General features: G+C 40.3%; 2 protein-coding genes across 2 annotated transcripts; both read right to left on the bottom strand.

The window, feature by feature from the left end:
- Positions 1-37,899: 37,899 nt before the first annotated feature.
- LOC113331316 lies at positions 37,900-38,766 on the bottom strand. Its single transcript, XM_026578037.1, has one exon. It carries the CDS (start codon positions 38,764-38,766, stop codon positions 37,900-37,902), a length of 867 nt encoding a protein of 288 aa, XP_026433822.1.
- Positions 38,767-38,838: 72 nt separating this feature from the next.
- LOC113331317 lies at positions 38,839-39,894 on the bottom strand. The gene has a single exon (XM_026578039.1). It carries the CDS (start codon positions 39,892-39,894, stop codon positions 38,839-38,841), a length of 1,056 nt encoding a protein of 351 aa, XP_026433824.1.
- Positions 39,895-72,089: the final 32,195 nt, after the last annotated feature.

A 72,089-nucleotide genomic window follows, 5' to 3' on the forward strand; every position in this document is an offset into this window, starting at 1 on the left:
TTGAGAAAGCGTTGCTTGACTTAGGAGCCAGTGTGAACTTACTGCCATACCATGTGTACCTTAAGCTAGGACTTGGTGAGATGAAACCTACCCAGAAACACTCCAGTTAGCTGATAGGTCCGTTAAAATCCCTCGTGGTGTGATCGAGGATGTTCTTATTGAGGTCGACAAGTTTTATTTATCCAGTGGTTTCGTGGTCCTAGATCCCCAACCTGTCCCCGACCCAGAGAACCAATCCTGTGATTTTAGGTCGCCCATCTTAGATACGTCTCTGCGATAAACTGTCAAAATGGTATTATGAATCTATCTTTTGGTAATATGACTATGAGCTGAATATTTTTAATGTAAACAAGCTACATTCTGAGCTAGATAGCACATGTATTGAAGAGGTGAACATGATAGGAACCTTAGTTCAGGAGTCATTACCAAACATCGTACCGGAAAAATACATTGGAGAGTTGTTTATCCATTTTAGCCTGGATTTCGACGATGATAGTAACATTGAACAAGTAAATGCTCTGTTGGATTCTGTTCCTATGTTAGATATTGATATATGGAAAGATAGGTTCGAACCATTACTAGCTTCTGAGTCTATCTTAATACCTTATTTAAAAGAGCCTCCTGAGTTGGAGTCTAATTATACATTTTTAGGCCCACCCGAGTTTCCCTGTGATTATAGCCTCCGATTTGGATAGTGATCAGGAAAGTAGTCCAGAGACCGTGCTTCAGAAAATAAGGAAGCCTTAGAGTGGACCATAGAAGATATGAAGCAAGCTGAGGATGAACCACCTGATTATGACTTAGAGAAAGCAATTGACCTTTTTCAAGAACCCGATGGTCTAGAAATTAGGAACATTGTGACTAGTCATTGTAGAGGCACCCAAAATTCTAAGTTTTGGGGTAGTAGAGATTGTCAATTATCCCCAATAAAAAGTCCCTAACTTGGGACTCAAGCCTAGTGCATCTGAGGTATCGCTTGAGTGTATTCAGACTCCACAACCTGATCCGCCTGATAATGTCCAGGAGAAAATCCAAATGTTAGAGACCCGTTTTTCGGATGAATCTGTTTGCCGAGACACTCATATGAAGCCAAAGTGGGCACCTCAGATAAATCCAGTTGTCTTGCGAGAAACTTTAGATCAGTTTTGCTCTATCTGCTCATTTTTCTGATCTTGAGCATTTGTCTCCTATTTGTGGCAGTTCTATCTGGTCTTATGGACCCACAATTATTTCGACTATTGGTATACGACTTTGGAAGGTGAAAATTCTTTTTGAGGTATTTGATGTCTAGCTAATGACTATAAATTTAGCATTTACTGGGAGGCTCCCGCGTTCATGTGATACGGTAATATCCTTCCTTATTTCTTTTCCCTCCAGTGGTAATAGTTCTCCTTGTTCATGCTTTTATTTTCATCCTTAGAAACATTGAGGACAATGTAAGATTTAAGTTTGGGGTGGGGAAGAAACACTTTTTGTTAGCTTTTAGTTGCAATAAATAAACTCCAGAGCCTAGAAATTTATGCCTATTGAGGATTGCACTAACTAATCTAAGTGGATGGAAGCATTTTGATTGTAGGAGTTTGAGGAACCAATCTGATTAGATGGAAACATCTAAAGAGTCTATTCATAAAAGCACAGAGCTCAGATGTTAGAAATAACATGATAGTTTCACCATATCTCGTTGAGTCCTTTTCACTTCTATTATTTTTATTTTGTTTTTAAACTATGTTTCTCTAAGTGATAGGTGGGGCCCACGATTCAAGTTGTTACCAATGCTAGGGTGAATTAGAGTGATTGAGATACCATGAAAAAATGAAAAAAAAAAAAAAAGTTGAAAAAGAAAAAGGATGAAAAAAAAAAAAAAAGATGAAAAAAAAAAAGAGATGAAAAAAAAAAAAAAAAAAGAAAGAAAGAAAGAAATTGAGACCAGACCATTTGACCAAAAGGAATAAATTCAATAAAGTCGACCACTGGTACCCTTGTATATGCCAGTTGTGTTGACCTAGAGTTAGGTTATCGACCACTGGTACCCTTGTATATGCCAGTGTATTGATATTAGTCAGACTAGTATCTCAATCCATTAGGATAGGTTCATTTTGGCGGAGGCCTTCAGACAGATATGGGAAACGCCGTTCACTTAGTAAACATCAAAACCATCTATGTTTTTCTATATCCATCTCTTAATCTTTCCATGTGATTAGTTTGACTCCGAATATGATGTCCATAGTGCAACTATCTGAGTAGAGCTCTGTCACTTTATATGAATTTTAGTATGCTTGAGTGCAAACTCGTGTACAGCAATTGGAATTTCGCATCAGGGTACTTCTTTCTGTAGTCAATAAGTATGCCAACCAAGGAGATTCTTTAGTGCCTTCCAAGGTTCTGCTTAGATAGCTAAGGTATGGAGTACAGGTTTTGTGGGTATATATCTGGTAAGCCCTCCCGAGACTATAACTCGGCCACTAGGGCCACCTAGGGGTTTAAAGGCTTATTGCATACGCTAAATGCAATCGACGATGCCTGCGATAGTGAGTTAGGATTTTATTTTGTAGTTTTGATTTGCTCGGGACTAGCAAATAATAAGTTTGGGGGTATTTGATAGACACATTTATGTGTCTAATATAGCTCATTTGTATATATTATTAGTACTCGATATTGTACTTATTTGGTTATTTTATGTATTTGTAGGTGTTTTTGGAAAATAATCTCTTGCGGCGAATTTGGCTAAAAATGTGGCATTTGGACCTCCGTTGATAACGTACCGGAAGCGCCTCAGAAGTGTACCGGAAGTATCCCAGAAATACCCCGGAGGAACCTCGAAAAAAAATGCGGAAAATGCCCTAGAGGACACTTTCTATACGGACCCTTGATTTTGGATAAGGGGTAACCTAATTACTAAGAGGTGACCCATTTCCAGGCATCTGCTAAAGGGAGACCAGCCACAGATAAGGGGAGGTCAACTTCTCAAATTCAAAAGAAAATTTTAGCGGGAAAAAAGGCAGCAGCGTCAACAGTTTTGGATCAAGGATTTGAGCGACCTAGCAGGAGATTCAATGGGCAAATTTGATACCCACGGACTCTACAAGACATAAGGGACCTGTTAGAAGCGATTAGACCCATCTAATTGGGCTGGATAAGTCACAAAATCCACACAAAGTCAAGACAGTGCACACGGTCCCTGTTTAGGGTTTTGAATTGGTTTGAAAGATTTGGGAGAGATTCTTGCGTGGGATATACTTCAAAACAGTTGAGTTAAAGTCAGAGAAGATTTTGGGAGCAATAGAATAGCTCACAGACGCATACAAAGATCGAAAGATGAAATTATTGTTCAAACTGCACGTGAAGAATAAGAGATTTATTCTCGAATTTGATCGAGTTTTTAGGGAATCTGAAGGCTATATAAGTGTTGGTTTACATTAAAGAAAGGTTAGAAACCTTTAGGAGAGAGTTTAGAGTCGATGAGAGCCTAGGAGAAGCAATTATAGAGGAGACAACGCTGTTGCTGCTGCTGCCATTAAAGCTTCTGAAGAACACGAAGAACAGACTCGCAGAGTCAGTCGTTCTTCAGCAGACTTATTTTCATACCACTGTCGTTGTTTCACAGCAGTAGATAGTTATCGTTTACAGCAGTCTTAAATTACCATACTCTTTTGTAACAGTGGCGCTGTAACACCGCTACAGCGTTGCTAATTCCTATTTCATCATATAATCATCAATAAAAACATCTATTTTAGCCATGAATTTATCTTGTGAGTGTGTTTTTGGGATGAGGAGCTAAACCCATTAGCCGAGACGACGGAGGAAGCCATTGGTAATTTATTGGTATAATTCTAATTTTTATATTTATTTGCAATATTATTATTTGATTATTTGCACGAATTAAAATTGAATTAATAGTTTTTATTGAGTAATTGTGAATTGACTTGATGAAGCATGCTGGGTTTTAGTAACTTTTGATGTTTTATACTTTTTAATTACAATTATTACTTCAAAAACTTATTTGAGGCAAATATTAGAATTGATTTTAAAGATAAAATTGCATAAGAACTATTTAGAGTTTACTATTAAAATGGTCATTGGTGGAATCCTAGTCTTGGTGTTTTTCTCCAAAACTTTGAATTATTTTATTTAGTTGCCTGTTTAATTTAAATTTATAAAAATTGTTTTCTTCACAAGTCTGAAAAGACCCAGTTTTTACCACTACTACAATCACTTTTGATAAACCATCAATAGGCGTTAAAATGGTTTGAAGGTATACCAAAGAACACAATAACCTCCTTCAATCATTTGCAGACCACATTCTTGGGAGCATATATAAGTAATAATTCTTCACGACCTGGTATAAAAGATGTGTTTGGATTAAAACAAAGGATTGGTGAAAGTTTGAAACAGTTGACTAAAAGATGGAGAACCATGTGTAGCGAAATGGCTGGCCGTGTAGATGAGAGATATCTCATATTATCATTTATCAATGCTATGTTTGCAACAAACCTGTTGTATGTCCAAATTTTCAGAGTCAAGAATACGATTACAATGACTGAATTGCGAGAACTTCAAGAAGAATACATTGCTTTGGAGGAAAGACAAAATGAAATGGAATCATATCCAGTTGCGAACACCAGCTCACAAGCAGCAATGCAAGCTTATTACCCAAGCTAATAAATACAGTGGCGAATACTTCGCAAGTACAACAAGAAAAGGTGACAGGTAACAATCAGCAGAAGTTGGTAGCTATGGGAGTCGAGATCAAGAAGAGTATGAAAGAGAAAGAAATTTCTACGTCGTGGAGGAAATAACAAGATTCAAAGACTCGATCAACCGCAAGAAACTTATGGAGGTCAAAGACCAAACTTTAATAGAGGACAAGGAGGTCAAGGTAGTATGGGAAGAAATCAAGATGCCACCTCTAAATGCAAGTGTGGAGAAGATATGGGAAGCTATAATCTTGATGGAAATATACCAACACCATGGAACATGGGAACGGAACCACCTCCAAATCACAGAAGTCATGAATTTTGTTCTTATCATCATTTTCATGGACATACCACAAACGATTGCAGAAATAAAGAGATTATTTTGAGAATGATAGATCAAGGAAACTAAACGACTTTCTGGTAGGGCATCCAACCTCAACCATTACCACCACCACCAGAACATCACAAAGTGAATACGATGAAAAAGAAAGAAACATTCTTCATAGAAGTTGGTGCAAAAGCAAAAAATCTATTCTGTCACTCTATCGTACATTCATATAAGACAATTGAAGATTTTCATGATAATGTTTTAAGTAGAGTGTTCGCAAGAGATAATAATGGAAAGAAATTATGAATATTGCGAAAATTTCGCAACTAGAGGAATGGCAGAAACAATATTTCTTTTACCGCAGAAGAATTCCCGAAGGAGAAGAGGTGCATGACAATCCATTGGTAATAAAATTAGATTAATCCAAAACCAAAGAAGATGAGGATGATGAAGCTGAAGATTCATGGGCAATCAATAGAATCTAGTCGATACTGGAAGCTCTGTGAACATCTTATTTTATCATACTTATAAAACCATGGGTGGAAGAGATGATGATCTTATACCATCAACATATAAGATATATGGTTTTAATGGTACTGCTAACAAGCCTAAAGGGGAGGTTACTATGCAAATTCCATTGAAGGGAATATCTTCTGAAATCTCATTCTGTGTGTTGATGTAGAATCACCCTACAATGCATTAATTGGTCGACCTTGGCTACATGGGATTCTAGGTGTAGCTTCAACTTTCCATCAATGCATCAAATTCCCTCACCCCAATGGTGTAGGAATCATAAAGGGAGATTGGGTTGTGAAGGAAAGAAATGTTACGAAACTGAGATAGAATCTTGCGAAGGAAGAGCAACAAGAAGGAAAACTGGCGACAAATCAAGATGTACAAAGAAGTGAGAAGTTGATGGTGGATACAATCGAAAAGAAAGGAGAAGAGATGTTACAAAATCAATGCTAGCTCAGGTAAAAAGGATGAACATACCATTACCAAGGAAGCAGTAGCAGAAAATCATAAAGAAGCAGAGGAGGGCAAAAGTAATAAAAGCAAGAAATGTATGAATGATTAAGTTGTTGCGATAATCTCGCAATAAGTAAAATTCTCAAAAATACATTTGATTGAACAACAAAATTGAGATTGCGAAATTCAGATACAAATTATGAATTGCGAGACTCTCGCAGAGATAATGAATTTTACAGAAAATAATCAGAAAGAATGAAAAGAGAAAGAGGCGAACCTTTATGGCGTACACCCTAGTTCGCGAATAAAATTTCGCAAGAGGCAAATGTAAGACCTAAAGTACGTCATATTAGGGGGTACCTGTTACATGACTCAGGGAAAGGCTACACCGCCACCGGAACCTGAGTCATGGAGATTTGGGGTCAATAAAGCCCATCCGGGAGAGGCACCTTGGATTCTCAACTTAAGCATATGACTTAGGTTGGGCGACTAAGGTAATAAGGACTCTCCCAAGGAGTGCAGATCTGATCAAGGCGCCGAGGTACACGGTTGAGTCAAGAGTGCCGGGCGTTTGAAGCGTCCTTGCCATTCTTGACAAGTCTTGGCTTATACTGCACTCGGCCGAAGAAAACCCCACTTAGGGTGCAGTCTCGTAACCATAAGCCCTATAGGTAAAAGGGATAAGAGGCTGCGAAAACAACTGGTTGTTGTTAAGACTGGATGGGAGGAGCTAACCTTGTATGGTAGAAGTACGCCTCCTTGAAGGGGCAACCAGGGGGAGATAAGGGCGGCACCCTCCATTAGGGAGCTGATAAGTGTCTTAAGACGCAAATGTCATGAGGCTTTATTCGCAAGGAATTAAGGCTTGTCATATTTGTGCAACATCCTGAAGAGGCAATAATACAAAAGAAAAAGATGAGATCAATGGGTTTTCGCATGAAAGTGCGAAGACGTCCTGCGATTTCATCGCAAGACGGCAATGTCATGGGGCTTTATTTTCGCAAGAATATTTAGGCCTGTCATATTGTCGCAATATTCCTGAAGAGGCCATAATACAAAGAAAAAGTTAAGGCAAGATCAATGGGTTTGCATGAAAGTGCAAGGACGTCCTGCGATTTTGTCGCAATGACAAGAGGTGGCATAATAAGACCTTTAATTAGGAAGGCAAAATAAGACCACACAGGAATGAGATTTTGAAAAGAAACAAAATTCACTTCGCAAGGTTGCGAAATTATACAATAAGAAAAAGTTTATGAAATCTCTCATTTGGATTCAAATAACAGAGGCAAGTATGGGAATGTATGAAATTAGAAAATGTTATTTGTCTCCATATGAGAGATTTACTCAAAAATTCAAGAATTAATGATTATATTGATTAACTGTATTGCAAAGAAGAATTGTTTTAATTTACGCAGGTCAAAATGAAAGAAACACAAATATACAGAAAGAAGAAATAAATATACAAGTACAAAGAATCAAAGAAGAAATAAAGACTATTTCTTGGTTAATCCTTCATTATCTTCATCAGACTTATTTCCTTCTTCATCTGCGTCAGAATCTCATCACCATCAGAACTTCCATCACTATCAGATTCTTCATCGTCAGCTTCACTATCAGAGATAATCGGGATTTCTTCTAAAAGACAAGGGTAATCAGAATGTGGGATATTATGATCATCACAAACCATCTGGATGGTTTGATTGCGAAAATGCATAGCATCATTCTTAAAATTTCAATGGTGTTTTGATTTGATTCTTCAATCTAGAATACTTGTCGTTGCGAGAAGAAAGATTCTTTGCGAGTTCCTCCTTTTCAGCTTCAAGTTCTTCAATCTTTTCACGATATTATTTTCAGAATCTGCGAACAAAAGACAACCAATTATTAACTTGATGAAAATTATAAGAAGCAAAAGATTAGTAAAGAAGAGCAATTAGCAACCTTCTCTGTCAGAAATCATGTCTCTAATCAAGGCTGTATGTTCAACTTGGAGACTAACATTTACGCCTAAATCTTTTCTAGCATCATCTAAAATTTTCGCAGCCCAGACAAATTCATCCTCACTACTTATGAGAAGACGAGAACGAATTTGATTTTCCCTTTCGCAGAGTTCAATATTCTTGCGGTTAGCTTCATCTCGCTCAAGTTGAACTTCAAGGAGAGCCTCTTGGAATTTCGCCAAGCCTTGGCACCTTGATCAGAGATACGATTTATCATCTATGAGACCGCTAATTTGGTTTCAACTCATTGGTTTTCTCTTTGGAATCAATAAGGAGACGCTTAAATCTGTTGGCTAAGCCTAAACTGGTTCTATGATCAATTTCTAGAGGCGAAATTGTGATCTCAGTTCATTTGGAGAAAGAGATGAAATTCTATCATTAGAAAAGCTATTTAAGGAATTGTTAAGACGTTCAAGAAGGGTATCATTATCCAAGGCATTAGGAAATGAACGAAGAAGGGTAGATTCATCAGAAAGACCATAAATGTCTGCAAAAAAGGATCATTTAAATAAGATAAAACAACAAGATGAATGAATAAAGAGAAAAAAGAAAAGTAATATACCGTAAAGCTGATTATTAGCTTGTTCAAGACTAGAATTTTTGTTCTTATAAGAGGAAAAATCAATTTCTAATTTTCTATTCTTCTCGCGAAGACCTTTAACTTCAACTTCCAATTCTTCATTCCTTTTGCGAAATTGAAGATTCTTCTTTTCAAGAATTTCGCGCCTTCTCTCTGATCTGAGGCAACCGCAAAAGAAGCTTTTCCAGCCTGCAAAAAGAAATAAAAAAATATTAATATAGAAAGAGATTTTGAGTTATAACAATGAAGAAGTAAAAAGATGAAAGTATACCAAACTATTGAGAGAATGCAAGAAGTCGGGAGTCACTGATCTAGAAACTCCGCGAAGAGAGCTATCACCATCTAGTAAAGGGACATCACAAAGGGTAGCGAGAGCTTTACAGGTATTTGCGAACTGGCTATCTCCCATTCCTTGTAGAGAATCAGAAAAGAGGCCAGAAAGCTTAGCCATAGAAGATTCAGGTGGAAAATTTTCAGTTCCAGCGAGATCATCATTATCCTCATCATCCTTGTCACTTTCAGAATTCTTGTTAGGAAGAACATTTGAAGGAGAAGAAGAACGCACTTTTCTTTTCTTTGGAGGAGGACCAGTTGATTTTTCTCTACGAAGAGCATCTTTACCTTTATCGCCAATCTTCGTAGCATCAGCAGATTCTTCTACTTCAGCAATAATCTTCGCATACAGATAGAAGTAAGAAATGTGAGCATGGGAATGACAGTACTATTTAAAGTCATAAGAGAAAATTTCTTACCTCATCTGTATATGAGCGAATAGCTAACAAACTACTAGATTTCCCAGTCCTGTTATAACTATCTTTTAGTTTTTGGATCTGCGGAATATCGCAAGAGTTAGCGAACATAATAGTAAAAATCAATAAAGAAGTATAAAATGAGTTAAAGGGGAGAAGTATACCTCCTTCTCCTTTTCGGGCTAGGAGAAAACCCAAGGTTGATATGCTGCGAGATTCGCAGGAAGAACGTTTGATCCAGCAATGTAAGGACCCTTTAGCATTAAAGGAAACACGCACCATTTGTCATCTTTGGATTGGCGAGGAGTTGTGTTTTTACCAGAATGCCATTCAATATCTTGCATAAGAATTTTGGATTTATCAATGTTATCTTTTCTTCTTAATCGAATAACCCAGCGAGTATTCTCTTTCTTCATGGAGATAAGTTCGTAATTTTCAAAGAAATTCGCCACTGTATACTTCTCAGCAACTATTTTTAGGTCTGTGAATTTTGGATCCCTAAGTTCACTGGAGTAAAGAGATCCTCTACCAACACCACGATTAGCGAACTCTAGCATTAGACGGATGCAATCCCCACTTAGTTGGAAAATGGCTCGCGAAAATCCCAGATGAGTGAGAATTTCATAAAATAAAGGAATGTCTGGGTTATAAAGAGGAAGAGGGAGACCTGCGAGAATTTGACCTAGCGAAATTATGATTGATTGATCATCACAATTTTGATTGGAGAAAAACTTGACAGAAAGAATTGATTTGGCATTCACATCAAGAATGGGGGAGAGTGTAAGACCTTTATTAGCAAGATCTTTTTGGACATCTTGAAGATTCTTCTCATATCTATGACCACTTGGAGCCATGATTGAATAAAGGGTATGGGAATGTATGGAAAGTAAAATAATTGAAGGAAGAAAAAATTACAGCAGCAGAATTTGCAGAAGAATGACAGAGTTGCAGAGATGAGAGAATAAAAATGGAAGAGAAAGTAAAAAGAAAAGTGGAAAGAGGGAGGTAGAAGAGTATGTAAAGAAAATTTACTTCTCGAAGAAATAAACACCATTAAGACGAAGAGACGTGAGCGGTTGAAAAGTAGCGGTTACAGAAGACGTGTCAAGAAATAAATGGAAGAGAGAGAGAGTACGTGTGATAAATGTGGAATATGAAAAGATAAGGAGTTGCGACATTTCTCAAATCATTCTCTACTTTGCAGAGAAGATTTGAGAAGAGGCAAGATGTAGGATCAGATTCTCGCAACAATTGTGTCTCAGCGAAATTATCAATGGAATTGCACAATAGCGTCGCAGAACAGTTTCAGAAAACAACGTCAGCAAATATCATGGGAAAGATGTGATAGTCTTGCGAAAATTAGAGAGCTTGCGAAGTTAACATTTGTAAGGTTGCGAGAATATCGCGAACCATATCCGAAAATAAAGGACAGATTAGCTGTCATCCACTATGTATTTCCTTATAAATAGTCATTCGAGTTGTAAAGGAGGGGGATCTTTTTTGAGTGAGAGATAAGTAAATAAGAGAGAGAAAGTTGAGAGCAGAGATCATTCTTGATTTCTATATTTTCCTTGTAAGAATATTCAGAAATTAATCAATAAAATTAAGAGTGTAAACCTAAAAATAGACTGATCAACGATAAAATCATACGAAGGATGTATTGTAGGATTTCCTGCAACTACACAGAAGATATTTACAAAACGCCTTACCTGAAAAGACAAACGAATGAGAAGTATTTTAAAACACCAGCAAATTGACAACAACACCAGCAAAAAAATTGTTTTAAAACATTATGACCAGATGACAAAAATGCAGCATCAATTATAATAAATGAAATATAACCATATCAAACATAGATACACCTCCTAAATTTTAAACATGGCTCAAAAATATAGAAATTTAGAAAGGAAAACTACCTTATCAGTTATTGAACTATGATCCTTTAAATAGGGACCATTGAAGTAAAAGGAAGCGGCTCTATCGAAAATGTCACGCAGACTCTCACGCAGACTCTCCGACCACACAAAGGTTGCAGCACTATCATTTCTCCTTATAGCTGGCATATGGGGTAAACTGCAGCGTCCATATCAAACAAATGAAAATTCATAAATATATTTTTCGTTCATATGGAGATATAGAAACCAAATATGTAAGCAGATGCGAACATGATACATAAACGAGATTCATTGCATCATTTCAGAATCTTAATAAACACAGGTCAACTATTCTTCCTTCCAAATTTCGACTACATAAGGTTAGAACGAGTTTTAGGTTACCAAAGAGAAGAATGAAAAGACTAATGACCAAGAGACACTGCTTATTCACTCTCATCTACATGGTTTTATGTTCAATCAGCAACAGAAAACACCCGAAATAGAATTATCAGAGAAAAGAAATACATTCATATAGCTGCTAAAAGTTTGGGGGTAATATACTTCACATGCAAAAGACGATCCTGGAAAACATAAGTATCAGGGAAGGAGATCCATTAGACGAGAAGAACTATGATACATTCTCATGGAGAACGTTGTGGATCTTGTAAAGTTTCTTGAAGGATTTCTCGGGCCAAAAAATTCTTTGGATATTGACAAGATCAAAAACAATTCTCCATGAGAATGTATATTGAGGATTTAAAACTATATTGATTTAGACAACCATTTGGTAGTTTTTATCCTCGTATAGTCTCCTCTGTCTAATGGGTATCCATCGGACGAGTATCATCACTAAGAACAAACCTACGAGAATTTATTAAGAATAAGAAATAAAAATCAACAAACACTGTCAATTTAACGGGGTAATTTGTGTTATTTCCCATGGCGAAGATTATAATTTGAGTTACCTCGCCTACGGATATTAAATTAGCAAAACCTTCTCTTGGTATATATTCCGTCTAAAGATTCCGTTATTCGTCGCGTAAGAATGTACGCGTGGCAGATCCATTATAAGTTTACTAAAATGACGCCATTACCCTCTTATTATATAAAACAGATTATAGAGAAGTATCTGTCATCGGACGGCTCTGCACCATGATGCGTTACTGCATCCGTCTTCTTAATCTCCAGCTTCTTCTTTCCTTCTGAACAGAAAAAAATAGTTGATTAATGGAGGTCGTACTGCTCAACTTCAAGATCAACAACATCAAAACAATAATAAAGTCATCCTTCCTGTTTCCGTATGCTGAATGAAAAAAAAAGCACTATGGATCTTAAATTGATCGTAAATATGATCAAACCCACCGTTTATCATATTGTTACCAAAATCGTACAAATAAAATTCAGTTTTGATTGGTGGTTGATTTTAGAATCCTTATTGTATTAGGAGTCATTGGTTTTCTCTTCATTTCGAAATTGCTGCAGGGATACGCACATCAAAGCATCTCTGAACCATGCAACAATATGCACCTCAATTGTTCGAAGAAAGTTCACAGCGAGGAGAAACATCTCCTCTCCAACACCTTCACCAGTTCACCACCTTCAACAATATAGGTCCACAAACAACACCACTTGAAGACCATTACCATCATTAACAACAACTGATCTTACTTTACCACCAGTCCATGATCACAATCACCACAGTCCATCTACTTACCCAATCATGTAAATGGATTGTTTAGACAGAGAGCTAGAGAGATGTAGATTAGATAAATGAGTTTCTTAGTGTTTGGTTTCTGTAGGATTCCTCCATAAGAGATGGTGCAGCAAGGAATAGATAGATCTCAATAGCAGAATATCGCCACTAGCGTTGTTGGACTGAAATTGTTGATTAAAATTAAAAATTGAGATTTATACATTCTCATCTCGTGATACTGAACATGGATCATGATATGCTTTTTATGTTTTTTTTTGTCTTCTTTTTGTATTGCTGTAATTTATAATAGTATGATGTGATTATTTCCGAATTGGTGCGGGGAAGAGATGGAGAAGAAGAAGAGAAGAAGATGACCTTTCAACCCAACACGTGTCTAGGTCTAAGGGTATTTATGGGGAGAATTTGTTTTATTTTACGCACGTCAGCATCCGCGTGTAAAATTTGGTCCCACCTTATAAAAATGCTGACTCATCTATCTGGTTTTGGACGGAATAATAACGAAAGGAGGTTTTGATAATTTAATTTCTGTAGGAGAGGTAACTCAAATTGTAAACTTCGTCAGGGGAGATAACGCAAATTATCCCCGATTTAACCAATTGAAATTCGATAATTACCACAACAAGAGTCCCTAATCAGCGAGTTAGTCGGTCGGTCGAATGTAAATAGCGGTAAAGGAAAATCAACACAAGACGATGATAAAAACTATCAAATTCTTGTGTAGACAACTGCTTGGTAGTATCATCGTCTAGTCTATTTTTCTCTGTATAATGGTATCCTACTTGCATGTTGCATCCAACTACCAGGTGCAACACACAGATCCAATACAAAATTGGTTGATCTCAGAATTTTCAGTTCCTTCTCTCATGTCTATGATTTCTCTCGTTCATTATTACGAAGTCGGATTTCTCTGGCTCTATGTTACAGGGCTTAACAGAGAGAGAAAGAGAGATGATGAAAATAGAGAAGTAGAAGAGAGATTAAATAGCAGGTTTCCTTGTTTTTTTAGGTTTTCAGTTCTATCCATAAATAGAAATGAAGTAGAAGAGAGGGTTTTTCTTGTTTTTTAGGGTTTTGACTTTCGAGTTCTAGGAGAGAAATTTGGGCGGGGAAACGGAGTCCGCGAGATCTTCGGGAGGAGTTAGGTCCAGACTAAACTAACTCACTCATCAATCGGGCCGGCCCCGTCGGGGTCGGATTAGTTTTCAGCGGTTGAAATTTATACGGTAAGGTTACCCATTGTTTGAGAGAAATGTAGCCCACAATGAAGCAATTTACGAAAAAATAGTTGTAATTTGTAATGTTTGGGGCTACGGAAAAGAATCCAAAGATTGCGCAAAAACAAAAGAAAACATCCATTCTGATTTTTTACTTTGATCTATGATTCAATAAAGAAGCGCACCTGATTAACAATGGCTACGATTCGTTAAAAAGGAGCACCTGATTAACAAAAAATTGCAAACAAGTGCCTAAGGGACCCAAAACATCATCCAATGTCTAGATTTTGATGGTCCACAATTGGTCCACTGATTTTGGTACACCATTAGCTTTTCTGCTTGGAAAGTTGGTAACTGTATGGACAGGAGGTGCTACACCATTAGCTTTTCTGCTTGGTAAGTTGGTAATTGTATGGCCAGAAGTTTACCACCTTAAATACTGAAACAAATTTGTTTCACCTCATTCCCATGCCTTTCTAATTCATTTAACGTACCGATCTAATTTCTTTAGTGACATTTTAGAGTACAGATTTGTGGACTTGCCGGTAAGGGGAAATTCAGTAAGTACAAACATTGAATAGTTCCCACTTCTGCAACTACTCTTTTCATGTTCTTGAAAAACCACACCTGCTAATAGATGTGAAAAAAAGGATGTGTAGATAAAATATTATATAGAGGAACTTATATAAACACACGATTCCGATTAAAAGCAAAATAGTAGAGTGGAAAACATGATTCTAATGCTGCTGGATTTATAATAATCATAACCTCTTCCTCTTCTTCCCTTTATGTGCTAAACATCCTGATTTCCCCTGTAAATCAGGCGAACAGAAGATGCAACCATTTAGTGCATGTGATAAAAGAGAATTTTACTAAAATATAAGTAATGCTAATTTTGATCACCCTGGCTCAATACATATGCACATTTAATCCTGGAAATAAGTTTCAGGTTGAAGGTAGAACCAAGTTAAAAAGAGAAAAAAAACTTTGATAGAAGAAAGAGAAGATAACTCGTCATCAGCATAACCGTCTTCCAAGACATCTTTCTAAATTCTAATTAATTTATCCCGCCGATTTAAAAAGGTAACGATGAGAATCATTTAAAAGGAATCTGAACTCAATAAGTTCTAAAGGCATCTGATTGACTTAAATGTTTAAAATCCTTGGCTTGTCTCTCCAAAATTAACTCTGCATCACCCTCAATTTCATCCTCAGCATATGAAGTTGTAGGAGAATCCTTCCGCGGAGAAGAGGACAGGGATTTCCGCATATGCATTTCCACCTAATTATTTAAAACCATGAAACTAAATGAGACATATATCATAACAGGTGAAGTTTACTGATGACTAACTACAACACCCGTTCTCTTAACATCTGTGAACACATAAATCACGATGGCATCCACGTGTTCACAAGCATTGTTCGCACACACATTATATAAGAAATCATGTGTTGTATGTGTAAGGGGAGGTGATTACATCGATTCATCGACTCAGAGCCTTCGGGCTCGTCATTGTCTAGTCGTATAATAGAATAAATAAAGATCGAAGTATAAATGTAAAACGCATGATGCAAAACGCTGAATCTAAAGTGCTGAAATGTAAATAAGACAAAGATTTACGTGGTTCAACACTAAGACCTACATCCACGGGGTTGGTGTTTCACTATGTATTGAATGGTTACAAAATTAGTCGAATAACTTTAAAGTATACATAGGTCAGCGGAAATGAGGGGTTTACTTACTCTCCCTATTTCTCTTTCTCTCTCATATGCTCTCCTCTAGTTTCTATGGATTGGTCAACCTCTTTTCTCTTAGTGGAGAGGGGTATTTATAGGGTTACTACGTGGGGTCCATTTCTGAAGACCGTTGAAACCTTATCATCTTGTGCTTTGTTCCAATCCCGCTGGTGTCTTCGTGTAACTCGATGCCCCCAGCGTTATGGGTCTAGTCCGGAGCAATTGTTTTCGTTCCCTCCATAGGCTGGTCGACACGTACTCTATCTTTGGGTGTTAATGCGGGTGGTTGGGCCACCTGCATGCGCCAGACAGTTGTCTACTGCCCCTGTCATGTCCGTGTCAGCTGGGATAACCCTTGTCGTTGATCTGGGATCTACCTCGGGATGGAGTAAAGTGACTCCTTGGGTTTGCTTCAGTGTTTCGCATTAGTCCTTATCTTCAGTACTCCTTGGTTCTTAGCCGTCGGATGCGCCAGATGAAGGACTTGTGAAGCTGAGACATGTTTCTAGGCTACTCCTGCGTGGCATCATATCTTGATGCCCTGAGATACATCTCTCCCACGTGTTTCTTTGCGGATACGTGGCGGGAGATGAGATGTGTACTTACAATTTTCCCCTTTTCTTCTGACTAAGACGTCAGTTGAAGTTGGAGGAAAATCGTATCGTACTCTTCATCTCTCTTCCTTAACTTCCCCTAGATTTTAGGGCAGTTCCCCACTCCTTGCAATAACTCCTCCTTGGGTAGTGGGACGGTTTCTATCTCTTTCAATGCTTATAAGTAGGAAAGAGAATGTCAAAATTTTGAAATAAATTTCATTCTTCTCTGTCATTCATTCATTCCTTTTCTCCTGAAGATTTTTGTTCTTCATTCTTGTTCTCTAGCCATTAATTGCTGCTGCCGATATATCCTTGCTTTTTCTGGACTTATCTGTTGCTGTTGTTCGTCACCTATTGTTGTTGTTCGTCATCTGTTGTTGTTGTTTGTTGTCTCTCAGCAGCGCTCTTTTGTTCGTGAATCTCTCACATAAAGGTAAGAGATTTTTCTTTGATCTTGATCTTGATCGTCTGTTCATTCTCTGCTACTGTATTCTTGGCTTTGTAATGAAGAACATGTATACAAAGTATATATACTTGCCCCGGTTCTTTGTCACAAAGCCTATGGTTCTGTGTTTGATGATTTTCTCTTGGTGATTTCGACTTAAGCTAGGGTTTTCTGTATCCCTTTTTTAGTGTAGGGTTTTTGAGGGCGGCCAAGATGAACTGAAGATTTCTCGGTGTTTTGATCTTTAATTGTTTCTTTATAGCGACTTCTAACTTGTTTTGGTGCTTCTTTGTAGATATGGCCGATCGTCCGCGGGTTCCCTATCAGACTCCACCGGCTAGTCCGCGTAGATCTCCTCGATGCAGAGACCCTGATATATATCTCCACCTGGGGGAGGCTCCTCTAGGCCTTCCCATGCAGATCCTCGTACTCAAAGGGTCTCATCTTCTTTTGGTCAGAAGGCTTCGTCTACCAAAAAAGGAGATCCTCCGAAAGGTCCTCCTGGCTCTAGGTATGCTGTTAGCCGCACCACTTATCGTTCGCGTGACGATTCTAGAGATACGCAGGCTCCTCCTCCTCGTAATGAAGTGTTGGAAGTTCCGCCTCTTCGTTCTGTGTCCCCACCTTCGATGCCCCAACAGAATCCTCTGCCTCCTTCTCCAGCGGTCCCTTCCAAAGGGAAATCCTCCAAGGGTACTGTGTCGAAGGCTGATCCTCCCAAGAGTCTTTCTTCCAAAAGGAAGGCTTCAGAATTGAGTCCTCTGAAGAATCCTACGCCAGATCCCGCTGACGAGGAAGACGCTTCCCCAATAATACGAAGCGTCTCAGTTGGTAAGAAGAAGGTTACCTTTAAGCACATTGATCTTGAGCTGTTTAAGGAGAAGCATGAGCTCCAAGCCTTCGATGTCCGCTTCTACGCTCCCGACGATGATATCACCTATGAACTCATCTCGAATTATCAGTTCGATGAATTTCATCTGCTGACTACAATAGGAGCCTTCGAGGAGGGTCTTATGTTGCCTCTGTATAAGTCGGGTGACTCTTTTTATTACGACGTGCTGGCTGGTCGTGAAGGTTCTTCTACAAATACCCATAGTCGTTCTGTATTACAGTTGACTGGGAATTACCTTCGCGCGCTGAAGGAGTGTTATCTTCGCAGTAAGGGAGAAACAATGATGACCTGCTACGTCCCTGATCCCGCTGAGAGAGAATGGTATACCCCGCAGAATTTCAATAATTCCTTCGTGGATTATATCAACAGCCGGAACCGCAAACCATGGAGTGTTGGTCTTCGTAATATTGCTGCTCCTCGTGGTGAGATTCGTCTTTTAAGTGAGGTGAGCGACGCTAAGCTGAAGTATGTTCCTGGTTCGGAGGGGTCAATTAACAAGAGACTTTTTCCTTCCCGTGAGAGGATCAAGCGTGATCATGATTATGAGTGGCATGCCACCGTTATTGAGGTTGTTGGCCCTTGGGCTTATGGTTGGATTCCTGGTCCGCGTGGATGGCGTCCTACTGCTAATAGCGAACCTCGTGAAGCTGTTCCTGCTCGTTATGGGGATTTCTGACCTTGGCGTTTGAACTTCGAAGGTATGAACTTTCCTTATGCCCTCGACGTCTTTGATGGAGATGAGGAGGAGAGTTACGACGCCAACCTTACTTTGAAGAGTGATGCAGCTGCCAAGGCATGACATCTTTTTATACTTGCCCCCTTTTCTCATTGTTCTTAAAAAGTTTAAATTTTTCAAGTACAGGAGAAAATAATCCTTTGATGAATTCTTGCTTTGTAGGTGACGAAGAAGAAGAAGATTGGTCCAAAGCAATCCTCTACTGTTGTAGTTGATGAGACTGAGGTTCACGAGGAGGTTACTAGTCCTGTGAACGAAGAATTTGATGATGATGAAGAAATGTCCGATGGGAGGGAACGTACTGGTACTTCTCCTCCCAATCACGAAGATGGTGTTGGTGACGAAAATAATACCGCTAGTGGTATTGGTGCTGGTGAGAAAGAATGTCCCTCTGGTGGCAAAAATACTAGCGACCCCGTTCCTGTCACGTCCCAAGAGTTCTCCTTTGGAAGGATTTACTTTGCGGGGGAGACTTTTGATATGAACGATGCCTTGGGTCTTGCTTCGGAGTTCTCTTTAGTTTCCCCAACCGATGATTGGGATGTGCTTGGTGATTCTGGTAAGGGGAATGGCACAGGTAAAAAGGTCATAGACGCGGATGATAACTCAGAGGGTAATGATGCTGGAGCCTGTGCAGACCAGGAGGCGGAGGCAGGGAAGAAGTCAGTAGCTGGGGAAGCTTCTACTGAGTCTCCCTTGGAAGATTTTCCGCAATCTTTGATGCTGGAGGGAGACGATGCCATCCTGGCTTGGCTTAAGAAGAAAGATTTGATGTTTGTTCCCAATCCTTCCTCGATGCTTGTTGGTGAGAAGAATTTTGACGCCTACACTCGTCGGATGATGCAATTGTCTCCCGAAGACAAGGTTGCGGATTTGTGGGACAAAAATCTAAGGGCCTTGGAGGCTAATATTGTAGTCGATCCTCCATCCAACATTGCTGATATGATGGCCATAGCTGATGGGTATCAGTATGGCTTCCCTCAACAGCGGGAGCTAGAAGTGAGTTGTAATTTTCTTCATGCTTATTTTTTTTTTGGGAAATGCGATGCATTTTGGTAACGTTACCTTTTTCTTTTTTCTGGAACGCAGATGATGAGAAGTGAACACTGCAACAATACTCTGTACCAGTTATTTAAGGAAAAGTCCCTCAAATTAGAGGCCAAGCTTCGTCACAGAGAAGAGGAGTTATCTGCTGCTGAGATGGTTATCTCTGCCAGATATGGGGAGATAAGTGAGTTGAAGAGTCGCCTCAAAGGGAAGGAACTATTAGGCAACGAAGACGAGGCTTCGTTTAGAACTAGCTATGGACCGTAGTGAGTTGGAGAAGGCTCGAAAAGATACTTCATCTTTTACAGGTTTGTCTTCTTTCTTCGTTTTACTTACCGTCGTTGTTTTCCTGAAATTAGTGTTCTGTCTGAGTCCCCCCACCCTATCTTCAGTGGGTGGAGTCCCAGAGCTGATATGGCTTCGGAATGAGAGGCAACGGCAAAAAACCCGTATTGTAGAATTAGTGGAGCAAATAAAAAGCGAGGCCGAAAGATGAAATGCAAAGGCCGAGGTGTGGCGTATGAGGCATACTCAGATAGTTGATATGCAAAATAAGTATAAAATTGATCGTCGTCAGTTTAATGGAACTCTGTTATGGACGCGCGACAACCTTCGTTAAGCCTGAGAACATGCTTCGTCTTTAGAAGATAGAATGAATCTTCTGGAAGAAGAGTTACGATAGGCTCATTCCTCCCATGGTCCCGAGGTCAGAGGTTATATGAAGCGTCTTTCCAAAGAAAGAGATAATGCCAGGGCTGAGGCTGGTGACCTTAGCAAGGCCTTGGCTGCGTCTCGGGCTGATGTAGCCCGCCAGGTTGAGTCTGAGAGGAATCTTGAAGTGAACATGTACATACTAAATAAGGGGTTGGAGGAGATGAACAACGAGATTAATCATCTTCGTCACTTGGATTCAATGAAGCAGGTAGAGTTAGACGCAAGTCAATTTGCTCTTTCAACCCTTCAAATGGATTATAAGAAGGTGTCTGATGAATATGGCTTTCTTGACGAAGCCCGTGATGCAGTTTTTAACGAATATGAAATAGCTTTGGCCAGGGTCGAAGGTATACATTTACATCATCGAGTGTGATTCTGTAGCTTCCTTGTTCTAACCTTTTTCACTTTTTTCTTCGCAGAGCTCGAGGGACAGCTTCATGATGCAAATGAAAAGCTTAAAGAGGATCAATCTGCCTTAGTGCAGCAGGAGGGTCAAGACACATACTACAAGGGTCTGGCTGCGTCTCGTGATGAAGCAGCGAATGTGTCCTCCAAGGAAGCGAGCCGTCTGTCTTCTCTTTTGTCACAGGATGAGCTGAGTAATACCGTGATTGCGTACAAGGTCCGTTGTCAGTTAGTCGAAGAGACTAATAAGGTTCTGGAGAGGATTGAGTATGACCTTAAGACCGAAAATGGAATCATCAAGAAGTATCCTCGTCGTCCCTTGCCTGCGTCCTTGACTAGTTCTTCAGGTCCTTCTTCGGGTGGGAGCGTACCTTCGTCTCAAAAGAAGAGCCCAGCTGATCATGTTGAATCGTCCAAGTAGTTTTTTCCTATTGCTTATAGAAAGTTGATCTTTGTTGATTACATAGATTCGTGCTATTTTTGATGTATTTCTTGGTCCTTGTTTGTTTTGCTGATATTGTAATCAACTTTCATGGAATGGATCATCGTTTAGGAATATTTGCGTTATCAGTTTATTTAAATACTTTGTTAAGCTAATTTGTAAGCAACGTACTAAATTTAAAAAGGGTGAAGTGTTTGAGTGTGACGCCGAAGGTATGTACCTTCGTGATCGTCTTGAGACCTGTCACCCCGCTGGCTAATCCTGGGCCAGAGGATTCCCAGACGGTGGGGGTCGGGGCAGCGTTCTAGGATATGGGAAGTTTTATTTTAGAATATGTACATATGCCCATTCCGTCGACACGCTGCCTTAAGATTGGTTGGGTATCTCTTTCTGCTGGATGCCTTCCCCATGGTCCTACACTTATAGACACTGATAGGGGAGTCCCGAGAGATTGTAGATAACTACTTTCCCCAATTGTAAAATCTTATATGTACAGGCGTGGTGTTCTTGTGATGCATTATATTTACAAGCGTTCATTTTGCTGACACGCTGCCCCTTGTGTTGTGCTCGTGTTATTTTCTTTAATATGGATTTGATGGGTGTCGTAGGCTCAACAAATTAATAATCTTATTTCCACATAATTAGCTGGTAATATAATGGAAGCAAGGATCGTTCCCATGAAGAGCAGGGAGTTTAGTTGTCAAAAATGTCACAAATGGGGATTTTTGTTTTAGATTCAAAACCTAAATAAATAATAAAGCAATGAGAAGTAATTAAGATTGCAAGCAATATGGAGTGAGATGATCGAGGAATCCTTCTTCGTAACTAAATATTAATCAAAGTAGTATGTTCATCCATTCATCATTAATCATAGATTATTACTAACCGTAAGATAAAAAGTACGCTTAGCTATCTCCAAAATCCCTTAAGCCACTAGACAACAGGTACGCTTAGTCGCCAGAGTCTATCCGTCTGAACCACCTTGAGGTACGCTTACAAGATGTAATTCAGTCGGATGCTTTATGGTCTGTGAATTTAGGTTTAATCCTAGTAGTTAGACTCAGTACGCTCGGTCTACTTTCTAATGTTATGTTTACACGCGATTGCTTTACGAAATCCCTCCGCAAGGTCTCACGTTCTCTGCTTGTGTAAGAAATTATTCAACAATTACAAATATCCTAACCCTTATTAGCATTAGATTGAGTTAAAAAATATATTCAGTTGGCCACCTAAACAATCTGTCAATCAATCATATTCATTTTTAATAATAAACACAAACAATAATCATATGAAGAAATCAGAACAGATTCATATACTAAATCAAATCATATATAGTACTTAGGATTCATCCTCAATCAAATAAGTAAATTAGCTAGGCATAATGGAGGTTATAGAAAGCAAACTGTTGTTGTAGAAGAACTCTAGATACTGCTGCCTCTGTTGCAAGAGATCATCCACTGTCTCCTTGTTGCTATAACCTTTCTGCTACTGTTGCATGTATGAACACTTTCTGCTTCTGTGAAGACTTTTTACGAACAGGTTATGAGCGTGAAACTGAGGTTGAGGAGATGAATTCTGCTAGCTATTCGACCCTATATTTATAGATTTTTGTAGCTGAAATTTCAAATCTGATAAACACCCAGCTCTCTTTAGCCGACTCAAGCCCTATACTCGTGTTTATCATCCACCGTTCATCTTCAAAATCAACGGCAAAAGTCTCACCTGATGACTGTTTTCCAGCGAGAAAACTTATCAAAACTCTGAATTCTCGCCCAAGCTTTGACTTCTAAAGATTACCCAATCTTCACCAGCGCGTAGCAATGATTTCTTGTTTATCCGATCTCCATAACCACCGCTTAATCATCTCCATCCAACCTATTCAATCAACGACAACAATATCAGTTTCCGAGCTGATTTCTCTCTCAAGTTTCGAGCAGCTACACCTCCTCGAACTCCATGTTTTATCTATAACCACTCTTCCAATCAAACTAGGATTCCAAAGTCATAATCCCAGTCATTTGCTAACCACCAGAACCAATGGCAGAATCCATCTTGCCTCACCTGATATCGAGCCCAACACCAGCTCAACCTAAACTCGAACTCAACACTTCTTCCTCGTCACTGCCAGCATCACCAGTAGTCAGCCGCAAACCACCTATCCATGGCATAGTCACGACATTAACTCCATTGCCTGATCATCATGATCACTACCGTAATGGTAGCAATCTTAAAAACCCAAGTACCTCTCGAGCTCCATCAACACCATCGAGTTCTTCTTAACTATCACAGACGACCAGCTCCATTACTGGTTCTCACAGTCAACAACGGCAGCAACTCAGAATCGCGCCATCTCCTCATTACTGCCAACGGTAGCAGCACCACTGATTTTCTTCATAGTAGACAAAACTTAAACCCATCACCAATGACTACGGACCAACAATGGCAGCAATGTTCACTGCAAGGCTTGAGGTCTTCTTCTCTACTCGTCTTCCATCAATCACCGAACCTTCCTCATCACTGCCAATCATAGCATCTCGAGCAACACTGTAACAAATATCCATGTAGAATAAACGACATGCGGGATTTCTAGTTTTGAATAACGAAGATGGATATGGAAGCCCTGAGTGAAACAACGTCTGCCTTTAACAATATTTAAATTCCAACTTTACCCCATGTAAAATGCCGGAATGCCATTAGTAATTCCTTTGAAAGTTGAATGTCCCTTAGTATAATGGATACCCCTTAACGCATAAGGGGTGCCAATAGCACTTGTCCCAGAAACAACCATTTTTCCCTTTTGTGTTCTGAGTTCTTGTTTTGCTCATAACTTCTTCATGCGAACTCGGAATTACTTCATCCTTTCGCCGTTGGCTTTATCTTTTCGTCCTCTTCAAGATGAAAAGTAAAAATATTGTACTTGAACAAGTTCCATTGGTATTTGGCCATTCTCCATTTGTAGCTAGCTTCTTTTATTGCACAATTAAGTGTCAATTCACTTCTTTTGGATGATTCACCTAATAAAACATAAAATAAGAGAAAAGAGCGTAATACACAATAATTTGCAAGAATATAACTAGCATGGAATTGACACTAAATATATGTAAAATATTCACTTATCAAATTCCCCCACACTTGGCTTTTGCTAGTCCTCGAGCAAACTACCTAACTTAAAACAAAATACAACAACTCCATTTCGCCGAGGATACGGTTACACTTAGCATGTGCAACAAGCCTTTAAACCCCTAGGTGTCCCTAGTGGACGAGTTATAGTCTCGTGAGGGCTTACGAGAGGTATACCCACAAAACCTACTCCAACTTCAAAGCATTCCATCTTCCCAAGCATCCAAAGAGCTATGAGGACATAGAGTTTCTGCATGCTAGTAATAAGAAGTTAGAAACACCAAAGAACATATTCATTCTTAAATCTTGAGTGAGAAATAAACACACCATAATGAGAGAATGCGTGTTTGAGAGCGAACAATAAGCATTTCGCCCCGACTTCTACCTCACTTAAAAGGATTCTATGATAATTGCACTCAATAAGACAGCTTTTTTATGGGTCTCACATGTGTGCAGGTAGGAATGAAGAGAGAATCCTACACACGTTGAATGGTGGGAAGGAAACCTTCTGAATTATTTCTGGAGACCCCACAAGATCGAGGGAAATAAAAATATTTTTTGATGATCTCTAAGAAAGGAAATCAACCACTATAGCAAGGATGGGAGTACTTACCACCTTCACATCCGATCGGCAGTGACGAAAGCACCACTCTCACAGCATCCAATAGAAACGTAGTCTTCAGCTCTTCTTCTTCATCTTCTCGGTCTTCGGCTTCGGCTTCAACTGTTGATGATAAACTCTTGAACTTCGTAGAACTTTGACAATTTGTAACTCTTTTCCTCAATTTCCTTGTTGTTTGAAACTTCTTTATATGTTTTTCTTCCACATGGACTTATTGATGAAATAACAACCTAAATGCAAATCTCTTTGTATTTTTTTTTCTTTTTTTTTTTCGAAGAGAGATTGCAACTAAAACAATAAATATGAAATGAAATTAACATGGCCATGTGAGAAGTATGTTACCACTTTGATCTTCACAACTTGTAATGTCTTCGTATCATAAACTTCAATAATTCTCATCTTTTGATTTTCTTTGCTCTTGTAATAAGTCTTCAACATGTATATAAAAATCCGCTCATTATATGTTGTTTTTACTTGGATATGAAATTTTGCTCTTCCTTGAATTGTTTCTTGTAAACCTCAAACGTCTTCAACTTTCCTTGTAGATTTTGATGTTGCTCCACTTGTTGATGATAATGTGTTTCTATGGATCTGTTGTTGGCGAGAGAGAGAATGGTGCTAACTGCAAATCAAACTACAAGAAGGTGGTTTTCATCTATCGACGTCACCCTCATGATTGACAAAATTAGCACTCAAGAGATCAAAAGTAGTGCTTCTATTGGTGGGAGGTTGGGTAGCTCACCATTATACCCGGAATTAACGTGCGGTGACACACACTCAAAAGAAAGCTATTTAGTCATTTATAAAAAAGAAATCTGGTCTGGTGCCTCGGTTGATATGAAAATGGGTAGTCTCCACTAATGATTGATCAACAACTCTAATAATGCATTTCTCCCTGCAACTCATTTGCATCACCGGCATGATTAAATCCATTATTTAACACTCCAATTCGTAAGAAATCCGAACGTAGTTCCCTAACACTTCCAAATTCAGTTATGTCGGTCAGAATTTCTATGTAAACATACCTAGAAGTATGCTAGTGACTCTAAAATCTCTACAAGTTGAAGGTTTTATGCAAAAAAAATATATATATATATATGCAAAATACTCCCCCACACTTAAAATTTACATTGTCCTCAATGTGTAAAACCGAAAATTCCGAATTCTGACGTAACATCAGATAAAACGCAAAAACTAGGCAAATTGGTAACGAATTTTGAAAAACTCCGTTTCACAAAAGTTGTTCATCTAAGTGTTTTCTACAAAGTGTCAAAAAGGCACAGTGTTCCCTAAGATAGATTCCGGATTCATTGAAATTAAACATGGGGATGAAAATATGATATGAAAATAATAAAAACAAAAAATAAAAGGGTATAAGATACAAAACCTATGGGTTGCCTCCCATTAGCGCTTGGTTTAAAGTCGTCATCCCGACTGGGCAGTCTCCTTACTACTCCTCCAGAGGGAGTAAATCTTGAAGTCTAATTGCGTCCACCTTCTCAGTAGAGAAGTTTTCGTAATATGGCTTCAATCTACGGCCGTTGACCTTGGATGTTATCCCAGTTTTACTACTAGTAATCTCAACTGCACCATGAGGAAAAACATTACTAACAACAAAAGGTCCAATCCATCGGGACCTTAGCTTACCAGGAAATAAACGAAGACGAGAATAAAATAAAAGAACTTTTTGTCCCACAACAAAATTCTTTCGAGAAATCATCTTGTCATGGAAAAGCTTAGTCTTTTCCTTGTATATACGAGCACTCTCGTAAGCATCGTTATGTATCTCCTCTAGCTCATTGATTTTTAGTTGCCTTTGTTTCCCCGCTTTGTCATACTCCATGTGACACATCTTTACTGCCCATAAAGCCTTATGCTCAAGTTCAACTGGGAGGTGGCAAGCTTTTCCATAAACCAATCGATACGGAGACATACCGATCGGCGTCTTGTATGCTGTTCTATAATCCCATAATGCATCGTTTAGTCTAAAACTCCAATCCTTTCGTGTGGTGTTAACGGTTTTCTCCAAGATGGACTTGATCTCACGATTTGAAATTTCAGCTGGCCCACTAGTCTGTGGGTGATATGGCGTACCGACCTTGTGTGTAATTTTGTACTTCTTGAGGAGAGCATGAAAGGATTTCTTGAAGTGCGAGCCTCCATCACTGATAACCACTCTTGGTGTACCATGTCTAGAGAAAATATATTCCTTCACAAACTCACATACAACTTGAGAATCATTAGTAGGGGTGGATTTTACTTCCACCCATTTAGAAACATAATCCATAGCAAGAAGTATATAAAATTTTCCATTCGAATTAACAAAAGGACCCATAAAATCAATGCCCCACACATCAAAAATCTCGACAGTGAGAATAGGATTGAGGGGCATTTGATTTCGAGCACCTAGATTGCCTGTTCGTTGACATATATCACAAGATTTGCAAAAAGCATATGCATCGTCAAATAGGGTAGGCCAATAAAATCCACTCTCAAGGACTTTGAGAGCGGTACGTTTTGCACCAAAGTGACCACCACAAGCATAAGAATGACAAAAAGATAAAATAGATTGAAATTCAGAGTTAGGTACGCACCTGCGAATAATCTGATCAACACCATATTTCCACAAGTAGGGCTCATCCCACACATACTGCTTGGCTATTTTCTTAAGCTTTAACTTTTGAAAGTTAGACATCGTACTAGGTACTTGCCTTGTAACCAAATAGTTTACTATATCAGCATACCAAGGTGTTGATTCTTCAATTGAGAAAAGTTGTTCGTCTGGAAAACGATCTTGTAAAGGAAGTGCTTCTTCGGAAACAACAAGTCTACTAAGATGATCGGCAACTGTATTCTCAACACCTTTCTTATCTCTGATTTCCATATTGAATTCTTGCAGCAAAAGAATCCAACGTATGAGTCTTGGCTTGGCCTCCTTCTTTTTTAATAGGTACCGTAGTGCTGCATGATCAGAATATACAATCACATTGGTACCCACCAAATAAGCTCTAAATTTTTCTAATGCAAATACTATAGCCAACTCCTTCTCAGTAGTAGAATAGTTGATTTGAGCATCGTTTAGGGTCCTTGATGCATAATAAATCACATGTGACCTCTTGTCTACTTTCTGACCCAAAACAGCTCCGACTGCATAATCACTTGCATCACACATTAACTCGAACGGCAAACTCCAGTCAGGTGACTTAATAATTGGTGCAGTAGTCAACAATTCCTTCAATTTATTAAAGGCATCCTTGCACTCCTGGTTGAAGTTAAAGGCAACCTCCTTTTGCAAAATTTGCACATCGGCAAGATTTTGGAGAAATCTTTGATAAACCTCCTATAAAAACCTGCATGACCAAGAAACGAGCGAATTTCCCTCACCGAAGTGGGGTATTGTAAGTTCCTAATCAAGTCTATCTTTGCCTTGTCTACCTCGAGCCCTTGAGAGGAAACGATGTGGCCAAGTACAATTCCATGGTTTACCATAAAGTGGCATTTCTCCCAGTTTAAAACCAAATTAGTGTCTATGCATCTTTTAAGCACAAGTTCAAGATTATTTAAACAAATCAAATGAATCGCCATAAACACTAAAGTCGTCCATAAACACCTCAATGATGTTTTCCACGTAATCAGAAAATATACTAACCATACATCTTTGAAAAGTGGCAGGCGCATTGCAAAGACCAAATGGCATTCTTCTGTATGCAAATGTACCGAAAGGACAAGTAAAGGTAGTCTTCTCTTGATCCTCCGGTGCAATAACAATTTGATTGTAGCCCGAATAACCATCCAAAAAGCAATAATGAGAATGTCCCGCTAACCTCTCTAACATCTGATCAATGAAAGGCAAAGGAAAGTGATCCTTGCGTGTAGCCGAATTGAGCTTTCTGTAGTCTATGCACACTCGCCATCCTGTTTGAACTCTTGTTGGAATAAGTTCATCATCTTGATTTCTAACAACAGTGACACCTGATTTCTTAGGCACCACTTGCACCGGACTAACCCATTTGCTGTCAGAAATTGGGTAAATCACCCCCACACTTAGTAATTTGAGGATCTCTTTCTTCACGACCTCCATCATTGGGGGGTTAAGCCTACGCTGAGCATCACGTACTGGCTTTACATCATCTTCCATTAGGATTCTATGCATGCACATGGCTGGACTAATTCCTTTGATATCAGCAATTGTCCAACCAATAGCCGTTTTGTGCTCTTTCAGAACCCGAAGAAGGCGTTCTTCCTGTACTGCTGTGAGATTCTTTGCAATAATGACTGGAAGCTCTTCCCCATCACCCAAGTAAGCGTACTTTAAGTGATCTGGTAGAGGTTTCAGCTCTAATTTAGGTGCCTGCACAACAGAAGGTAAAGGAACTTCATCAGTTACAGGTAAGGAGATATATGAAATATTACCTCTTCTAACTTCTTGTGATGCCGTTAAAGCACCACATGTTTCAACAAACTCTTTGGGAATATCAACATCCAAGTTAGGCATGCCATGGACGTCCATATCTATGCTATTTTGTAGCACAGATTCAAGTTCATCTTCGTTGTGCAAATCAAACATCTGTTGTGCTAACGAACCAATAACATCAACAGAAAATGCGGAATGGATATCACTTGGATAACGCATGGCTTCAAAAATATTGAAGCGTATAACCTCTTTGTCAAACTCCATAGTGAGTGTCCCAGTATCACAATCAATCTTCGTCTTAGCAGTCTTCATAAATGGTCTCCCAAGAAGTAATGAAGTAGACGAACAATTGTCCCCATTTTGCATATCCACAACAAAGAAATCAACCGGAAAGATTAGTTCATTCACTTGCACCAACACGTCTTCCACGAGTCCCTTAGGATATATGTTAGACTTATTAGCCAATTGAATGATAATCCCTGTCTCCTTTAAAGGCCCAAGATTCAATGAATCATAAACATCGGCTGACATCACACTTATGGAAGCTCCCAAATCAAGCAAAGCACGCTCAAACCGTTTTTCACCAATAGTAATTGGCACTGTAAAACCACCAGGATCTTTACACTTTGCAGGCATCTTCTTCAACAACATAGCTGAAGCACTTTCTCCCACCTGAGTGATCTCGTTAGCAATTAACCTCTCCTTCCTTGTGCACAAATCCTTCAGAACCTTGGCATACCTGGGTACCGTTCTGATGGCCTCAATAAATGGAATGTTGATATGCACCTTGCTGAAAATATCCATAATCTCCTTGTCTAGAGCTTGCTTCTTTGACTTGGCAAAACGACTAGGAAAAGGAGGTGGTGTGGTAAAGGTAGAACTTTGTCCTTAGGTTGGCCAGTTGAGGTTGGCTTTTCCTTTGGAACGGTTTCCACTTCTACTTCCTCTTCCAAGTCGTGACTAAACTTTTCTTGTTGTTTTGGCTCTTCTGTTTGCTTCCCACTTCTTAGAGTTACAACATTAACGTTCGCTCTTGGATTCACGAAAGGCTGTGATGGCAACTTTGCCGAATTTTGTGCTTTTATTTCATTCATGTCTGTAGCCAATTGTCCAATTTGAGTTTGCAAGTCCTTTATAGCCATCTTGCTTCTGCAGAATTGTATCTTGACGCTGAGCATTTGCATCTTGCTTTTGCATCATCATTTTCATCATCTCCTCTAAACTAGAATTCTGAGTTTGCTGTTGAGGTGGAGGTTGTGGTCGGAACTGTGGTTGTTGAAAACCATTTTGTCGCCCATACGGATTAGGAGCTGCAGCTTGCTGATTTGCATAACTAAAATTTGGATGATCTTTCCAACCTGGATTATAAGTATTAGAGTAGGGATCATACTTTGGCCTCTGATTAGGGAACATAGCATTCACCTGTTCAGACTCTTCTTCATAAGTAGGAATAATCACTACCCGCCATTCGTTGTACTACCTTCTCTATGTTGTTCATCCGTTGCTCTGACTGTGCAGACTCTCCTATCTCGCTAACTCTTCTGACATTAGAGTTGTTTCTGGTGTAGAATTGTTGAGCATTGGAAGCCATACTCTCAATCAAACTGGTTGCCTGCGAGATTGTCTTCTCAGTAAGTGAACCACCGGCAGCCGCATCAATCAAATTCCTCTGTTCTGGAAGTAATCCTTCGTAGAAGTATTGAATGATAAGTATTGAGGATATATTATGGTGTGGGAGCTTGCCAACAACTTCTTATACCTCTCCCAGTATTCATATAGAGACTCCCCATCTGTAGAATGCCACTAATCTCCTTACGAACGGATGCCGCTTTCGAAGCAGGAAAATATTTCTCCAGAAATAGCTTTTTCATCTCAGTCCATGTTGTAACACTCCCTGGAGGAAGACAATACAACCATTCTTCTGCTAAGTCTGTCAATGAGAACGGGAAGGCTTGTAGCATAGCCATATCTCTGTCTGCGGTTGCATGCCTCAGACTTGTCATTGTGTTCTGGAACTGTTGAAGGTGTCGATTTGGATTTTCACCTGGATGTCCCTTGAACTTTGGTATATGATGAAGTAGATTCGACTTCAGCTCCACTGGGTTAGTGATTGTAATGCACAGTGGTTGCGAATCTAAGCATGGAGATGTCAACTCTCCTAACTTCCTCTCCACAGGTGGAGGTGGTGGAGGATTTCCCCCGTCGTCTGTATTAACCATCTTTACAGAAGGTTCTTGTTGCAACTTTGGACGTGCTTTTAGTACCGTTCCCTTTCGAGTTTGAATTCCGCACCTGGGGTAATCCCAATCCTTTGATGCCAGAGATTAAGTACCTAAAACAAAAATCTAGAAAACAAAGTTAAAAACTAAAAAGAAAATCTAAAAGAAAAAAAAAAAAAAAAAAACAACAACTAAAGCTACCGACTGCTCCCCGGCAGCGGCGCCAAAATTTGATGGGTGTCGTAGGCTCAACAAATTAATAATCTTATTTCCACATAATTAGATGGTAATATAATGGAAGTAAGGATCGTTCCCACGAAGAGCAGGGAGTTTAGTTGTCAAAAATGTCACAAATGAGGATTTTTGTTTTAGATTCAAAAGATAAATAAATAATAAAGCAATGAGAAGTAATTAATATTGCAAGCAATATGGAGTGAGATGATCGAGGAATCCTTCTTCGTAACTAAATATTTATCAAAGTAGTATATTCATCCATTCATCACTAATCATAGATTATTACTAACCGTAAGATAACAAGTACGCTTAACTATCTCAAAAATCCCTTAAGCCACTGGACAACAGGTACGCTTAGTCGCCAGAGTCTATCCGTCTGAACCACCTTGAGGTACGCTTACAAGATGTAATTCAGTCGAATGCTTTATGGTCTGCGAATTTAGGTTTAATTCTAGTAGTTAGACTCAGTACGCTCGGTCTACTTTCTAATGTTGTGTTTACACGCGATTGCTTTACGGAATCCCTCCGCAAGGTCTCACGTTCTCTACTTGTGTAAGAAATTATTCAACAATTAAGGATATTTTAACCCTTATTAGCATTAGATTGAGTTAACAAATATATTCAGTTGGCCACCTAAATAATCTGTCAATTAATCATATTCATTTTTAATAATAAACACAAACAATAATCATATGAAGAAATCAGAACAGATTCATATACTAAATCAAATCATATATGGTACTTAGAATTCATCCTCAATCAAATAAGTAAATTAGCTAGGCATAATGGAGGTTATAGAAAGCAAACTGTTGTTGTAGAAGAACTCTAGCTACTGCTGCCTATGTTGCAAGAGATCAGCCACTGTCTCCTTGTTGCTATAACCTTTCTGCTACTGTTGCATGTATGAACAATTTCTGCTTCTGTGAAGACTTTTTACGAACAGGTTATGAGCGTGAAACTGAGGTTGAGGAGATGAGTTCTGCTGGCTATTCGACCCTCTATTTATAGCTTTTTGTAACTGAAATTTCGAATCTGATAAACATCCATCTCTCCTTAGCCGACTCAAACCCTATACTCGTGTTTATCATCCACCGTTCATCTTCAAAATCAACGGAAAAAGTCTCACCTGATGACTGTTTTCCAGCGAGAAAACTTATCAAAACTCTGAATTCTCGCCCAAGCTTTGACTTCTAATGATTACCCAATCTTCACCAGCGCATAGCAATGATTCCTTGTTTATCCGATCTCCAGAACCACCGCTTAATTATCTCCATCCAACCTATTCAATCAACGACAACAATATCAGTTTCCGAGCTGATTTCTCTCTCAAGTTTCGAGCAGCTACACCTCCTCGAACTCCATGTTTTATCTATAACCACTCTTCCAATCAAACTAGGATTCCAAAGTCTCAATCCCAGTCACTTGCTAACCACCAGAACCAATGGCAGAAGCCATCTTGCTTCACCTGACATCGAGCCCAACACCAACTCAACCTAAACTCGAACTCAACACTTCTTCCTCGTCATTGCCAGCATCACCAGTAGTCAGCCGCAAACCACCTATCCATGGTATAGTCACGACATTAACTCCATTTCCTGATCATCATGATCACTACCGTAATGGTAGCAATCTTAAAAACCCCAGTACCTCTCGAGCTCCATCAACACCATCGAGTTCTTCTTAACTATCACAGACGACCAGCTCCATTACTGGTTCTCATAGTCAACAACGACAGCAACTCAGAATCGCGCCATCTCCTCATTACTTCCAACGGTAGCAGCACCACTGCTTTTCTTCATAGTAGACAAAACTTAAACCCATCACCAATGACTACGGACCAACAATGACAACAACGTTCACTGCCAGGCTTGAGGTCTTCTTCTCTACTCGTCTTCCATCAATCACCGAACCCTCCTCATCACTTCCAATCATAGCATCTCGAGCAACACTGTAACAGATATCCATGCAGAAGAAACTGCATGCGGGATTTCTAGGTTTGAATAACGAAGATGGATATGGCAGCCCTGAGTGAAACAACGTCTGCCTTTAACAATATTTAAATTCCAGCTTTACCCCTTGTAAAATGCCAGACTGCCATTAGTAATTCCTTTGAAAGTTGATTGTCCCTTAGTAGAATGGATACCCCTTAACGCATAAGGGGTGCCAATAGCACTTGTCCCAGAAACAACCATTTTGCCCTTTTGTGTTCTGAGTTCTTGTTTTGCTCATAACTTCTTCATGCGGACTCGGAATTACTTCATCCTTTCGCCGTTGGCTTTATATTTTCGTCCTCTTCAAGATGAAAAGTAAAAATAGTGTACTTGAATAAGTTCCATTGGTCTTTGTCCATTCTCCATTTGTAGATAGCTTCTTTTATTGCACAATTAAGTGCCAATTCACTTCTTTTGGATGATTCACCTAATAAAACATAAAATAAGACAAAACAAGCGTAATATACAATAATTTGCAAGAATATAAACAATTAATAGCATGGAATTGACACTAAATATATGTAAAATATGCACTTATCAGGATTCTTGCCAAAAGTTTATTTGATTGATGAATTGAGGTCTGCTATTCCCCATCCAGAGATAGAAACATGTCGATCAAATGTGTCGTCTTCTTCTTCTGGTGTTCTTCACGCAGATGCAGATCTGCGCTGCTTTTTATGGATTGTATGGATTGAGATATTTTGCATTCCATGGGTGTCTGAGGACTTCTCCTTTTAGGTTGCGCAGGTAGTAGGATCCGTTCCCTGCAATATCGTGTATGACAAAAGGTCTTCCCCATGTTGGTACTAACTTTCCCCACTTCTTTTCTTGTTGGTATTGGGGTATGGTTCTCAGCACATACTTTCCTTCTATAAAATTTCTAAGCTTAACCCTCTTATTGTACTCCCTTGCTAGCTTTCTTTGATAATTCTCCATTTTTTGCAGCGCTGCCTCTCTTCTTTCATCGAGATCATCGAGTCTTTCCATCAACATATCTGCTGTGAGGTTCTTTTCCCATGCTTCGGTCTTTGTATTTGGCATGATGATCTATGTAGGGATGACAGCTTCGGCTCCATAGGTGAGCAAGAATGGGGACTCTCCTATGGCTGATCTTCGGGTTGTTCTGTATGCCCACATAACGTTGTGTAGTTGCTCACACCATCGTCCCTTATGCTCGTCTAGTTGTTTTTTGAGAATAAGAGCAAGGGTCTTGTTTGTGGCTTCTGCCTGGCCGTTGCTTTGAGGGTATATTGGTGTTGACTTGTTCTTTCTAATTTTGAAAGTATCAAAGAGCAAGTCAATGTTTTTACCCTGTAACTGCTTGCCATTGTCAGAGACAATTTCTGCTGGTATGCCAAATCTGCAAATAATGTTTTGAAAGATGAATGTGAAGACATCCGAGTCATGGATCCTTGCCAGAGCCTTAGCTTCTACCCATTTGTTAAAATAGTCTGTGGCCACTATCAAGAATCTTCTTTTCCCTGATCCTTCGATCAGAGGACCCACAATGTCTATGCCCCATTTTGAGAATGGCCAAGGACTATCCACCAAGTTCAGCATCGTTGCGGGTGCGTGGATTCTTTTGGAAAAACGTTGGCATTCTTCGCATCTTCTTGACATTCTTGCAGCATCTCGTATCATTGTTGGTCAATAATACCCTTGGGTTTTTGCCTTGTCCGCTAGAGATCTCATTCCACTGTGATCCCTGCATCCCCGCGATGTATATCTTTTAGAATCAGGTGGCCTTCGGATCTAGATAGGCACCGTCGTAAAGGTCCGAGAAAGGATTTTTTGTATAAGATCCCTTCTCTTAAGTCGTACATTCCTGCCTTTGATTGTATTTTCCTAGTCGTTTTAGGTCCGCTGGAAGTGTTCCTTCTTTGAGAAAAAGGTGGATCTCAGATCTCCAGTCCTCTTCTTTGCTGAAGTCTTCATGTTCGTCTGCTCTTGCCATGATATCATCCTCCTGGAAATCATCGGCGATGTATTCCCCTGCATAATCGTCTGCAATATCTTCTCCCACGCTGCCCCCTTGATTTGCAGCGCAGAATTCTTGGGAAGTAAATGAGGGCTCGTAAACCCTAGTTATTTTGATTGCCTTGATGTCCTCGTTCTTTAACATCGATGACACATAGGCCAAGGCATCTGCGTGCCTGAGTTCCTTTCTTCCTAGGTTTCGGAACTTAATGTTTGGTATCTGAGATGCCCGTGTCTGTACTAAAGCCATGTATGCTGACAGGGTGTCGTCATAAATATTGTATTCCAGCATTATTTGTCGGATGACCAGTTGTGCATCACTTGTTAGGCGCACCTCGGTTATACCCGTTTGTATTATCAGACGAAGAGCGTGCACTACAGCTTCATATTCAACTATGTTATTGGTATGCCCCTGGAATTCCATCCTGAAGGCATGCATGATCCTGTCTCCCGTGGGAGTGGTGATCACGATGCCTATACCTGCGCCTTCTCTATTCTTCGACCCATCGACAAAGACTTCCCATCGTCTTGGGTTTGCTGGTTCGAGAATGTCGACGAGATCCTTGTCTTCGTCAATCTCAGGTAACCCTGTTGCCTTGAGTCCATCAATGAACACCTCTTCGTCATCCTCTAGCGGTAGATCTGCTAGGAAATCCGCTAAGACTTGTGATTTTCGGGAATGCTGGAGTTCATGGATGATGTTGAATTGGTCGAGATGTGTGTTCCATTTTGCAATTCTCCCTACCTTCCCCGCACTTTTGAGGACTGATTCTAGCGGGGCTTTACATGGGACACTGATGTAGTGGGTCAAGAAGTAGGTCCTTAGCTTGAAGGTTTCCCATACTAACGCCAAGATAAGTTGCTCAATCTTCGTGTAATTTCTTTCTGCTATGTTGAGGGTTTTGCTGACGTAGTAGATGGGTTGTTCTATCTTCGTGTTGGTTTTGACCAGAACTGCGCTGACTGCATCCTATGTTGCTGCTATGTATAGGGCCAAAACCTCCTCGGGATCGGGTTTTTGCAAGATGGGGATCTCAGCCAGGAAGTCCTTGATTTTTTGAAAGGCTTCCTCGCATTCTTCCGTTCATTCGAACTTGCTCCCTTTTTTGAGTATGTTAAAGAAATGTTTGCACCTGTCTGAAGATCTGGATATGAATCTTCCCAGTAGCTAGTGAACCGTTGAGTTTTTGAACTTTTTTTAGGTTCCTTGGGGATGGCATTCCCACAATGGATTGAATCTTAGCAGGATCTACTTCGATGCCCCTCTTTGTCACCATATATCCGAGGAACTTTCCTGAGGTGACGCCGAAAGTACATTTTTCTGGGTTCACTTTCATGTTGTGTTTCCTCATTTCTTGGAAGATATCCCTCATATCTTGGTCGTGATCCTTGCGCAGCTTGCTCTTGACGAGCATATCGTCAACATAGACTTCCAAGTTGTTCCCGATCCATGGTTTGAAAATAGCATCCACCATTCTTTGATATGTTGCCCCTGCATTTCGTAGTCCGAAAGGCATTCTTACGTAACAGTAGAGGCCATGCGGGGTATAAAACGTTGTATGTTGTTGATCTTCCTTTGTTAGGAACAGTTGGTTGTACCCAGAGTACCCGTCCATAAATGACATCTCTTCGTATCCTTCGACATCTTCGACCAGTTGGTCGATGCTCGGTAGCGGATAACTGTCTTTAGGGCATGCTTTATTGAGGTTGGTAAAATCAATGCATATTCTAACCCCGTCATTCTTTTTTGGTACGATTACCATGTTCGAAATCCATGTTGGATATTTGACTTCTTTGATGAACCATGCTACTAGTAACTTACGGAGTTCCGTTTCGACTGCTTTGTGGTATTCTGGTGCTACTTTCCGCACCTTATGTCTGAAAGGTGGTGTGACGGGCTTTATACGAAGTTCATGATGGATTAGCTTTGGATCGATTCTCGACATGTCACCTAGCTTCCAAGCGAAGACATCTGCGTATTCCACGAGTAGCTTGATCAAGGATGCCTCTTTTTCCTTTTCCATAAGAGTTCCAATTTTGATCATCCTTGGAGTTTCTTCCGTCCCTATGTTGACTTCTTTCACTGCTTCCACGGGTGTAAACGTGGGCTTCGGTTCCCCTAGGAGAGGAACATTCTTTAGTTGCTATTTGATAGGCTCCTCATCTTCTTTTGTGGCAGAGGTACTTTCCTATGCGTTTCCAACCGTATTCTCCTTTGAAAGGCTTCTGCCAGAGATTTCTTCCAGATAGGTGTCGATCGCTTTCTCTTTTGCAGCTTCTTTGTTTTGAGATCTTCGGGACTTTCGCTGCTCATCCTGTTCGTTATTAAGCTGATTCTGCAAAGTTTGACATTCTCGCGCAATGACCTGGTCTCCTTTTATTTCCATTACCCCTTGGGGAGTTGGAAACCTAAGGTATTGGTGGTAAGTAGCCGCTACTCCCTTGAGTTTGTGTACCCATCCTCGGCCAATTATGGCATTATAAGGTGATGATGAATCCACCACACTGAACCGGGTGTCGACCTTCATTGGCCCTGCGTCTACTTGCAGGACAATGTCTCCTAAAGGCTTCGTGGCTGCTCCGTTAAAACCGTAGATAGTGTAGTACGAAGATAACAGTTGTTCATCGTTGAGTTCCATTCGTTTGAATTTATCATAGAATAAAACGTTGACTGAGATTCCTCCATCGATGAGGATCTTCTTGATGTTGCACCCGGCTACTGGCAGCGTGAGAACTAGAGGGTCGTTATGGTCCTCCATATCTTCTTCGACGTCGTCCGTGTCGAAGACCATTGGTGCGTCCATCCATTGTTCGTGTTCATCCACTTCTTCCCCGTCGATTTTGTACAGCTCACAATAGTCTTCAAACTGCTTTCTCAATCTTTTACCTATCTGGGCAGTTAGAGATGGCCCCGTGGTCTCAGAACATGAGATGGTGTTAAGGGTGCGGTTTCCTTCAGGTAGCTGAACCTGCTTGCTCCGTTTAGCCCTTTCTTCGGTGCTAGTCCTCTGTACATATTGTTTAAGATCTCCTGCGTCAATCAACTTTTGCATCATTATCTTGAGATTCTTGCATTTCTCTGTTTGGTGACCACTGAAACAGTGATATTCACAGTATTCTCTCGACTTTTATGATCTTGGGGGCTGCTTTCCCTTGGACCATGGCCAGTCAATATTTTCCCGACCCTTGATTTCCTTCAGGATGCGTGAATAGCTTGTGTTTAGCTTCGTATAGACCTGGTCTTCGAATTTTCGGTCATCCCTTCGTCGATCATCTCTTCGTTCTCTTCTGTCCTCGCTGGGTCGTTCATCTGAGTTGCCTCTCTTGGATCTGTTAGCTTGTTCTACAGAATTCGTGCGTGAGGGACGCTGAGTCTGAGCTCTGGGATTCTCTCGTTGGATCTCCTCTAACCTTGCATGTTTTTCTATGACTACTCGAAGATCTCCTTCGGTAGCGGGGATGGTGCCGTGGATCTCGACAAACAGGGGACTCATCCTGTCTAGACCCAATTTGTAGCAGTTGATGTTAACTACCGAATCCACTTTTTCGATGGCTTGATATATTTTATGCCATCTGTCGGTGTATTCCCTGATTGTTTCCTTGTACTTAATTGACAGTGAGAAGAGTTTATCCATTCCGGTGTTGACGACCTTTTTATACATGTAGGTCGCCAAGAATTTTTCGGTAAGCTGCTCGTAAGAATCGATGGAATTTGCCGGTAAATTGTCGAACCAGGACAACGCGGAACCTTTCAGACTTGAAGGGAAGTATCTGCACAGTATGGCGTCTTCGTAATCCCATTGTGCCATCATTCGATTATAATACCGAAGATGGGTTGCGGGATCGTTGGATCCATCATAGCACTCGAAGGCCGGAACTGGACATTTATGTGGGATGAAAGCTTTGGCTAAGTACTGTGTCAGCGGGGTAGTGTTTTCTTCCTGCATCACTTGCTCCAACCTTCCACCTCCTTGCCTAGTTTTCAACTTCTTGATCTCTGCCATCATTTCGGCACGAAGATCCTCCACTGCACGTTGGTGTTTCTCTGGGATAAAGGATTGTCCTGACCTTGGGGTATCATTATCGAAGTAGTCTGAGTCATCCGGATGGTAGTCAGGATCATATCTTCGATTTCCTCTAGTGCCCCTCTGGTTTAGCGGCGCTGGGTTGTCAGTTACCACCATTCTTCGGTCTCGGTTCAGTATTGGTGCCATGGAATTGATTTCCCGCTTCTGCACTACGGGTAATCCTTTCTTTGAGTTGTTGGTTTTTCTGAGCTAGCAGCGCTACAACGTATGTGTACGTCTTCTGGTTCTTTCTCAATTCCTCAAGCTGTGCCATCATCCGAGCAGAGTGGTTTGATCCTTGATTTGGCGTTCCTACTTGCATCTGTTCCCCAGCCGCCCTCGTATGGTCTTCGTCAACGATTTGTACCGGCGATTCTGGTGGATCCACGTGCGCGTTTTGATACTCCGCTGATTACTGCGTGGGTTGATTCGTTATTAGGAGCGGTTGATCGGCCGGTAGGGGTGAATTCGGTTCGTTGGTGGGCGGCATTCCATATAGAGGCTGTTGTACCATGAACTCCGCCATCCCTTCACGATGTTCATGCGTTCGGGTGGCAGCAATCACTTTGGAGGCTCCCATTCTGGATGCCCCGGTTTTTGGTGCCCCAGCTTTGGCTGCCGCGGCCTTTAGTGCTTCCGTTGCAATAGCGCTGGCATCTAAGGGCACGGTGCTCTCCGCTTTATCCTGCGTCTTGTCCACGACTGTGAGCTTTTCACCCTTCTGCTTTCTCCTAGTCATAACTGGCGTTGTCCTCGGTGTTTCTTTTGATGAGACCTTCGTTTTTCCTGCATCTTTGTTTTTCTCCATTTCTGATGGCTTCTGCAACAGATAGAAGGTATACAAAGAAAATGGAGTCCGCGGGGAACTTGTTAGCTGGGTTATGGAAATTAGACCCTGAAGATAAGAAAAGATTATCCGGCTATTATTCCCCTCTTCAGAGGTATCAGGTCTCTTGACTTCCTTTGGCCTATTATATAAGTTCAATTACTAATATGCGTAGTTTGAAAGGAAACGGGGTCCTAACGTAGAGCCCGCTGATGAAGATACAGTTCTAATCAAATATTTTGGTTTTCGGAGATGCTGGCTTTAAAATTATTTCAAAGATGCATAATTACTAGCGGGTGTATGAAAATACTTTTGAAGATGGTCTATCCATTGTTTTCGTTTTTTCAAAGGTAAAAGCTTGAAAACGTTTTCGAAGATGCAGATCTACTGAAATAAACGTGGATCTACTCATGGGTTTTATTTCTCAAAGGTAAAAGCTTAAAAATGCCTTCAAAGATGCAGATCTACTGAAATAAACACAGATCTACTCATGGGTTTCGTTTTTTAAAGATGCAAAACTTGAAAAGCTTTTGCCAAGACCTGGATCTACTGAAAGATGCATGGATATATCTATTAAGACGCTATTTTTAGATGCTGAAACGAGAAAAGCTCCAAGCGCTGTTATTTTCAGAGAACGGTGCTCGGAGCAGACAGTGCGTAAATCACAGGATAAATCTTTTACCGGGACAAAGTCCCTGTTTCTAGCGCCAGATTTTGAACACATAAATCACGATGGCATCCACTAGTTCACAAGCATTGTTCGCATACACATTATATCAGAAATCGTGCGTTGTATGCGTAAGGGGAGGTGATTACATCGATTCATCGACTCAGAGCCTTCGGGCTCGTCATTGTCTAGTCGTATAATAGAATAAATAAAGATCGAAGTATAAATGTAAAATGCATGATGCAAAAAGCTGAATGTAAAGTGCTGAAATGTAAATAAGACAGAGATTTACATGGTTCAGCACTAAGGCCTACATCCACGGGGTTGGTGTTGCACTATGTATTGAATGGTTACAAAATTAGTCGAATGACTTTAAAGTATACATAGGTCAGTGGAAATGAGGGGTTTACTTACTCTCCCTATTTCTCTTTCTCTCTCCTATGCTCTCTTCTAGTTGCTATGGATTGGTCGACCCCTTTTCTCTTAGTGGAGAGGGGTATTTATAGGGTTACTACGTGGGGTCCACTTCTGAAGACCGTTGAAACCTTATCATCTTATGCTTTGTGCCAATCCCGCTGGTGTCTTCTTGTAACTCGATACCCCCAGCGTTATGGGTCTAGTCCCGAGCAATTGTCTTCGTTCCCTCCATAGGCTGGTCGACACGTACTCTATCTTCGGGTGTTTAATGCGGGTGATTGGGCCACCTGCATTCGCCATACAGTTGTCTACTGCCCCTGTCATGTCCGTGTCAGCTGGGATAACCCTTGTCGTTGATCTGGGATCTACCTCGGGATGTAGTAAAGTGACTCCTTGGGTCTGCTTCAGTTTTTCGTAGTAGTCCTTATCTTCAGTACTCCTTGGTTCTTAGCCGCCGGATGCGCCAGATGAAGGACTTGTGTAGCTGAGACATGTTTCTGGGCTACTCCTATGTGGCATAATATCTTGATGCCCTGGGATACATGTCTCCCACGTGTTTCTTTGCGGATACGTGGCGGGGGATGAGATGTGTCCTTACAACATCTATATCTGAGGGACTAATAAGTTTATGCTTAATGCATGGATGAATATTTTGGTAATACATACTCAAGAAGATGCTCAAGGTCTTGCTTTTCCAATAAAAGAAAGGTGTAGTGGTAAATATTTAATACCAAGATTATTCGTATAATTATTAAGTTGTTAGGTGTAAAATGACTTTGCACTACATTTTTCATGTTCAACATCGAAAATATACTTCACGTGGGGATGAGTCTCTAGCTATGCTTTAAAAAATAACTGTAACACAAACCCCGTATCTGATATGTGAGTTAGTAAAGAGGCGAAAGTAAGACAATTAACCTCTGTGACAAAGAAACAGAACTCTTACATACCCTAGACAGTAGATGACGATTGCTTTCAAGTATCAACAACATCAGCATGGGGTTCGATTTTACTAGCAATGAACATACCGAAAGACTAGCCTCGGGGAAACATAATCATTTGTAATTTGTTTGATAACAACAATTAAGATAAAAACAACAGCAACAACTAATCGAAATTCAGAACTTCATAAGAAACCATTTCAAAAGTTTTTTTCGGTTTGTTAACAAATTAGAACCTAATAGTACCCAAATTTCAATTTTAATACTTGCCACACTAGCAGAATCAAAATATTATGTTACCTTAGTCACAAAAGTCCCTCGGGTGACAAAAACTCGGTTGCTATTTTAATTGACTTGATAACCAAAGTGGTCATAGCTTCTTCAGCTATATCTCTATCTTTACAACCAACATCAGGAGAGCCTTCATGTATTAGCAGTGGTGATATCTTCTATAACTGAATTGCACCTTGAATAGCTTTAATCGGACGAACATCAACACCAATACCAAAACTACCTTGGGTGCAGCACAAAGATCTAATACAGATTTAGCTGATTTCAGAAATTTCAGTTCATAATTCATCCGAAGCATTTTAAAGCTGATCCAGATCTATAACCTTGTTTAAAGCTAAATGAGACTCTGAAGCATGATTACCTTCTTTCATCTCTTTTTTCCTCCCTTCTCATTGTTACGGGGTCTGATTTCTTTCATCTTTTTGTACAAGCTTTAAGAGGAGAGAAAGAGTTTTTCTGGTTTTATTAGGGTTCTCGGTCGGAGGGTGATTTGGGAGGGGAAACCGTAGCGGCCCCGTTAAAACCTGACGTTTGGGCTCGGGTTAGTTATCAACGCTGATTTTGAATCCAAAGGGCACCCCTCGGCTTACAGCTAGGCTCCCAACTGATTCCAGTGCGATGCGACCCTTCATTGTCCATTCAAAGATTTTGACCGATGCCATAATGGGGTTGGAGGACGTTTTGCTAAGGGTTCTATTCTTGGGCATTTAGAGCATGTTTGATAGCGTTTTTAAAAACTATTTTCTAAAATCATTTTAGTAATTGTTTTCAAAATATATCATTTTTTCTTGTTTTTATTTTTTTTTATTAATTAAAAGAAGTGTTTGGTATGGAACTTCAAAATTGTTTTTGAAAACATATTCCGGAAGATCAATTCTAAGTTGTAACCAGAGTGTATATACTATTAAATAGTGAACCGATCATATTGGTGGATGTGGAAAAAAAGAAAATGATTGCGAGATTCGACATGATGTTCACTAAACCTCCGAGCACATTCAATGTAAATTTGTTCTAGTTTGGAGGATATTGTTTTCCATGGATTCTGAATTGTGTAGCTACCTCGCATACTTAAAGAATCAGAGGGTTCGTTGTGGCAATTCATCAAACAGCTACGCTGCGTATTTACAACTGGTGAAACCGAACATCAAACAGCGTGAAACTGAACAGCTGAAAGACAACGAAGTTAAGTAGGTAGTCTACAGCCTATAATCAACGAGAATCTACAGTCACCACTCACAATTATCTTCTTGTACTTTATTTTATCTCTTAACTGTGTTGATTTGTAAAGTCACGGCGTTACTTAATATTGGAACTCAATTTAACGATACCTTAAAGATTAATGGACATTAAAGTTACATAACCAAGGTATGGTAGTAACAATAGTAAGTTAGAAAGAAGGAGGAGAGGATGTGATGTGATGTGAAGAGAGTATAGGGTGAAAGAGCTGGCGACAGGGAGTAAAGAGCGAAAGAAGTAAGAAAAAACTAAAAAATGAAAACAGTGAAAACAACATTTCTTCGTTTTCTGTTTTTAGTGTAAAAGTAATTCTATTTTAGAAAATAATTCTCTACCAAACATGTTTTTAGCTGTTTTCCGTTTTTAACGTTTTGTAAAACAGAATTTTTTTTTTAAAAACGCTACCAAAGAGGCCCTTAAATTCTCAGCACCTTGCTTCTGTTGAACGGAAAGCTGCATGTAGAGAGAGGATTACAAAGGCAGAGGTTTATTTTGTGTTGGAGGAGGTCCTAACTCGTTGCAAATGTGGATTTTCACTGACTACATGTATCTACATGCTTTGAGTAGAGTTTGTAGGTTATACCCTGGTGATGTTATTCCAGGGCCTTGAAATGGAGTTCTCATTCATGGTATTGACAAACCTGTATGTACTACTCCTATCTGCAGTTTAATTCCTGACACTTTCGACGAAGGAAACTCTAATATACTCAATCTGGATTACTCAACCTCATGTACCAAAAACAGTTTTAAACTGTGTCTAGCATACCTATTCCTTGTAGACTAAATTTTTCACGAAATTTAAAGTCTGCAATCGATAGTGTGTTTCTTAGACCTCTGGATTTAACATCATGGATTCAACTTCTCCTGCTATCTATGTGTACTCTTGGCATTTCCACCCCCACCAAAGCTACGGAGGAGATGTCTGGCAATCGCAAGAAGATGCAGTTTATGAGTATTAATCAGGCGCTGAGTGTATGGAGGGAAACCAATGGTTGTGGGACTTTGGTTCACATGCTATTCGAGCTGTCTTCGTAGACTGACAAGCTCGCATCCAAGAAGCCAAAGAAGAAACATAAGACGAGTTTAAATGCAGTCCGGAAGAAGATTAGTTGCGACCACTTCACTATTGTCATTAGGGTCCTTAGTTCGAATGGTATTGTTCATCAATCTCCGGAGACGCTTGCCGAGTTGCAGCTCAAGCATCCATATGCTCTGCCACCCACCATCCCAAATTCGGCCATTAACACCCCTGTTATCTATGTTAATGTCTCTGCAGTTGTAGGTGGTTTGAAAAGCTTCCCTAAGGGAACATCTTGTGAAAGAGATGGATTACGAGCATAATACCTTGTTGGATCTCTTAGTGGCTCTGCAACTACAATGGAGGATGACCTTCTTACTTGAATTACTAAACTGGTTAATCTTTGGCTTGCCGGACATTGTCCTCGTGAGTTAGGTGAGTTTATTGCGAACGCTCCACTCACACCTTTGTTGAAACCATGAGGTAGAACTAGACCCATTATTTTTGGGACTATTTGGAGGAGGTTGGTTTTGAAATTAGCCGCATCTGCAGTGGGTAAAGAGATGGCACTGTACCTTGGAGATTTTCAGTTTGGTGTGGGTAATCCATATGGTGGTGAGGATATTCTTCATTCGTTCAATAGCCTCCTAGATATTAAAGGTCATCAAGACAATATGTTTATGGTTCTTGTGGATTTCAGCAACGCTTTTAACTTGGTGGATAGAACAACCTTAATCCTTGAAGCCAGATGTAGTTGTCCTGCTATACCGAGATGGATTGAATTATGCTATGCTAAGCCTACTCGTTTATACTACAGAGACACCGTCCTTCCGTCTACGCAGGGCGTTCAACAAGGTGACCTCGTTGGACCTCTTCTTTTCGCTCTTGATTTGCATCCTCTAGTGAAGAAAATCGATAGTTTGTGTGACCTAGACATTCAGGCCTGCTATTTGGATCATGGTACACTTATAGGTGATATTGTAGAGGTCTCTAAGGCGCTTGCAATTATTATACAGATGGTTGAACATCTGATGGGGTTACATCTTAATGTTTCCAAAACAGATTTGTTTTGGCCTACAGTCGATCGACGTAGTATTGCACCAGGTGCTTTTCCTGATAACATTAGCAGGAATTTTAGTGGGGTTAAGCTCCTTGGTGGGCCTGTTAGTCTGGAAATCCAGTTTTGTGCTCAAAGGGTTTTGGACAGGGTGAACAAGACCATACATTTGATAGATTCTATCCGGATGCCGAGGGACCCACAAAGTGAGTTGGTATTTCTTCGTAGTTGCTCTGGTGTTTCCCGTTTATACTTTTCCATGCGTACAACTTGCCCATCGGCCGTGCAGCAAGCTCAAGCCCAGTTTGACAACCATCTTTTTCAGCATTTACGCTAATTGATCACCGGGGATGTCCCTGGTTTCGGCCCACTACAACAGCACATTTCTTTACTCCCTCTCAGAGATGAGGATTAGGTGTATACACCGTGTCTAATATTGTGTATTATTATTTCCTTGCTTCTTATGCTCAAACTAAAAATTTGCAGGACAATATTCTACGCAATGCTTCAGTTACGGGCACCAGCTCCACTTTCCAGTCCGTTATTGACAGTTACATACTATTTTGTGGCTCTCTTCCTTCTTCTTTTATCCTCGTTGACACTGTCCCCACCTTATGAGAACCCTGAAAGTTCCGTACTCCGAGACGGTGAAGAAAGAAATGCTTAAAAAGTATTCCATGCCAGAGTGTGACTTAGTATTATGGAAATGCAACAAAACAGACCATGCCCATGACTATCTCTAGGCCATTCCTATTAGTTGGCTTAATCAGAATATTGAACCTCGTCAGTTTGCCTCGTTCGTATGTTACCATTTGGATATCCCAATTTTTGAGGAAGGTAGCTCGTGTTCTAGTTGCAGTAGAGAGATTGATGTTTTTGGTGACCATGCTCTGCATTGTGCCAGTGACGTAGGACTTAAGTTCCGGATGATCTCGTTCGGGATACCTTGGCTGATGCTTGTTTTAAAGCTGGTTCCTGCGAGGAAATAAGTTTTTTTGGGGCTTTTATCTGATGATGGCTCATCTCTGAGGCTTGCCGACATCCTTGTTTATAACTGGGAAAATGACCAGGATAGGTGTTTTGATGGCACATGGGTTTCCCCATTCACTGGTGTAGGTGTTCGTTCTTTCGCGCCTGGCCTTGCTATCTCCAATGTTGTCACGCGTAAGCGCAAAAAATACTTGGGACAAGTGTAGAGCTCAGAGTATGAACTTGGTATCTTAGATTTATCTAACTTGGTGAGTTTGGGGAGGACATGGTGATTTTCCTGAAAAGATTGAGGTGATGCATAGCCAGTCATGATTTCCATGACAAACTTGGGAATTTTTTTCTGTTAAATAGGGATTGTCATTCAAAAACGGGTCGGTACGCAGCTTGCTGCGAGGTTACCAATCATCTCCCTTATAATTGGAGAATAACATTTTTTATCACAAAGAACTTCAAAGAAAAGAAATTATTATGTGAAAATTTTCTTTAATTTTCTCTTTTCATCTCTAACCTCTCTCCGCTCATTCCGCTTCTTTCACTTTCTTTGATTCCAGAAAAATACGAATTATGAATTTGAATTTGATTAAAAACTCAAAGAGGGATTATGGGTTATTCCAATCAAAGCTTGCTTCATGATAAGCTTAGTGATAATTAATACTCCCTCCGTCCTAAATTAAGAGTCCGCTTTGATTTTGTCAAGATATTAAGGAAATCCTATAAAATATCATGACTAGCCCTTGACTATCCTATTTAATGTTATATTATTACCAAAACTAAATTATTAACTTAAATTTGATAGCATAATATTTTAGGAAATATTTTAAGAAAATAAAAGCACATTTATATTGCTTTTATTATGGAATCCACAATTTGACAAAATCAGAGAGGGAAAATAAATTGAAAATTGAAATTGTAGATTATTTCCTCTTTAGATATACTCGACCATGGAAATTTGAGATTTTGTCATAATTTTTTTTGATCCTTTTCCCATGTATATAGCCATGTTAACCAGTACCCCTAATCAATTACTCCTTCTAAACCTGCAAATCTCTATATTTCTTGTATCCATAAATGTTATGTAAGAATAAGTAGAAGTTTTATTATGAATTTTATAACAATCTATAAATGTTTTTATTTAGAAAAAGAATGACAATTAAGACAAAGATATTGAGTAAGTTTTTTTTCTTATATATGGTGATATTATTTAAGATTTTGATATTAAAAATAAAAAATATATTTGATATTTTAAGGGAAAAGTATTTCTATAAACAGAGCGAACAAATAAAAAGGGACATACCAAAATAGAAATTAGGACAGATAAAAAAAGGACAGAGAGAGTAGTTGATAATGATTTTTCTTCTTTTGTTTTGTTTAGAAATCAGGGAGTCTTAGTATATTGATAAGGCCATGATTAAGTTTTTTTTTATTATTATTTTAGCTTTGTAGTGTCACGATCTTGCTGCAGAATTTTTTTATCGGAAGTCTAGTTTCAGTTAAGTCGTACATGAAAACCAATCCTTTCAAAACAATAATTCAATCATCATCATCTAAAAAAAATAAACTTTTCACAACCGATACTTCACAATTTAAAAAAATATCTTTCTTCAACGCAACTTTCAAACCTCAAGTGAGCTAATAACAACGTTGTTGTTTTTTTCTTGACCCTAGTTCATCGTATACCCATGATAACCCGGTACCCAGAATTAGAAATTTCTTACAATAAATAAGAAGAGAAAACTTGCATAATCAAGATGGATACAAACCAGAAGAAAATACTCAATCAGATAAGAGTAAAGGAATAAAGAGAATATATTTGTAATTAAATGGAAAATAGTTTTTATATAAATTAGAAAACTAATAAACACGCAAATGCGACACTTTTATACCCGCATTTATACTAGTTAGGTCTCGATATCTCGTTAATAACTATTGTTTTAATACTTTTATAAGAAATATGAGCAATTTCATTCGCCTGGAGAACAAATGGGTAAACAAGGAGCTAAACCGCGTTTGCGAGAAAGATGAGCAAAGTCAGTTGTGAGCACAAATGTGGATGGCCTTGTATGTTATGTATGAGCACCACTCAAGCCCGGCCCACTAGCGGCTGAAGAGAAAGTGACACGTGTCCTTTCTCCCAGTACAACAATTATTTTTTTGGTTTTCTTATCTAAGAGAAGGCTCTAGAACAGTTTTTTTTCTTACCAAAATGAATTTGAGCGGCTAGGTTAGGCAGAAATGTTGTGCTCAATTTTGTTCATATGAGATGTAAATGAAGGTATTGATAGTAGTAAGGGTGAAAATCGGTGAAGACAATGGTGGTAGATGGATTTTGGGAGCTTGTTCTGGTCTGAGATCGGAGGTTCTTAACTGAGAAATACACACAACAACAACGTATTCGGGAGTTCGACTAGTTGAAGGGGTATGAATTGAGTTCAACCAAAAATCAGCGAGAAGAAGAGGTCTTGACAGTGGAACCAGTTTCTAGTGGTGATGGATTTCGTCTACCAGTACGAAGTGAATGATTTCGCTAGTGGTGATGGATTTCGTGGCTGTATGAAAAGATTAAGCAACAAATTTTGGGGGTATTGAAGTTAATTGGAAGGGGTTTCTGTTAGAGCATGTCAGTCACCAGCCCTTGTACAGTCTGTAAACAACCAGGATTAGTTTTTCTTTATGACAGCATATATTCTTTCATGACAGTATATATTGTTTCCATAAGTAAGTTATGCGCACCTTGTAATCTAAGAATGTAATCACAGACTAGTCTATAAATATAATTTTCTTTTGGGTTATTCTCATCGATTGAGAAACCTACAGAAAATACCTTATTCCAACTTGATATCATCCTAACATCGATCCTATGGCCACTTCCAGCTCTTCCGCTTCTACCAACTCAGAGACTATTCCCATTATTAACCATAGCATCTCTTCTTCTATCTCGTCTTCGACCTCTTCTTTCAAATCGTCCATGACAGTTCTTCAAAATGCAATTACCACCAAACTTGACAACATGAATCTCTTGCTTTGGAAAGCACAATTTGAACCCTATCTCCAGGGTTATGATCTTGAACATTACTTTAATGGCGCGAAGCCTCGTCCACCTTCTGTTGTTGATGGTCTTCCAAATCCAACCTTTACCACTTGGATTCGTGAAGATAAAATCCTCCTTGGGTGGTTATTTTCATCCCTTTCGGCACCTATTCTAGATAAAGTTCGTGGTTGTACCTCTAGTGCTACGGCATGGACGAAGATCGATGAGTTGCTTGCCTTCAAATCCGAGGCTAATATTTTGGCTATTCGGCGTGAACTCCAGCATATTCAAAAGGGTAACAGATCTATTACAGAATAATTAGCCCATGCTAACCAACTTGCGGATTCCCTCGCCTCTGCTGGCCACCCTATATCCTATATGGAACTTCGCCATATCTTACTCGATGAACTTGATTCATCTTTTGAAACTATTTATGCTTTTATCCAAATATCAATGGATTGTTTTACTGTTGAAACTTTTGAGACTCACCTCTTGTCTTATGAACGTCATATTGACAAGCAGAATAAGTCTCTTATGCAGCCTCAAGCGATTGCCGTCAAGTTTTCTTCCAACTGTGGAAAGGTATCCTCACCTAATACCGGCGTGAGTCCTGTTATTTGTAAACTCTGTGAAAAACTTCACCACGCTGCCCAAGACTGTTGGAAGCGTTTTGATCGCAACTATAAGTCTCCTCGCAAGCAGACGCCTAATAGGAACTCAAGACCCAACCCTTCGCAAGGCTCTGCTCCAACGGCTTATGCTACCACTGTTGCACCAGTTTATACTTATGATTGGCTTCCTGACAGCGGTGCCTCTTTTTATATGACCAACGATATTTCCCATCTTCGTGCTCCTACTGAATACACCGGCACGGATCAGGTAAAGGTGGCTAGTGGTTCCAGTTTACCCATATCTCATAAAAGTTCGGCCTTATTACCCACTCCCACCCATAATTTTCTTCTCTCAAATACCTTATATGTTCCTCATATTTCCTATAATCTCCTATCTGTGTCCCAATTTTGCCGTGATAATCATGTCATCTTTGAATTTAATGATTCTAGTTGTCTTGTAAAGGATCCACAAACGGGGAAGGTATTGTTGCGGGGCATGCTTAAAGATGGTATCTACACATTGAGACCCGTTAGTTCTTCAATTTCAGCTTTAGTAGGAGAACGAACTTCATTGCAGTCATGGCACAACCGTTTAGGTCATTCGATGTTACGAACAGTCAAGTCTGTGGTGTCTCGTAATCATTTTCCGGTTTCAAATTCCAAAGTTTCTTTTTGTCAGTCTTGATTAGAGAATAAGAGTCATAAACTCCCTTTTCATTCTAGTACTATTGTGTACTCCAAACCATTGGATTTAATTATTTCGTATGTTTGGGGTCCTGCACCTATCTTATCTAATGAAGGTTACCGTTATTATGTTATCTTTGTTGATGCATTTATCCGCTTTACCTGGATTTATCCAATGCACGACAAAACATATGTTGTCTCTCTTTTCTTGCTATTTTTCAAGCATGTTGAAAACATTTTTAGCACAAAAATTAAACAATTCCAAACTGATAATGAGACTGAATACAATCGTATTAAACCCATTCTTCATGACAATGGCACTTTTCATAGATTATCTTGTCCACACACTTCCGCCCAAAATGGTCTAGTAGAAAGACGTCATAGATATATCGTTGAAACCGGTTTAACTTTGCTTTCTATGGCATCCGTTCCAGTCAATTTTTTGTATGATGCATTTTTTACGGCTTGTTTTTCTCATGAATAGAGTTCCTTCATCACCAATTGGGTCTTGCTCTCCATATGAATTACTTTTTAATAAGGTTCCTGATTATTTGTCTCTCAAAACCTTTGGATGTTTGTGTTATCCCCACCTCCGAGATTATCGTTCTAACAAATTGGAGCCACGCTCCTCTCCTTGTGTATTTCTTGGATACGATGCATCTAGAAAAGGTTACAAGTGTTTTCATATACCTACAAAAAGAATTTATTGGTCTCGCCATGTTATATTTGTCGAAGACTCCTTCTTGTTTGTTGCTGCCCCTGCGGAACCACTTTCATCGTCATCATTTAAACAGGTAAAACAATTTTCCTTTCCTTTGAAAACTACTAATATTCTTGTTCTTAGTAGTAAAACCCCTACAGTACCTCCACCAGCCCCGCCATCTTTAAATCAACTAGTTGTTAGGTCTGTATCCACTACCAATCGTCATATATCTCCAGTACCTTCACCATCCCCACAAACCCAACATCCGTATGCATCCTCTTCTCAACCACACGGTCCACAACCATATCCTATCACTCATGTCCAACCAACTCCATCAGTACCCAATTTCCCCTTTTCTAATCCTACCAGCTCCGCACCTTCCAAAACCAGAATATACCTACACATCCACCAACTTCAATACCTAATTCTCGTTCTCCCTCTCCGACTTCTATTTCCCATACATATCCTACCCCCTCAACAACTCCCTCTCCTACTTCCATTCCCCATACAGATCCTAGCCCCTTAACAACTCTTTTACCTCCATTACATACAGCCCCCCGATCTCATCTACCAAAACGCACAAACTCCAACCCCACACAAGTCACCTTACCACTTCTGGTCGTTTATAATAAGCATGGGATGGTTACACGAGGTAAAACACAGTATCTTTAAGCCAAATGTTCTCATGGAATCTGAACATGCTAAGGTTACTGATGAACGTTTTGAGCCTAGTTGTTATGCGCCGGCAAAATCTGATCCTAAGTGGTGCATCCCTATGGATGAAGAACATAATGCTTTAATGAAGAATGACACCTGGTTATATGTTCTGTATTCTCCACACATGAATTTGATTGGTTGTAAGAGGGTATTTCGGGTCAAACGCAAAGCTTATGGTACCATTGAGTGTCACAAAGCTCGTTTGGTCGCTAAAGGGTTTAATTAACAAGAGGGTATCGACTATGGAGAGACGTTTAGTCCTCTGATTACCTTGCACAATCCGTGTTGTTCTCACCCTTGATTTAACATATAACTGGCCGGTACGTCAACTTGACATTCAAAATGATTTCTTAAATTGGTTTCTTAATGAGGAGGTATACATGAAGAAAACGTCGGGTTATAAAAATCCCCAGTTTCCTAATCATGTTTGCAAGCTTTACAAGTCTCTTTACGGCCTCAAGCAATCTCCTAGAGCATGGTATCATCGTCTCAGTCTTTACTTGCAAAAGTTGGGATTTTCCATCTCTAAAGACGATACATATTTATTCATTCGGCACTCATCAGAGGGTATCACTTATCTTTTAGTTTATGTGGACGATATTATTTTTACAGGTTCTACATTAACGGGCTTGCAATCAGTTATTTCTAATTTGGAGCATGAGTTTGCATTAAAAGATCTAGGGCAGTTATCGTTTTTTCTTGGCATCGAGGCTACTTGGAACTCCACAGGGATTTTTCTATCTCAACGACGTTACATTGAAGACCTTCTTAGTCGTGCCAATATGCAAGGTGCTAAACCAGTCTCGACTCCACTTACTACTTAAACTGATCTTCACCCAACAAGTGGTTCTACTCTCACCGATCCATCACATTACCGTAGTCTGGTGAGACGTCTGCAATATCTCCTCCTTACAAGGCATGAATTGGCATTTTCTGTGAACAAAGTGTGTCAGGATATGCATGCTCCAACCACTGCGCATCTTCTCCTTGTTAAACGTATTTTACGTTATTTGCAGCAAACTTCTTCTTATGGTATTTACCTTAAAACTGCTTCATCCTTAAATATAAATTTTTCAGCATATACAGATGCGGATTGGGCGGGTGATCCAACTGATCGTCGTTCTACAAGTGGGTATGCGTGTTTCTTGGTCCTAATATATATCTTGGAGTGCTAGAAAGCAAAAGACGGTTTCTAAATCTAGTATTGAATCTGAATATCGTGGTTTGGCGACTGCTACTGCTGAACTTATATGGGTAGAGTCTCTTATACTTGAATTACGAGCTCCTATTCATACTATTCCGGTCTTATGGTGTGACAACTTGGGAGCTACGTACCTCACTATGAATCCTATCTTCCATGGACGCACAAAGCATATTGAGATTGATTACCACTTCGTTCGAGAACGTGTTCAACAAGGGTTGCTCGTTGTGCGTTTTGTTTGCTCTAAGGATCAGCTTGCTGACATCTTCACAAAAGCTCTCCCTAAATATCGTTTTCTTTCACTTCGTTCCATGCTCACTGTCTGCGATCACCCGCATGGAACGCGGGGGAGTGTTAGAGCATGTCAGTTACCAGCCCTTGTACAGTCTGTAAACAACCAGGATTAGTTTTTCTTTATGACAACATATATTCTTTCATGACAGTATATATTGTTTCCATAAGTAAGTTATGCGCACCTTGTAATCTAAGAATGTAATCACAGACTAGTCTATAAATATAATCTTCTTTAGGGTTCTTCTCATCGATTGAGAAACCTACAGAAAATACCTTGTTCCAACTGTTTCGTTTCGTATGGTTCGATTTGGTGAAGTTTATGAACCGGTGCAGTCGGTGGTGATTTGTAGTTCAAGGTCAAGACAAAGAACAAGGAGGATGGAGATTAAGAAGAACTTTTGAATCCAGTCAGCAGTTGATTGAAGAAAAAGGTTTATGTTGTGAATACCAATATTCTATGGAGCACATGTCACGATCTTAGTGGCCGCATACATATCTAACTGTGTAGCCTTCGCTAAACAGAGAAGCCTAAGTAGCAAGGGATGCCTCCGCAGATCTACTTTATCTTATCCCAAGAAAGAAAGTCTAAACTGTCAAGATAAGAAGGGTAAAATCCTAGTCTACATAAAGGCAGCTGGCGAGGGGACAGAGGTATATGACGCTTCCAATCAGCATTAAATGCTCAAATATCTTATCTACACGCATGAATCAAGGCACGTGGAAAGATAAAGCGTGGCAGAACCCGATTGGCGGAAGCTGGCGGTGAACGAAGGTACAACCTGTACTAAGGTTGGGTATTTCCCGAAGGAACGTGGGCTAGCTGAGGTGGCGAAATACAACTGGAGAAGGTACGCGGTGGACGAAGGTACCATTGGTACAAAAGGTATATCAACAGACGATGGACCCAGAGAAAGCAAAGATATACCTGGAGGAAGAGGGGCTATAAATACCAAGCCTCACCAACAAACTAGGGGCATTCAATATCTAGGAGAGAAGATCTAGTCTTAAGCTTATACCTCTTTAATGTTTAGAACTTAAGTATTTACTTCCACTTGAGTTCTCTCTATTACTTTCGGAAGCATTTAAGATCTTTGTAACCACCTCAAACTTAATACAAAATAATCACTCATTACCCCGTGGACGTAGATAAATGTTGAACCACGTAATCCCTTGAGTCTCATGATAACTTAGAAGCTTTTACATTATATTTGTGTTCTTCGTTATTATTGCGATCTTAGATATCATTTTTACTTAGCATTATCAGTTCAACAGAGGTATCAATACTGCTTAGTATCAGATCTTCAGAGTTGTATACATTACGTAGACTACGGGAAAACGAGTAGTCACAGTTTGGCGCCCACCGTGTTTTGCTCACGAACCTGAGATTAGACACAGCTTTACATTTTACTTATTCATCTTCTGAAACGAAGGGATCTGTGTTTCAGCGATGAATATCACTCTCTAATGATTTGTCCATCCATTATTTGTTTATGTTTTTTGAGTTCATAGCCTCTAAAAACGTGCATCGTTACAAATCTACAATTTTTTTTTCAAAACACATTCTCACAAAACGCCAAAATGTTTGTTTTATACTAAAACATCCTTTCCTAAACAGAGCACATTTCAGATCTGAGAACCTTTGACCGACAGAGGAATCTCAGTAAAATTTTAAGGATAAAAGATCTTCTAACGCATTTAATAGCCTTGTTTTTCGCAAGATCTGACACCCTTTTTTCATTGGTTTTCAATGTTTTAAGGTTGTTTTTTCCAAGGGTGTCATAAGCATTTAATACCCGTCTGTCAAAAACATTATTTCAGTCCTTTTTCTGAAAAAGCTGCTTAGCCGTCTTCTGTATCAGAGCATTAATTTCTACTTTTAACGAAGATACCCAAGTAGCAGACCTTTTTTCCTTTTATGTGACCGCAGGATAACAAAAACTGAAGGCATGCAGAAACCAACTGATGTACCAACAAGCTCACGACCAGCTATCACAAGAGGGAGATCCCAAAATCCGTCTCAAGCAAACCAAAGGAATGAAGTGGAGGATGGACAAAGCGAAATAGCGAGAAGAACAATTGCTAAAAAATCATTTATTCCTTCCGAAGGGATGGGGAAGACATCTGGAGCTCAACCAATCTAAGGCATGCCGTTACCGGAGCATGCTGCCACGGCAAAGCCACCTGCGGCCAACCCAGGGTTACCCAGAACCTTAGCTCCTACGAGACGAGGGTTGGGAAACCGAACCCCAATTCAGATAGACCCAGACACGCCAATTGTAGACGAAGAGTGGAAAACTCTGAAGATCCAGCCGACATCACTCCTCAGGGAGGTGGAGCCCATAACGAAGACCAAATGGCGGCACAAATAATAGCTTTGTTACTCTGTAACAAGGAAAACGAAGATGCCATGCACGAGATGGCCCAGAAGAACCAGAACCTCAAAGGTATGCTAGGCATACAAATCGAAGGTTCCCAGACTCACCCTCCGCAACAGGGGCGTGAAAACGGAGCTATCTCAGGAAGACGAAGGGTGGATCACAACCCACCAAAGACGAATCAACCTAAGGGAGCGAGGAGAGCGCACCGTGATCCAGACGAAACGAATTCAACATAGAAGCCCTCTCAGTCCTACTACGACGAAGCATTTTCCAAAGATGCTCACAATGTGAACATGGTCATGGAGCAAATGGAGAAAATGCGGAAGAAGATCCAAGGCCTAAAAACTGGCCACGCAGGCGCAAGACTAGAAGAAGTGCTCCAAGAAGCAACCACGTCCCCACTATCTTTTCGCATTTTGAGGGAACCCATCCCTCCGAAATTCCCGGTACCTACGTTCCAAGAATACAACGGTACCTCAGATCCCGCATCCCACCTACGGTATTACACTCGTGTCCTTGCCCATTGGGAAAGAAACGAGGTAGTACTTTGCAGGTACTTCCCAGCAAGCTTAACGGGATCAACACTGGCCTGGTATGACAACTTACCAGCGAACTCAATTGACTCCTTCGAGCAATTGTCCACGGTGTTTTTGGATACATACATGTACAACAAATCAACAAAGGCGGGGTTAGATAGGCTGTTTGCTTTAGCTATCGGACCCCGGGAAACACTGATGCAGTACACATACAGGTGGCAAAATACATGCCAAGCAATTGGGAAAGTCAATCCAGAAATTAGCATAAACTGCTATAAGTATGGACTTGATAGAACCTCAGCCATCTTCGTGGAGCTTCACAACAGAGCCCTTGATTCCGAAGGCGATCTCAGGGTTGTCCAAGACCGTTTCATCAGACTCGAAGAAATCCAGAAGGACAACCCCAGGGCACAAGCAAAGACAACAACAACTCCACAGTGAACTAACTCTCTGGAACCAATTCCAGAGTACTTAAGCGACAAAACGAAGCCGGGGGCAGAACCATCTCTCGAGACAAGGGATCCAAATTACGGAGATGGAAAAAGAGGCAAAGGAAGAGAATAATTTATGGATAAAGTTTACACGAAGTTGAATACAACTTTATCTCACATCATAAGCAAGGAGGGAGCAAAAACAGGCTTTCCTTACTCTAATACTAGGGGAAAGCAGCCAGAAAAGACGAAGGAAGCTAAGGAGTACTGTGCGTACCACCAATACTACGGACATACTACTGATACATGCTATCACCTACGCAACGTGATCCAAAGATTCATCGACGAAGGAAAATTCATGGAGTACGTACAACTACAGCCAGCGGAGACTGGGGAGATATCAAAGAAAAGGGTAGAACTACCTCAGGATGGAAAATAAATAAACATGATCACCTTCTCTAGCGGAGGTCAAGAAGAAATGCTCGAAGATATCCTCGAGTTAGCTCGAAACAGAAAGAAAATTGAATCCCATGAAGTATTCAAGCTAAGTGGACCACCCACTAACACTTGGGAGGAATGGATGGCCACGCCATTAACCTTTTGAAAAAGGACGTCAACCAGGAGGTTTAACTGCACAACGATCCACTAGTGATCACTCTTCCAATACACTGATGGAATGTTACGAATGTCCTCGTGGATGGGGGTAGTTCGTTAAATGTGTTATTTACGAACCCTACCTACGTATGGGACTGACAGCAGAGCAAATGGATTCTTCCACTTGCACAATATATGGTTTAACGGAGCAGTCTCTAGACCAAAGGGAGAAATCGTCTTGCAGGTACATGTAGGACCCTTGGTAACCAATACACGCTTCTGTGTGGTGGAACCACCTTCGCCCTACAATATGATCATGGGCAGTCTATGGGTCCATAGATTGAGAGGAACAACTTCGACGTATCACCAATACCTATGCTTTCCTACACCTATGGGTGAAATGGAAATCAAAGGCGACCAGCAAGATGCAAGGCTATGCAATTTAGCGGAAATCAGACTTAACGAAGAAAGAACTGCTGCTCAACATCACGAAAGAAAGAGACGCAAGGAAAATACCAAGGAAGTGCAGGACGCAGCCCCCTTAATACCCAAATCCGTCTTAGCCCCGGAGACAAGCACATCCACCACTCCAGGCGCAGATGTCTCCGCCAAATGACAATTACAGAAAAGAACTCCTCAAATATGCTCACCGGTGGAACCAACAAAGAAAATCAACGTCGGGACGGAGGCAGAACCAAAGATGCTCAACATCGTAACTTTGCTTGAAGAAAAAGAGGAGATGCAACTACACATGCTACTACAAGAATACGCAGATGTCTTTGCGTGGTCAATGGAAGACATGCCAGGAATCGATCCGAATTTGGTCTCACACCACCTTAGGCTCAAATCGGAGATACCACCGTTCAAATAGCGCATACGTAAGGTGGCGGACATCTACCACGAAGGGGTAAAAAAAGATTTGCAAAAGTTACTTAAAGATGGATTCATACGAGAAGTCAAATATCCCACGTGGATATCCAACATGGTCATTGTTCCTAAAAAGAACGGAGGTGTACGCATCTGCATCGACTTCAGCAATCTCAACAAAGCGTGTCCCAAAGACAGTCCCACTGCCAAATATTGACCAGCTGGTCAACGCAACCAAAGGTCACCAAAGGTTATCCTTCATGGATGGATACTCAGGCTATGACCAAATAGCCCTTGCAGAAGAAGACCAGGAGCATACTGCGTTCTTTACCCCACGAGGCCTGTATTGCTATACAAGGATGCCTTTTGGACTAAAGAACGCGGGGGCAACATACCAACGATTAGTAAACAAAATCTTCAAACCATGGTGTGGATGGGGAAAAACGATTTGCTGGTTTTTACGGAATTGAAGAGTCGACCGTGTGGAGACTCCTTGAACCGAGTGAAATGTTGAACCTCGCACAGATACACTGCAAGAAGGGAGTGCTTTAAGTTCGAGTGATCAGTCTGTAAGACCCCGGCCTAAACTAAGAACATTGGCCGTTCCAGAGTCAATTCGGTCACAAGAGAGGATGGGTTGATCTGTAGGAGGGAAGCTGAGAAATGCGTGAGATCAATGGTGATCTGAGATTGTAGGTGTGTTGTGCATTCAGCGTGAAAATGCTCTGAATGATTGAATTTTGCTCAATTGAGAGTAATTCCTGTGGGTTCGTGTAGACGACAGATTGTCTGTATGAACTTTGATGAGAAATTGCTCATTTTAGCGAAATGTTGTTCGAATGTTCGAAAAACTGTTGTTCTTTCAATCAGGATTCAGAGACATTTATAATGCCAGAGTTGAAAACACCATGATCCCATGAAGTATCACAGTTGCTGGAATCAGAGAATGGGAAAATGGGGAAATCGTGTTAAAACCAATTACTCATCGTGCGGAGACTTGGTTAACTTTCCACATACTACTTTGCTGATTCTTCCAACTGATTGCACAACTTGCTCACATTCTCATCGTGGGTGAACACACGTGTCGTAGACCGCCAGACCAAAACCCTAGTTAATTTCCCCCATATGACACGATTGAAATCTCGTGATTGTGGAGTCAGTTGCTGACTTTATGGGAAGATGAGTCCATGTATTGCCGAGTTAAACATGATTAGCAAATGTTTCGAAACTCATGAATTCAATGTGTCTGCTGAGACGAGGTATCATCATAACCTAAGACGAGCAAAACTGTGTTGCTAAATTGTTGAATATTGATAGTTGAACCAATATTCTTTGATTTGAGCAAATATTGGTAGTGAGAGCGAATATTGCTAATTGAGTAAATATTGTCGGTTCGAGCGAATATTGCTAGTTTGAGCAAATATTGCTAGTTTGAAAAAATATTGTTCTTTTGATGAATTGTTGGTAGCCGGACCAAATAAAATGTTAATTTAAGTTACTGACTGCTGAGTCAAGCACAATAAATATGAATATCAATCATGGAAACAACATAAAATTATCAAAGTGTTCGAATCTGCACTGAATCACGTTTCTGCAGAGCTCTGGATTCAAAACCCTAATTTTACCGAAATGATGATTTATTGCAAATCAACACGCTTACATGGGGTGACTGATTCACCATATAACGCCCAAATGCTCGAATGAGCAAAAATACCAAAGTCTCTTGAGGACCAGTTGGTGAAAGAATGATTAAATGCTGGTTTAATCATTTACTGAAATAATGCTCGTGTGAGAAAAAAATGATAAAACCTGATGTAGAAAATATGATGGGCCGACCAAGAGGTCATGAGACCGGCTCTTGATGGTCTTCCACCCGCCGGCGCCGACCAGTTACGTGCAAAAAAAATTTTTTTTTCAAAGTTTGCTGATTTCATGAGATGTTCATGCTTCCATCATGTTAAAATTATATACATGGGTATATGTTGATGTGAGTTTTGTGGAAAAACCCTTATTTATTAAACGTATGTTCGTTCGATCGTTAGTTTTGAAAACTAATAATAATCCCTGATTTAGAAGGAATTTTTTATATGTATGTGGACTTAGGTCCAGTGATAAAACTTAGTGTATGAGCTTTCATGTGAACCAAGATTTTACCTTAATAGATGTGAGCTTTCACAAAACCGAAATAAACTTCGTTTTAGAAAATTATGCTCATTCGAGGAAAATAGATACATGTAATTCTATGTATGGAAATTTATGTCCAGTGATAAAACTTTGTTTATGAGCTTTCATGTTAACTAGTATTTTATCACAAGAGGTGTGATCTTTCAGTAAACTAGCATAAACCTTCGGTTTTTTTTAATAAATCACTAATACGAAGGAAAATAGATTTTTATATATGTAGTCGTGACATATTTTACGTGAAACATGATGACATATCTTATTCACATGGACTTGTTCTAATTAGATAAATTCTGAAAATTTACGTGAGCAAATTGCATTAATTGTTGCTTTGTAAAATCAAGACGTGGGTTTTGAGTAACCTTCAAACTAGACAACTTATTTACGATGAATAGTGTCTTATTGTAAATTTCATAGTCAGTTGTGTGAATGTTCACATTATGAAAATTATGTCTATGATTTTATGAGAAAATCATTTTCATGAACTAATGAAGTGTTGTTCGTTATTGCAGGTTTCAAGGAACGAATTGATTTCGTGTGTTAACTCTTGTATTGCAACCACTATTGTTAGTGAAATTGAAAGAGGTAAGAGTTCAATTTACCGTTTGTAGACACCGGCGTTTTAATTTGCATGATTCCATCATCTTATTGAATTCGCGGATGACTGAAACATTGTGTGGATTTCACAGCAGCTTTGCGAGGATGTCTGATTCTCCAGCCAATGACGCTTCCAGAGATGAAAGGTGTGCAGATGATGATATCTCCATAGAGGAAACATGCACGGATGAGACTTCCGTTGGTGAGGAAGACGAAACACCTGGAGTCAAGAATGTCCCAAACATAGATGACGCTTTCTTTGAGGTTCAGGAGCCCGAAAATCGTCTCAAGTCCCCGGTATATCGCCTTCTGATCAATCCCAGGACGGTCACTCAAAAGAAATTGGTGACTCCTCGTGCTGCTATTCGGTTCTGTCTTGAACGAGGACTATTCCAGGCTTCAATGATTGAATTCAAGCTTTCTCGACGCCCTTAGAGAAGTTCTCGGGATGGTCTAGACACATGCTAGGATTTCCTCGTGTTAGAGCTATGCTGGATAGAGCACAAATTACCAGGGCCGTTCAAACATCTGGAGATTTGTATATCTTTCATGACGCACGAGGTATTGTAGCTCTTCTTGCTCGCTGGTGCATCCCAACTCACACGTTTATATGCAGCTGGGGAGAGTTCACTATTACCTTGGAAGATGTAGTTGCTTTATTGCATCTTCCAATTACAGGTAACTTTCCTGAAGAACTTTGGACAGCGGAAGAGAAAGCAGTTTCCAAAACTTTAACACTGAGATGGAGAGAATCAACAAGGTTTTTGGTAAAGGTTGTTACGCTCATTGGTTGACACATTGGTGGCCACGAGACGTCCCTCTTGATGAACCCGACGGTATGTTGTCTATTGCTGCTTTCTTGTGCTTATGGCTGTCTAGGATGTGTTTGAAGATGTACCTTGTTGAAGCCGTTTGTAATTCCTTTCGCTATTAAGCTGGCTCAAGGTGAACAACTTCCGCTAGGTAGCTTATTCTTGGGCTCTTTATATTCTAACCTGGACTCTTTAGTCGTAGACTCCAGTGTTTCGAACGGCTTCATGAAGATTGAATGCTACGCCAACACGATGTTTCTCCAAGCTCTGATGTGGGAGCGTTTCGGAAACTATGCACCCATTCCCCGTAGTGTCTTACAAAGTCTGAACTCTGCTGATGCTCGACGTATCTTCCATGAGAAAGACAACGCTAGGATTATGCGCTGGTCTACGAAGCAAATTCAGTCCAAGACACGCTTCATCGACGTATTAGATGACGAGTCTGAGTTCAACTTCCGTCCTTGGGTGGTGGTTCCTCCTCACGTTTCTCAATTGAAGACTTTCAATGCTGGAGAAAGTAAGTATTTGAAATCCGGTGCTGATTTGAGTGATGGCGAAAGATCTTTCATGCTGAGTTGTACTCCCGGTCACATAATATCAGCAGCGTATGGAGATTTTTCGGTGGAGGAGTATAATATTGACAGAACCGCCCGTCAGATGGGTATGGACCAATGTGTTCCAACCTTCAGAAGGAGAAGACCATCAGTGGAACAACTTAAGACTTGTTTAGATCACACACATGATGAAGGGAGCTCCTATTGGTTCCCTTGTATTGATCGAACCACGTACGTGACTCCAGGTTACATGGAATTCTGGGATCAGCAGCTTGAGCGTCTTAATGATTATGTGACGGCCTCCCAACCTTTAGTGAAGGATCCCCCTTCTTCTGAGATGAGTGCCTCTCGTCCCAGACTAAGGAATATTTCTGGTGGTGACAACGAAAGACATCTCCAGGAGGTTCACCAGTATGTATTCTTTTGCATATTCCTCATACAACTCGTATAATCGTCTTTAATTACTACATCAATTTCTTTTGCAGGAGGGTCGTGCTGTGAGACCTCGAATTGAAGTGAATTTCTCAGAGGAGGCAATTTCCCACGGTGGAGAAGGCAGGAGCAAGAATTGCAAGTTGTTGCCCAACACCATAAAGTCCCCAGTCGCCTTTTTGGTGAGTTGTTGATATTTTTCCGCTGTGACTTCTTCCATCCGCATTATCAGGATCTCAAAACCAATATTTGTTATTTGGTTACAGGACTTTGCTCCGTCTAGTATTGACGGTCTTCGATTCTCTGCTGCTGGCAGACGACTTCTGATTTGAGCGTTGAAGAAGAAGTCGCCGTGAGTAATTTCCTTTACCATCGGACATAAAAGTTTCATGTGAAGATGCTAATTACTTGATAATATGTCCAGGAGGATGTCATCATGGAGGCGGAAAGTGCTGATGTTCGACCTTCCTCTGAGAATATAGATGAAGGCGCTTCCAAGATTCGGAGCCAAATAGAAGTAATGAACCCCTTGTCGTTAATACGGACGATCATAATTCCTCGAGTACTTCGGAGACCTCCAAAGTAAGTATATACCCTGTACCCTCTTCATAGAAGTATGAAAGTGCTGATTTGTGAATGAATGAATGAGAATCTATGTGTATATGAAAAAACTTGGTCGAACTTCGTCGTCAGAAAATTCAGAACCCAGTTTTTACCAAAAACGCCGTAAAATCTTCATCTGGAGTCGGATTTTCAATATCTGCATATGTATCCTCAAGCCCAGGAAATTTCCAAGCTTTAAAGAAGCTTTTTAAGTTTTGAGCACGTTTAGGGCCTGAAAAAGACGAAATAGTAAACTTCCAGGAGACTTTCAGAACTTTTTCAGATTGCATGTTGCCCGATGTTTTGACCACAGCTCCTAGATCGTTCCCAATTCCATGAAATTTTGACATGTTGTAGAGGACTTCCATACGAAGAGAATGGTATGACCCAACTCTAGACTCCATACCAATTGCTCCCAGTTCGTCATTGAACACAGGGCAGTGTAAAATTTCTTCAGCTGAGTTTCTTTGAAAACGTTTCATGACTTTGATGCTACTTGTACACGTCTTAGATGCATGATAAGGAACTTAGATGATGTTAGTTCACTTATTCTTAATTTTATAATCGTATTGGATTTCCATCCTTGAATCATTCTAATCCCATGTAATCTTCGCATTAGGTGCCGAATAACGAAGTTGGGAATTATGAATCCAGTAATGATGGTTTGGGAAATCCAGGAGTTGTCGGTGACAAGACTTCCATATCTGTGCCTCAAGATGATGAAGCGCTGGTCGTTGATGCCGTGGAGGTAGAAGAAACTCTAATTGTGCCTCAGACGGTGGAACCCGAACCCGAAATAGCGGAAGCTACTTCTTCTGAAATTGTCTCTATGATCACCGATGCTGCTCCAGTAGTTGAGAACCAGATGATAGTGCATGAGTATCCGACTGCAGGGATTTCCTTTGATCCTCAATTTGGTGAGTTACTCCCGTATCACCAGCTTGTTGGAGGATTTAGCGTTCCTAGGATATGCTATGTACAAGGAACTGTGGGAAATGTATGGACACATTGTTGTCACTCGGGATCCAGAACGCAGTTATTTTCTGACGAAACAAGTGGAGGCTATCTTGCGTGTCATAGATGATATCCGGATTACTGCCAGAAATGTTGTTACTCAAGATGTACTCTTTGATTGGGAATACAACTTGAAGAATGCTGAAGATCTTGGCTTCAATCTGAAGTGGCTCCGTCAAAGACTTGAAGTTATCAGGAAAGCAGTAAAGGGCGATGTTCCCTTCCCTACCAGTGATGCCGTGTTGAAGAAGATGAATGAAGTTGCTGATCTAACCAGGAAGCTGGAGGTGGAAAAGGCGGCTCTGAAAGTCTTGGAGGAGGCAGAGGAGCAGAAATCTTTCTTCGATGGTTTTCTTTAGTTTCCTTTCCATAATCCCATGAATTTCTGAACTTGTGAGAGATGTGAGATCATTTGGGTTTTGATTTTGATAGGTTGTGAGTCTATGACTGAGGATTTTCTTTTGATTTGATGAGATTTTCTTTAAGTAAAGTGAACTGAATTTTTGATAAATTGCTGAATTCAAATACTGATTGCAAGTATTGCAAACGTTTTGGAGGAATTGAAATACAATGAAAAAATCCTAAATGCCAAATCCAGACTCATGAGTGCTCAAAACCCAGTACCTCAAATCAATAATTTCAGACAAACGCCTTAAGCCAATTCTCGTGAATTACTGGCAGGGTTCTGCCATCTGTGTTGATCAATTTGTAGTATCCTCCAGTTATGGACTTAGCAACCATAAATGGTCCTTCCCAATTGGAGCTCCTTGCAGATGGAGATCTCGTTTAGCCTTGAGAACCAAATTCCCTTCCTTGAATTTGTTCGGCTTAGTATTCGCGCCTTGAATATCTTTTGCTGATTCCATGGTTGTGGCACATACGGACACTCATGTAGAGGAGAGTACCCAGCATACTGTCTGTCGTGCTTAGCCAGGTCTTCAGCAATAAACCTTTGATAGAATGATCGACTTGGAGAGCGCTGATCCAACCATTGGGTATAATATTGCGGGTGAAGTTATCCATTCATAACTTTGGTAATTGCTAAATGTTTGGGGAGAAGTCCTTGAATCAAAGTAGCATATTTGAACATTGGTAATATTGGAGCATGGAGGAATAAGACTTGCCTGACTGAAACCTTTGACAAAGGTATGTGGATTTTCCCAGGTTCTTGTGTAAGTCCCATCAAGGTTTTACTCCCAGATGCTCAAACGGTGGGGCATCCTCTCTTTCTGACTCAAAGTCTTGTCGCGGCGCAGCGTGTTGAAGCTTTGAGTGATCCTTCCAGCATGAATCCAAGTTCCAAGGATCATGTCATATCCAGGTCTTCTCGAATTATGTAAAACTTGGTCTCAGTGCAGACCAAATTTCTGTGACTTTGAGATAATGAAGCCGTATGCATCCTGGAGTCCTTCGTGGTCTTGATTGTTATGGGAGCATGAGTAGCTCTTGTCGAGTAATGCCACAGCTCTGAGAGTTTTCAAAGGGATGATGTTGACGGCGGTGCCGACATCAACAAATGCCTTTTGAATTCATTTCCTTTAATATGCACGTGGTGAGCAGTCCCCAGTCATACATTTCTTTGTCGGTGGCTGAAGGTTCAGGAGGTACTTCTGGAATCAGTAGGCGTTTTCCCAGAACTATGTGGTTCAAAGCTGTGAACATGTCTCCCTTTGTGCTTTGACAGATAGAGCAATTCGCAGACATGCTCTATCAATGACTGAACTGCTTCCTTGACTGGTGCTTCAGAAATGGAGAAAGTCCTGACAGGAAGAGGTCTCTGTGTACTCCTCGGCTCCAAGTTAAGTTCTCCTGACTCAACCTTTTTCTGAATATGCGTTTCAAAACTTTGCAGCTACTTGTGGTGATTGACGAACCTGTGGAATCGGCAATAACGAGGATTTTCCATGTCTTCCTCAGTTGGGTCTCTCCTGACGTATGGCAATTTGATTGCACCATCTTGGATCCAGGCGTCTAATAGTTCGAGCACTTCTCCAATGGGGAGAGGAAAATCAGGTGCATCATCAGGAGCATCTGTGCGTTGGCCAGGAGCCTGTGTCTCTGGTTTGTCCTTCTTTTGCGTCTTTGGAGGAGCTGCAGTATGCTTGTTCGGGGATTCTGCCTTGCGCTTGCTCCCTTCAGCAGCGTTTGCAGAGGGCTGCAGGTTGTACTGCTTGTTGATCAGGCGTCTGCTTCCTCGAGTGTCACGTGATTCCTCAGTCTTTGTGGACTTTGCTCTTTCTAACAGGCAGGTGCAGTGGTTGCTGATCTCTTCGCGGCTTCGTGAAGCTCTGAGAAAGTCTGGAATCGAAGATTCTCCAATAGAGCTCTGTAAACCGGGAGCATGCCGTTGATACACAAATCTACCAGCTGCTGCTCTGTGACATTTGGGTCATGACAGTCCAGGGCCTGGACTCTGAATCTTTTCACGTAATCATTGGGATTTTCACTGACCCTCTGGAACATTCTTCCAAGATCAGAGAGAGTGACTTGCTCTGACACGAAAAAGTACTTCCTGTAGAAGGCGTTGATCATTTCTCCCCAATTGTTGATAGTCCCCGGTGCGATGTTGTTGTACCAGGTGTATGCTCTGCCTTTCAAGGATTTTGAAAATTCCTTGAGGCGAACAACATGGTTATGCTCATGCTCTCCCAAGGCTTCGAGGAAGCGAGAGACATGTTCTCGAGCATTGCGAGTTCCGTCATACAGAGTGAAAGTTGGAGAAATGTAACCTTTTGAAAGGGAAATCTTCTGCGTAGCGGCAGGATAAGGAGGTTGGTGATGATGTACATGTGATGTCTTGTCTTTTCCACGGTTCTCCAGAAGTCTCTCCACGTCTTCCCGAGTAATGAAATTCGATGGTTCCTTTGCTGATGAATCTGTAGCTTTGTCAGTTTCATCATCATCAACTGTATGGATTGGGATTAGTTCAGGATCGAGGATTTCTCCTACTCTTTTCCCTTTTCTTGAGTCTTCTCTATCATATTATCAGTAAGAGTTTTGAGATAATTACATAGCTCCTTCTGTGTAGCATCCATGTCAGTCTGATTCTTTGCGAGAGTCTCCTGCACTTTGATAAGATCATCAATGGTAGGTGGTGGATTTCCTCAAGCTTCTTCAGGGTGTCGACCGATCAGGGGATGACCTTCAGTGTGAGGAGGAGTAATGTCACCACCGTCAGTATTGGAGGCCGGAATCGTTTCCGGGATATTCTGATTGTCATTGTTGTTGTTGTTAGTACTAGCGTCGTTTGTATTGGAACCTGTAACTAACCCAGACCTAAGACCAGCCATCTTGTGAAATCGTGAGATTGCAACCGAGAGATTAATCTCCCACTGTGGTCTCCAATCTGTGGATGGGGAAAAACGATTTGCTGGTTTTTACGGAATTGAAGAGTCGACCGTGTGGAGACTCCTAGAACCGAGCGAAATGTTGAACCTCACACAGATGCACCGCAAGAAGGGAGTGCTTTAAGTTTGAGAGATCAATCTGTAAGACCCCGGCATAAACCAAGAACAATGGTCGTTCCAGAGTCAATTCGGTCACAAGAGAGGATGGGTTGATCTGTAGGAGGGAAGCTGAGAAATGCGTGAGATCAATGGTGATCTGAGATTGTAGGTGTGTTGTGAATTCAGCGTGAAAATGCTCTGAATGATTGAATTTTGCTCAATTGAGAGTAATTCCTGTGAGTTCGTGTAGACGACAGATTGTTTGTATGAACTTTGACGAGAAATTGCTCGTTTTGGAGAAATGTTGTTCGAATGTTCGAAAAACCGTTGTTCTTTCAATCAGGATTCAGAGACATTTTATAATGCCGGAGTTGAAAACACCATGATCCCATGAAGTGTGACAGTTGCTGGAATCAGAGAATGGGAAAATGGGGAAATCGTGTTAAAACCAATTACTCATCGTGCGGAGACTTGGTTAACTTTCCACCTACTACTTTGCTGATTCTTCCAACTGATTGCACGACTTTCTCACATTCTCATCATGGGTGAACACACATGCCGTAGACCGCCAGACCAAAACCCTAGTTAATATCCCCCATGTGACACGATTGAAATCTCGTGATTGTGGAGTCAGTTGCTGACTTTATGGGACGATGAGTCCATGTATTGTCGAGTTGAACATGATTAGCAAATGTTTCGAAACTCATGAATTCAATGTGTCTGTTGAGACGAGGTATCATCATAACCTAAGACGAGCAAAACTGTGTTGCTAAATTGTTGAATATTGATAGTTGAACCAATATTCTTTGATTTGAGCAAATATTGCTAGTCTGAGCGAATATTGCTAATTGAGTAAATATTGCCGGTTCGAGCGAATATTGCTAGTTCGAACAAATATTGTTCTTTTGATGAATTGTTGGTAGCCGGACCAAATAAAATGTTAATTTAAGTTACTGACTGCTGAATCGAGCACAATAAATATGAATATCAAACATGGAATCAACATAAAATTATCATAGTGTTCGAATCTGCACAGAATCACGTTTCTGCAGAGCTCTGGATTCAAAACCATAATTTTACCGAAATGATGATTTATTGCAAATCGACACGGGACCGGCTACATGGGATGACGGTTTCTCCATATAACGCCCAAATGCTCGAATGAGCAAAAATACCAAAGTCTCTTGAGGACCAGTTGGTGAAAGAATGATTAAATGCTGGTTTAATCATTTACTGAAATAATGCTCGTGTGAGCAACAAATCATAAAACCTGATGTAGAAAATATGAGGGGCGGACCAAGAGTTCATGAGACCGGCTCTTGATGGTCGTTTGAGCGAACTTCCAATTGTTTGGAAAGAGTTCGAACCTAATATGAGCAACTGAGCAAATTAGGTTAAAATAATTAAAACATGCGGGACCAGCTGTTTGCAAGCCTCAGGGTCACCATTGGTCGTTCAAGGGGATGTGCCCGTGTCACCACAGTGTCCGTGCTTCAGTCCTGAGAATTTGATATTTTCTGATGCACGCTTAAGCAACATTTGGAGAAAATATGCAAAATCCATGGTTTTGCTGAAACCGGCAAAAATACATGAGATGATGTAAATAATAAATAAAACATGGGATTTCAAGGTGTGGGACCGGCATGGCTAGGGCATGGATGGCCAGCTGACAGACGCGGTCCCACATGTTTATCCCTGTTTTATGTGATTTTATGTGTTTTCTCTGATTTGAGGGAAATTTCATGAAACTGGAGAGTTTGGTGAAATTAGGGAACTCTCATGAGAGATAAAATAGGGAATGGGAGTGTGGGACCGGCATGGCTAAGGCATGGCCGGTCGGCCATGAGCGCGGGTCCCAAGCCGCTCTTCCCAATTTTATGTAATTTTTGATGATTTTAGCTAACTTTCATAAAATCAAAAGGATTTGTTGAAAACCAAGATATTTTGTTGAAATCAGGGAGTTTTCATGAAATCAGGAAAAAAAACACCAAATAATAATTAAAAAATAATGGCATGTGGGACCAGCTAGGATATGGCCGGCCAACTAGAGCCCGGTCCCACAAATTTTTCTCTAATTTTTGATAAAATCATGTGATTTAGAGAAAAATACATGAAATTAGGTAATTTTAGGGAAAATTCATGAAATCAAGGGAATTTTCATAATTTCTGAGGAAATAATAAAATATTAGGGCGTGAGATGTGGGACCAGCCACGTCCAAGGCATGGCCGGCTGGTGCTCGGTCCCACGACACCTTTCCCTAATTTTATTATTTTTTGATGAAATCATGTGATTTTAGAGAAAAATACATGAAATTAGGTAATTTTCATGATTTTAGGGAAAATTAGTAAAATATGATAAAAAAATATATAAAATTGGGCGTGGGACTGGTCACGACATGACCGGTCGGTTGGTGAGCCCAGTCCCCTGGCGCCTCTGCTAATATTTTTACTATTTTTCCTTCCTATTTTTGCATAGGTTCCTCGTTCATTCGTATTTTCCGAAATGTTCGTTTGCGCATTCAAAATGCTGGTCTGTGCATTATTTGTTAAGTACACTTGCACCATTTTTGTCAGGGCTTATTTGATGCTTAAATGCCTGTTTTGTTGAATATTTATTACTAACCTGTGGAATTCTGCTGGGAAGAACCACAGGTTGAAGTAACGAAATATAACGAAGAATCGTAGAATATTGCTGAATATTCAGGCGATTAATTGACGACTCGTAGAATATTGCTGGATATTCAGACGACGGCTCGTAGAATATTGATGGATATTCAGACGATTTAAGATAATTAATTGCTGGATTTGTACTAGAAGGGCTCCCTGTCTAAGAGCATTAATTATCTGAGGGTTGAGCAATATGAACTTCCTGGAGTGTCATATTCCTCTTGCATAGTCGGGGAAAATCTGGTTACATCCCTAAGACGTTGTCGCTCTATACTAGCAGACATGTTGTCTAAGAGCCGCCCAATCTTTCGATTCTATACAGTATGAGATGTGTCGCGGCCTCAGCTGATAGACTGCACATCTCCATCTTCTCTGAGAGACTTTCTCCATCAGAGGTGGCATGAGGTTTCATGCACAGATACATGAGTCTCGATACTCATTCGATTGCCGGATCCGGAGTAATTACTGAAATTGCTCAGTATTCATGAGATGTGTCGTGGCCTCAGCTGAGAGACTACA

Source organism: Papaver somniferum, unplaced genomic scaffold (assembly GCF_003573695.1).
Source record: "Papaver somniferum cultivar HN1 unplaced genomic scaffold, ASM357369v1 unplaced-scaffold_125, whole genome shotgun sequence".
Lineage (NCBI taxonomy): Eukaryota > Viridiplantae > Streptophyta > Magnoliopsida > Ranunculales > Papaveraceae > Papaver > Papaver somniferum.

Bases quoted from the DNA above. Each gene is read 5' to 3' on its own strand.
- LOC113331316 (XM_026578037.1), bottom strand. From the start codon at position 38,766: ATGATGCAAAAGTTGATTGACGCAGGAGATCTTAAACAATATGTACAG.
- LOC113331317 (XM_026578039.1), bottom strand. From the start codon at position 39,894: ATGGTGGTAACTGACAACCCAGCGCCGCTAAACCAGAGGGGCACTAGA.